The sequence below is a fragment of the Eleutherodactylus coqui genome, chromosome 3 (genome assembly GCF_035609145.1).
Source record: "Eleutherodactylus coqui strain aEleCoq1 chromosome 3, aEleCoq1.hap1, whole genome shotgun sequence".
Taxonomy (NCBI): Eukaryota; Metazoa; Chordata; class Amphibia; order Anura; family Eleutherodactylidae; genus Eleutherodactylus; species Eleutherodactylus coqui.
Window position 1 is genome coordinate 287,797,562 of NC_089839.1, and position 72,089 is coordinate 287,869,650.

The window sequence follows — 72,089 nt, forward strand, 5'->3', positions numbered from 1 at the left end:
CCTCCAGAGTCTAGAAGATGAAATGATAAGGCCCGTAGCATGTACAGACTGCAAACCCAAGAATAAATCCAATCCACCAGCTATCAATTGCTCGGAGTTGGATCTTTTTGAGAAACTAGTTACTAGGGATCTCAGGAAGATCAAATCTGAACACAAAAAACCTCCAAATATGACACGATCTGAGAAATCGGCTTTAAAGACCTTGGAAAACAACGAGAATATTGTTATCAAGCCGTCTGATAAAGGCGGAAATGTGGTTCTACTTGACAAGGACAAATACATACAAATGTGTATGGATCTCCTTGACGATCGAACCACATACGCAATACTTAGGGAAGACCCTACACTCATCTTCCAGACAGCACTTAATAAAATCTTATGTGCCGCCAAAGAATCGAAGTGTATCAGCGAATCTGAACTCAAGTTTATGACACCAACAAGTCCCAGAATAGCGACTTTCTATACCCTACCCAAAATTCACAAAGGGACTAGTCCCTTAAAAGGACGTCCAATCGTGTCCGGTATTAACAATCTTACCCAAAATGCTAGCATTTTTGTGGATCGTGTATTGAGACCATTTGTCTCTGCACTACCCTCTTTTGCACAGGACACGATGGACGTCCTACGTCAACTGGAAGGGATTTCGGTAAGTCCCGATACGTGGTTGGCGAGCTTAGATGTCGAGGCTCTTTATAGCTCGATCCCTCACGAAGTGGGTTTACGAGCTATAGCGCATTTCCTATCCCAACGAGGTATTCACTATCAGGCACAGAATGAATTCATATTACAGCTTTTGAATTTCATTCTTTCACACAATTATTTTCTGTTTGACAGAAAGTTTTTCCACCAGCTCAGGGGCACCGCGATGGGGACGTCATGTGCCCCAACTTACGCAAATTTGCTCCTGGGCTGGTGGGAAGAGAAATGCGTGTTCTCCACTGAAAATCTGGAATGGTCAAAAAACATCTTGACCTGGATCAGATACATAGACGATATACTGATTCTGTGGACTGGGACAAAACCCGGATTCCATGAATTTGTGAATTGGTTGAATAATAATGACATAAATCTACGATTCACAGCAGAAATCAGTAGATCGTCTATGACCTTTTTGGACATATCTGTCGAGGTTCAACCGGATGGTAAACTTTCCTCTAGTTTGTATCGGAAAATAACGGCAACAAATAGCTTGCTGTCCTGGAATAGCTTCCATCCTGAGCCCCTCAGAAAAGGCATCCCCAAAGGGCAGTATCTCAGAATAAGGCGGAACTGCTCGGAAGATGAAACATTCAATATGGAATGTCAGAAATTAAGAGATAGGTTCCAAAAAAGAGGATATCCAACGCAAGTCCTCAAGCAAGCAGAAGAACACGCGCGTGCCTGTAAAAGGAATGAACTATTAGTTCCGAAAAAACGTGAAAACACAAAAGAGATGCGCATTGTCGGTACATTCGATACAGGGCAGAAAAGGGTTCTCAATATTTTAAGATCATATTGGGACATTCTTCGGAATGACCAAGATATACAAACCTTTATTCCACCCTACCCAAAAATAACCTACCGACGCGGCAGAAACATCAGAGACCATCTAGTGAAAAGTTTTCTAAAACCTTCAAAACCACAGGGTGATTGATTATCCCGTTCAATTCCAAGGGGCACCTTCACCTGCTCTAAATGCTTAGCATGTAAGTTTATTCAAAAAGGAGATGCTTTCAAATCAACAAAAACAGGAAGAGAGTACTCAATACGAGACTTTATCAACTGTACCAGCATGAATGTGGTTTACCTCATCACCTGCAAATGCCAAATGCAATACATAGGGAAAACTCGTCAACAATTTCGCCGCAGAATCCTCGCACATATCGGCAACGTAGAAAGGAATGAAGTTACATCGGTAGCCACCCATGTTTGGCAACAACATGGGGGCGACCCAAACTGCTTAAAATTCCAGGGTATGGAATTGGTAAGACCGGACGGAAGAAGAGGAGACATGGATTCCCTGCTTCTTCAAAAAGAGGCAGGATGGATATATCGCTGCGAGACCCTCCAACCGTCAGGACTAAATGAACAACTTTTGTTCAACTGCTTCTTATAGGGAAACATCAAGTATCTGTCAACTTCCTCCACCCTCTGATAGCCTGGGTCACCTTGCTTTGAAAGATTTACTTATCTTCCCTTGGCCATTATCCCCTAGGACGAACGGTCCTGACAATGAAATAATTTACAAAACGCATTTATATTATCAGGTCTACTTTCATGATCTAATCTAATAACTTGGCCAAGTTCCCCTTTAAATCTATGTGATATTAAGGTGACTAATAAAGTAGATTCCGTATGAGAGTCTCTATCATCTACAACAAATGACCCAAAACATAATTGAGATTCTCTTAGAATTGTTAATACAACATCAATAGGCTGTCCCATATCAATGTCAACTTGAACAGCGGCTTTGATGTTCTCAGACATGACTATATCCCACTATCAATAGGGGATCGATATATGCCCTCGGATTGGCCTAAACCACCTTCTTCATCTGCTCCAAGGCGGAGGGTCATAGACCCGGGTCATATCCCGGCATGGCATATCACCGCCCCCTTATACGTCATCGCGGTGAGCGATGCTAGGAAGTAAGCTGTTTACTCAGTTGTCCTGGTGATAGGTAACGCGCTGACGTTGGACGCTTCACGTCGTGACGCCGGCGCATCTTAATACTAGTCTTTCCGGAGTTTCCGAGACTAGGAGCGCCGTGACGCCAGACGTACATACGTCATCACGTCGGCGCACCTACAACGATATGACGTCAGCGGAATAACAACGCCTCTCTGGCGCGCTTCTACGATCACATAGCGCACCTAACATCTTATTCACAATCATATACACTGATCGACAAGTAGGTTAGTGTAACATATGTCCGTTTAGATGGAGGGCTGCTATCATTCGGCCTTCCACTCTTGCATAAAATCAAATCAAATCAAATCATGGCATTTGTGTAGCGCCAGCTTGTTCCGCAGCGCTTTCGGGAAATTATTATTTATTGCCCCCCACCAGGCTGGGTTCTCGTTTTGCCGACCTCGGAGGGATGGAGGGCTGAGTCGACCTTGAGCCGGCTGCCGGATTCATGCGGGGATCGAACTTGCAAACCCTCAGGTCGTAGGCGAGAGCTTACACTCTGCACCACATGAGGCTCGACAACTGAGATCAGCGTGAGACCATCTCACATGGTCTCTATTTACTTCCTGGTCAAATATGACTGGCTACCGTGAAGGGGCCAACCCATTAGGAGGTGTGGCTATGAGCTATTTAAGCACCACTTTTCCTGACGGCCCCCACTCCCTAGCCTACCATCAAGGCGATGGGAACTAACCTATGTCATGCTCTGACCTCTTGAGCACTCTATCTTTCTGTAGGGATTGCTGTCCATGCATTAACCTTGAGCTTACTGGGAGAGAGGAAAAGGGGGAAAAAAGATAGAAAAAAGAAAGGAGGGTGTAGGGAAAAATACTCCTCTGTACCTAGGGAGGATTGACTCCTTGTCCTGCTATGCTAACGGCCTCATTGCTTGTATTTGCATGAGTAGTTAAGGACTTTAGGACTTGAAACCTCCTTCACTCATTTATAGGGGATTTGGATCTGTTAGAGTTATTACCTCCAGACCAAAATTCCAAACCCAGTAATCTCATGCATGTAGTACTCTTTATCCCTACTCTCATTGTAAGGAGATCCTATTGACCATTACACCTGGCATGGGACTATTGAAAGTAGGATTGATAGAGAAGAAGGGTTTAACATTTGAAAGAAATGAACCTCGTACTTACAATCTTTATCTATTCCCTCACCGAGGTTAAACCCTACTAGCTCAAATGGAACGCTAAGAGCTCATTTCCTGATTGAGGATTAAATATTTTAGTGATACTCTATCTATGGAGTGATACCCTAATTGTTTACCATCATAACTCTGTAAACATTATTGTTGTTATTACTACTCTCTAAGTACTAAGTCTCCTGAGGATCCACGTACACTCAGTGGTGAAACGCGTAGAGTGGGAGTACTGTTTATAATGAGTAAAAAACATTGACAAAATTAAAATCTCTGACACACTGTCCTTTTGAGCCGTTCACAAGTCTTAGCTCACTAGGCAACAAGCTCTGACAGAGATAACTATCTTCTTAGGTTGAATATCACTTTTTTGCAATCTGAAAGTTTCTGCTCAAACATTGTCGCCATGAGTAGGAGTACTGGCCATAAGGAATAAAAATTGACTAAAATCAATTTCCTTGACATACTGTCCTTTTGAGCTGTTAAAAACTTTTCAGCCCACTAGGCAGTATTTTTGACAGAGATATTCACTTCCTCAGGTTGAACATCACGTTTCCGCAACCTGAGTATCTCTGGTCGAATTCTGTCATTATATTAATAAAACTACAGATATCTAATTGGGGTTCCGGTTTTTGGGAAATCCATGAACAGCCCCCATGCAGACTGTATTCCTAAGTGACGTGCGACATTAAGAAATACGGAGTATCAGAAGTAATACCAAGTTGTAATTTTGAAACCCACCAATCATTTTTCTATCCACTATTTGGTGGGTTAACGCCTTTCCATTACAACTTAGATTTTGTGTTGTGTCCTTTGTTGTGCCCAATCGTGTTTTTTTAGATAAAACTTAATAAAATTTATTACTTTTAACCAAGTCACGTCTGTGAATAGGGCTTTTTCAAATTTTCAGTCGACTTGTGCTGCCCTCTCTGTGAATACAATTTAATTAATATTAATGGCAGGCTTTCTCTCGCGGAATATTTGTACTACAGAGTGGTTGACTGAGGCAAATTCAGTTTTCTCCGAGGAGGGTTATACTTCGAACTCGACAAACATCTCAATTCGGACGGTCTTTAAAGAGTTAACTAAGGTATATAGGGAATACATCCGCTGCTGGTGGGAAATACAAGGATTATCTAAATATGAGGAGCATAGGATAGTACCAAGGGGCTTGAGGAACCCTGTACTACCCCCGGTTCGCTGTCGAAACCCTGAGTTCCTTAAAAAATGGGAGGTAGAAGCGACAGAATCATCGCTCAGGCTGATAAAGCTTTTGATTGAGGAAGAAAAAAATACCCTCATCAAAGATCAAAAACGACTGGATGAGCTGATAGAAAAATCCAAAACACTATTAGCAGATCCAGAATACCCTACCTTGGAAAAAAACTTACAGGAAAATATCACCAAATATACCCAGCATATAAAAGATAGGAAACATTCCCTCTTCTTGCGCGATCTTGCCGATTATCGGGAAAACAGAGCCTATTTTGGGGGAAACAGATGTTCTGAAACTGAACCCAGTTCATCGGAAGCAGAGCAATCTGATAGCGAAGGATCTAGACTAGTATATACAGGTAATCACCCCCGACCTAACCACGGACGCGGTAGAACCCGTGGACGCGGTAGAGGGCGAGCGCGTTCTAATCAACAACACCCTCAGGATTTTCCCATCACGCAGTATTTTTTGAGGGGACGCCGAGAACAACAAACGAATTACTGACAATTCCAAACATGCTCGAGCCACCTCAGCAAGCAAGGAGTGATATGTCATCAGATGACAAAATGAAAATTGTCCACCTATCAACACATACACTCACTAAGCATGAGATTGCCGTTCTGGAGAGGGGGCTGTCCTTTGTCCCGACGACCCGTTATGAGCCGTTCGTCTGGACAAAGGACATCTCCCTCTTCGTGAGGAAGTTACGCTGGAAGAAGTATTTCTCCCTCCAGGATCGTAAGCTGGCAAACGATCTTGGAGTACCTATTGCTGATATTCCGGCAATCAGAGACCTCCAGAGTCTAGAAGATGAAATGATAAGGCCCGTAGCATGTACAGACTGCAAACCCAAGAATAAATCCAATCCACCAGCTATCAATTGCTCGGAGTTGGATCTTTTTGAGAAACTAGTTACTAGGGATCTCAGGAAGATCAAATCTGAACACAAAAAACCTCCAAATATGACACGATCTGAGAAATCGGCTTTAAAGACCTTGGAAAACAACGAGAATATTGTTATCAAGCCGTCTGATAAAGGCGGAAATGTGGTTCTACTTGACAAGGACAAATACATACAAATGTGTATGGATCTCCTTGACGATCGAACCACATACGCAATACTTAGGGAAGACCCTACACTCATCTTCCAGACAGCACTTAATAAAATCTTATGTGCCGCCAAAGAATCGAAGTGTATCAGCGAATCTGAACTCAAGTTTATGACACCAACAAGTCCCAGAATAGCGACTTTCTATACCCTACCCAAAATTCACAAAGGGACTAGTCCCTTAAAAGGACGTCCAATCGTGTCCGGTATTAACAATCTTACCCAAAATGCTAGCATTTTTGTGGATCGTGTATTGAGACCATTTGTCTCTGCACTACCCTCTTTTGCACAGGACACGATGGACGTCCTACGTCAACTGGAAGGGATTTCGGTAAGTCCCGATACGTGGTTGGCGAGCTTAGATGTCGAGGCTCTTTATAGCTCGATCCCTCACGAAGTGGGTTTACGAGCTATAGCGCATTTCCTATCCCAACGAGGTATTCACTATCAGGCACAGAATGAATTCATATTACAGCTTTTGAATTTCATTCTTTCACACAATTATTTTCTGTTTGACAGAAAGTTTTTCCACCAGCTCAGGGGCACCGCGATGGGGACGTCATGTGCCCCAACTTACGCAAATTTGCTCCTGGGCTGGTGGGAAGAGAAATGCGTGTTCTCCACTGAAAATCTGGAATGGTCAAAAAACATCTTGACCTGGATCAGATACATAGACGATATACTGATTCTGTGGACTGGGACAAAACCCGGATTCCATGAATTTGTGAATTGGTTGAATAATAATGACATAAATCTACGATTCACAGCAGAAATCAGTAGATCGTCTATGACCTTTTTGGACATATCTGTCGAGGTTCAACCGGATGGTAAACTTTCCTCTAGTTTGTATCGGAAAATAACGGCAACAAATAGCTTGCTGTCCTGGAATAGCTTCCATCCTGAGCCCCTCAGAAAAGGCATCCCCAAAGGGCAGTATCTCAGAATAAGGCGGAACTGCTCGGAAGATGAAACATTCAATATGGAATGTCAGAAATTAAGAGATAGGTTCCAAAAAAGAGGATATCCAACGCAAGTCCTCAAGCAAGCAGAAGAACACGCGCGTGCCTGTAAAAGGAATGAACTATTAGTTCCGAAAAAACGTGAAAACACAAAAGAGATGCGCATTGTCGGTACATTCGATACAGGGCAGAAAAGGGTTCTCAATATTTTAAGATCATATTGGGACATTCTTCGGAATGACCAAGATATACAAACCTTTATTCCACCCTACCCAAAAATAACCTACCGACGCGGCAGAAACATCAGAGACCATCTAGTGAAAAGTTTTCTAAAACCTTCAAAACCACAGGGTGATTGATTATCCCGTTCAATTCCAAGGGGCACCTTCACCTGCTCTAAATGCTTAGCATGTAAGTTTATTCAAAAAGGAGATGCTTTCAAATCAACAAAAACAGGAAGAGAGTACTCAATACGAGACTTTATCAACTGTACCAGCATGAATGTGGTTTACCTCATCACCTGCAAATGCCAAATGCAATACATAGGGAAAACTCGTCAACAATTTCGCCGCAGAATCCTCGCACATATCGGCAACGTAGAAAGGAATGAAGTTACATCGGTAGCCACCCATGTTTGGCAACAACATGGGGGCGACCCAAACTGCTTAAAATTCCAGGGTATGGAATTGGTAAGACCGGACGGAAGAAGAGGAGACATGGATTCCCTGCTTCTTCAAAAAGAGGCAGGATGGATATATCGCTGCGAGACCCTCCAACCGTCAGGACTAAATGAACAACTTTTGTTCAACTGCTTCTTATAGGGAAACATCAAGTATCTGTCAACTTCCTCCACCCTCTGATAGCCTGGGTCACCTTGCTTTGAAAGATTTACTTATCTTCCCTTGGCCATTATCCCCTAGGACGAACGGTCCTGACAATGAAATAATTTACAAAACGCATTTATATTATCAGGTCTACTTTCATGATCTAATCTAATAACTTGGCCAAGTTCCCCTTTAAATCTATGTGATATTAAGGTGACTAATAAAGTAGATTCCGTATGAGAGTCTCTATCATCTACAACAAATGACCCAAAACATAATTGAGATTCTCTTAGAATTGTTAATACAACATCAATAGGCTGTCCCATATCAATGTCAACTTGAACAGCGGCTTTGATGTTCTCAGACATGACTATATCCCACTATCAATAGGGGATCGATATATGCCCTCGGATTGGCCTAAACCACCTTCTTCATCTGCTCCAAGGCGGAGGGTCATAGACCCGGGTCATATCCCGGCATGGCATATCACCGCCCCCTTATACGTCATCGCGGTGAGCGATGCTAGGAAGTAAGCTGTTTACTCAGTTGTCCTGGTGATAGGTAACGCGCTGACGTTGGACGCTTCACGTCGTGACGCCGGCGCATCTTAATACTAGTCTTTCCGGAGTTTCCGAGACTAGGAGCGCCGTGACGCCAGACGTACATACGTCATCACGTCGGCGCACCTACAACGATATGACGTCAGCGGAATAACAACGCCTCTCTGGCGCGCTTCTACGATCACATAGCGCACCTAACATCTTATTCACAATCATATACACTGATCGACAAGTAGGTTAGTGTAACATATGTCCGTTTAGATGGAGGGCTGCTATCATTCGGCCTTCCACTCTTGCATAAAATCAAATCAAATCAAATCATGGCATTTGTGTAGCGCCAGCTTGTTCGGCAGCGCTTTCGGGAAATTATTATTTATTGCCCCCCACCAGGCTGGGTTCTCGTTTTGCCGACCTCGGAGGGATGGAGGGCTGAGTCGACCTTGAGCCGGCTGCCGGATTCATGCGGGGATCGAACTTGCAAACCCTCAGGTCGTAGGCGAGAGCTTACACTCTGCACCACATGAGGCTCGACAACTGAGATCAGCGTGAGACCATCTCACATGGTCTCTATTTACTTCCTGGTCAAATATGACTGGCTACCGTGAAGGGGCCAACCCATTAGGAGGTGTGGCTATGAGCTATTTAAGCACCACTTTTCCTGACGGCCCCCACTCCCTAGCCTACCATCAAGGCGATGGGAACTAACCTATGTCATGCTCTGACCTCTTGAGCACTCTATCTTTCTGTAGGGATTGCTGTCCATGCATTAACCTTGAGCTTACTGGGAGAGAGGAAAAGGGGGAAAAAAGATAGAAAAAAGAAAGGAGGGTGTAGGGAAAAATACTCCTCTGTACCTAGGGAGGATTGACTCCTTGTCCTGCTATGCTAACGGCCTCATTGCTTGTATTTGCATGAGTAGTTAAGGACTTTAGGACTTGAAACCTCCTTCACTCATTTATAGGGGATTTGGATCTGTTAGAGTTATTACCTCCAGACCAAAATTCCAAACCCAGTAATCTCATGCATGTAGTACTCTTTATCCCTACTCTCATTGTAAGGAGATCCTATTGACCATTACACCTGGCATGGGACTATTGAAAGTAGGATTGATAGAGAAGAAGGGTTTAACATTTGAAAGAAATGAACCTCGTACTTACAATCTTTATCTATTCCCTCACCGAGGTTAAACCCTACTAGCTCAAATGGAACGCTAAGAGCTCATTTCCTGATTGAGGATTAAATATTTTAGTGATACTCTATCTATGGAGTGATACCCTAATTGTTTACCATCATAACTCTGTAAACATTATTGTTGTTATTACTACTCTCTAAGTACTAAGTCTCCTGAGGATCCACGTACACTCAGTGGTGAAACGCGTAGAGTGGGAGTACTGTTTATAATGAGTAAAAAACATTGACAAAATTAAAATCTCTGACACACTGTCCTTTTGAGCCGTTCACAAGTCTTAGCTCACTAGGCAACAAGCTCTGACAGAGATAACTATCTTCTTAGGTTGAATATCACTTTTTTGCAATCTGAAAGTTTCTGCTCAAACATTGTCGCCATGAGTAGGAGTACTGGCCATAAGGAATAAAAATTGACTAAAATCAATTTCCTTGACATACTGTCCTTTTGAGCTGTTAAAAACTTTTCAGCCCACTAGGCAGTATTTTTGACAGAGATATTCACTTCCTCAGGTTGAACATCACGTTTCCGCAACCTGAGTATCTCTGGTCGAATTCTGTCATTATATTAATAAAACTACAGATATCTAATTGGGGTTCCGGTTTTTGGGAAATCCATGAACAGCCCCCATGCAGACTGTATTCCTAAGTGACGTGCGACATTAAGAAATACGGAGTATCAGAAGTAATACCAAGTTGTAATTTTGAAACCCACCAATCATTTTTCTATCCACTATTTGGTGGGTTAACGCCTTTCCATTACAACTTAGATTTTGTGTTGTGTCCTTTGTTGTGCCCAATCGTGTTTTTTTAGATAAAACTTAATAAAATTTATTACTTTTAACCAAGTCACGTCTGTGAATATGGATAAAATATAGAGTACAAATACGCCCATCTCAAAGCGGCCTGGTGGTCAAATGTGCATCCAGAACTGTTGGTGTATAGCAAAGGTTACAGCTAGTGTTTAGCAAACTTCTGCAAAGTTTGGTTGGTTCGCCAAAATTTGATTTGGTCCAAAACTAATTGGAACTTCACCAAACTGGTGTAGAAGACATGCCATAATCTTGCCCAGTGTCAAGGTTAATAGCAGTGATGTACATTTTGCAAACTTCTTACATAAGACACATGTAGGAAGAAAATTGTTACAACATATGTCAATAGTTTAGCTGAACTTTGAATTAGACATTGGTTAAAATGACACCACTTTTGATACAGGAGGGCCTATCATTAGAGTGGATGTGCACATACTCTTGGCAATGTATCACATGTGTATACATTCTTCACGAAGTTATCAGTCAGTGTGGTTACTGTAAGGACTGGCGGCTCGGGGGTCCCTCGTGCCCGCACCGCTGGTCCTGTCACACGTGCGGCTGCTGTGCGGCGCAGGGGGCCCCGGTCCTCGTCACCTCCCCTGGCCGCCGAGCTCCTCCTCGCTGCCGGGTTGCTAGGGACGCGGTGGGTGTTGCCCCGCGTCGCGTCCTCGGTATCATAGCAACCAGGCATGTGTCTCCTGTCCTGTCTCCTGCAGGGCTTGGGGCGGGTTCCCCAGTGCTGCTGGGTGCACTCAGCTGCTGTCAGGCTCCCCACCCCAATCAGCTGCTGGGGCGGGAGCTCAGACAGCATTTAAACCTGCTTATGTCTGCATCCCAGTGCCAGTGTTAGTTTGGTCTTCCTGCTACACCAGCGTACTCCGTGTTTTGACTCCTGATACTGACTCTCTGCTTTTTGACCCGACATTGCCTTTGCCTGACCCTCTTGTACCGCGTACTCTCTCGTTGCCGACCCGGATTGTCTGACTCTCCTTGCTGTTGTTTGTTCCAGTGTCTGTCTGTTTGTTAGTCCCAGTGTTCCCCTTCCTTAGTGAGTGTAGGGACCGTCGCCCTGGGGCTTAGCCCAGGGGGGCAAGTGGGTAGGGACGGGGGTTGCGGGTATTTTCAGGGACTTCCAGTTTCCCGGACCCCGAGTCCTGACAGTTACAATACTGTTATATACCTTCTTAGGGCTTCTTCACACGGCCGTGATTTAGTGCCATTATGCGGCCATGATAATCACGACCCTATAAGGGGACGAAACGAAACCATTGATTTCAATAGTTTTGTTATCATCAGCAGTATTCTCGCCCATTAACAGTATGTGCAGGAAAGATAGGGCAGAACCTCTCTTCCCGCTGTTTTTATTTTAAATTTTGCACTATAGCTCAGCGTTTCAGCAGCGGCGAGCGCAGTTGTGCATACGGCCATGTTTTTTTGTTCTCATGTTGTGGAGAATTACTGCTATCAAACGGTGTGCTCTCAGAAAGGTAAAACAGTCTAAAGTGCATAAAAGAGTTTGTGTAATGGATTCTTCTGTCTACTGCAGACAGAAGTGTACAAGAAGAAATGGGACCCCATAGCAAAAATGCCCCCCCCCCCCCATTATGGTGTCCAATTTTTCCACGCCACTCAGAACAGGACAGAAGAGCCTGGTGTTGGTTTCCTATTCTGTGCTCTTTAAAATAACCGTTGGGTGTTTGCTAACACTGCAGTTCTTCTTTGCAGGAAGCTTCTGGTCCTTGATATGTTCCCATTACCCAGTAGCAAAAATGATGATGCAATCAGTACTCTCTCCATGGACCAAGCATTCTCATGGTGTGCCTCTATGATACATATGTCTGTGGCTGCAGGTTTCTGTACAGTTGTTTCCAAGCTATTTCCCTCTACGACACAGTTATACATGGGAACAAGCATCTGTTGGACTAGATGGACTTTCCATCACTAATAAATAAGAAATGTTACTTAGAATCGTAGTATGGTAGAGTTGGAGGGGACCTCCAGGGTCATTGGGTCCAACATCGCTTGTTCAATGCAGAATTCATGAAATAATCCCCAACAGATGTCTGTCCAGCCTTTGGTGGAAGACTTCCATTAAAGGAGAACTCACCACCTCCCATGGTAAACTGTTCCACTCATTGATCACCCTCACTGTCTAATATCTCCTCCCTTTCAGTTTCATCCCATAGCTTCTAGTCTTTCCTTGTACAAATGAGAATAGGGCTGATCCCTCTGCAGTGTGACAGCCCTTCAGATATTTGTAGACAGCTATTAAGTCTCCTCTCAGCCATCTTTTTTGTAAGCTAAACTTTCCAAGATCCTTTAACCGTTCCTCATAGGACATGATATGCAGACCACTCACCATCTTGGTAACTCTTCTCTGAACTTGCTCCAGTTTATCTATGTCTTTTTTAAAGTGGGATGCCCAGAACTGGACACAGTATTCCAGATGAGGTCTGACTAAGGAAGAGTAGAGGGGGACAATTACCTCACGTGATCTGACTCTATGATTCTTAACCCCTTAAAGGGGTGGGTTTTGTCATTTAAAAAAAAAATCTATACTTACCTATTCCTTCTCTGTCAGTTTCCTTAGCACATCTTCTCCTAGCTGAGCTTTTGCAGTGTTCCGGGTCACCTTACCGTACACTAGGCCCAGCTTGTTATGAAGGCTGCATTCCTCAAATTACTTCCGTCCAGGTCAGTGAAGGTCATATCCCTGTGCTATAGCTTCACTGCCTAGGAAGAAATTCTAATCTATTTCAAAGACAGCTCACATGAGCAATCTCTGAAGAAGATAGGCAGTCCCCCTGCTGGCCTGTGAGCTGTGACGTAACGTACATTGGTTGGCAGTCTTCTGCCTGCCAACCAAATGTACGTAACCTCACAAAAAGGAGAAGTATCAGGTAGCTGAAGTGGTCTGTAATGATGGTGGCACCTGTCTCTGGATGGCAGAAAATGAAAAACTTGGAGCTTCTCGTACTTGTTAGGCAATCAGATGATCTTCTCTACTCGTGGTCTGTCGAGGGCATCCTGAGCCTTGTCTCCCTGTGTGCACACCCTCATACATGCAATGATCCCAACACCTAATAACAGTCTGGTGAGAATGGCCCAGGTGATGGGCAACTCATCAATACAACCACCTAGCTTCTCACATTCTAATAATGCGCCCCTTCTCAAATTCTGTTAACTAAGCAAAATCTCTTTGATTGCGTCGTAGATGCATCTAGTGTTCAACAAGCTCTATGCAAGCTGAAAAAGAAGTCCACTGCACCCACGTAGCCTCTGAAAGCATTTTATAGGGCAAGGATGGAACCACTCTTAGGGCCTCAGGTGGCAAGACTAATATCTTACAATCAGGGTAACATTTCACAGCAGTGATGAAGGTTTGGAAGGGTTTAGGGCATAATTTAGGAGATTCGGGTGAAGTTACAAACTATGTTGGGGGTCTGATATTTATATGTTTAGGCTTAAACTTTTCTATAAATTCTTGTTCACAAACTTTCACATATTGATAAATATTTTTCTTTGTCTTCAAAGTTCCCAGGAAGTTTCCAGGAAAATACTGAGAGGAAAAATCATGAGGAAGAGAGAGCTGATTGCCTCTATGAAAAGAAGTGGTAAGTAGAGGGTTGGATACACTAACTCATCTTACATGGTTGTCAGGTCTGAAATAACGGGTCTGACTCTTTTTTCCAAAACAAAGCTGTGCATATGTCCACATGCTTCTGACTGGTATTACAGCTCAACTTCACTCACTGAAATCCCTGACTCATCCAATGGAAAAGAGTGACTCTATTAATGGGGAAAGTTTCAGAGCCGTTTTCCAGTCCCATACAGCCCCTTACAATATTTATGAGGAAATTCACACAGAACATTACAAGCCATGGCTGCACAATATTTTGTATTTATAGCATAAAACCAATATTAATTCACCCATGAGAAAAAGCTAATGTGTTAGACAGCTATGTTGCCTTTTGTTAATATGTACTGGCACCTTCCTCCAAATCCTGTAAAAATCAAAGCAAGTGTGAACCTGCCCTGAGGCCTCCTACACACAGCGGGGACTTGTGTACAGAAACTTTATGGTGGTACATGGGGGTCCCCATGTTCTGAACTACAGAGCTATATGCCCTCCTTATACCGACACATGGGGCCTCCCCACAGCACTAGATGGGGCCTCACTACAGCGACAATGGTGTAGTGGATGACGTTTGTATGTATTTGGAGTCCCTGGATGCACTTCCAGAAATCTCCGGAATGTAGGAGACTGATTGTAAACCTGCAGACAACAGTGTAAGATTGATCTTCATTGTTCTTTTTATATGTCAAACTCGAAATAATAACTTTGCATTGGTATGGACTAGAGACAAGCGAGCGTACCTGCTAAGGCAAATTACTCTAGTATTGCCATTTTCGAGTACATGCCCACTTGTCTCAAAAGATTTGAGGGGCGGCGGGGGAGAGCGGGGAGGAATGGGGGGTGGGGGGGTGAGAGAGTGAATTGCGGGAGTGAGCATGGGGGGAGCGGGGGGAGAGAGATCCCCCCCCCCCATTCCTCCCCGCTCTCCCTCGCCGCCCCCGAATCTTTTGAGACGAGCGGGCATGTACTTGAAAATGGCAATACTCGCTCGAGTAATTTGCCTTAGTGAGTACACTCGCTCATCTCTAGTGTGGACACATTTTCTCTTCCATATATCATTATACTCTATATTCTTTCTTTCCCACTGACGTCTGTATGGTGCTCCCCCCCTTCCTCTTTTTTTTTCTTTTTTTCTTCCTTCCGCTCTTAGAATAATCTAATCCTGGTAGCTGTACTAAGAGCTGTGATTCCCGGGAAAGCTTAAAAATAGGGCTTAGATAAACATAACTTTTAGTTCATTTGATAGACAGTGATACTAATTAAGGGCTATTAGCATCATAAGTAACTTATCACTGTTGTTGTTTAACTACCTGATACTGTTCTGAAGTATTAGTTGGTTTAATGAAAGATGCATGCAATGATGATGAGTGAAAATGTTTATTTTCGGTTATGTAAAACTAAAATGTTTTAATAAAAACTGATTCAGCATAAACCAGGAAAACTCTCAATTGTGGCATCTGTGGTGACTATAATGATTTCTATGATGTGTAATTCTAGATCACAGCACAAGACCCCAACCATTGGGCATGGGAGAGAGCGGAAATTCCATCTCTGCTGGGTGCTACGTCTGAGGCCCAAAGACCAGCACTTCTTCCTGCCCGGTCTGTACCAGCAGTCCTCAACCAACCAAGGGGAAAGGGGCCCCTGTGATGTAATCAGCCCTCTGCAATCCAATCAAGAAGGGCCGATGGGTTGCCATGGCAACCGAACTACAGACAATGGTCTCTGGGTTTCGCATGACTTGACATAGGAAAGTATGTCAGTGTATTATCTGAGTGATCAAAGGTTTAGGTCCTCCACAGGAAAAAATAAAAATAGTAAAAAAAAGTCCAGGTATAAAATAAACTAAAAAATCCTTTTTTGTGCACTTTTCCCTTTTTTTAAATAAATTAAACACACTTTTATCTGGCATGGCAAATGTTCTAATTTAAAAAAAAGCAAGAAAATTGAGCCAATTGAGCTTTTTTTGTTCATTTTGTCTCTCAAAAACACAATAAAAGGGATCAAAAAGTTACATGTACCCCTAAATGGGACCTATAAACACTACAGCTCTTCATGCAAAAAAAAAAAAAAAAGCCCTCGCAAGGCTCCGTCCATGGAAAAGTAAAAATGTCTGGGTCTTTGAATGCAACGATGCCAAAAATAAATTATTTCCCAAAAAAAGGTTTTTAATTGTGGAAAATTGGAAAAACCTGAAGAGATATAAAACTCTGGTATTGTTGTAATTGCACTGTACCACAAAAAAAGCAATCATTGCATTTACACCAGATAGTAAACGCCGTTAATAAAAAAAAAAAAAAAAATGCCACAACTAATGTGTTCTTTGGCCATGCCACTCCCACAAGAAAAATTACTAAAACTCATACAATACATGTTATGTATGTACTACCATAATGGTACCCTTAAAAACTTCAGCTCGCCACGCAATAAACAATCCTTCATATGGCTATGTTGATGGAAAAATCAAAAACTTACAGTTTCTGAAATGGGGCAATGAAAATCCCAAGAACTCGTTGTCTCCTAAAGTACCAAACTAGGCCATGTGCTTAAAGGGTTAAAGGAAAGAGGGAGATTCGGAGCGCAATTTTGACCTACAATTGTAATAATAGACATAAAATGTATAAAAGCAAGATTGAATTAGACGTAAATTAGACGTAAATTGTAAGAGTTTTCGTTCTCTGCTCACTTTTGGCCCACAAAGGCTTCACCTCCACTTCAAAATCCTTCCTGTTGCAATTCTCCAACTCCCCAACGCTGAATGAGAACAAAGTAATGATGTGACACTTGTCAGCTACGGGAAAATGATTTCATTCTTCTCCTCCACAGTGTCAACATCTAGGTTCCCCTAGGACCATCCTTGGGAAGAGGGAAGTTTCATGAAAAGACGAAACGACAAAGACTTCCTTCATGTCACCGTGTTGTAGAATCCCGTGTGCCCTTCCTAAAGAGAAGAGATTGGTTGTGTCAATATACTTATTAATCAAGCCTCTGGTGTGTGCTGCTGATTAGGGCATAAAGGACGGAACTTCATTTGATACATCTCATTATAATAAGCGTCACACACCCTCCGCTTCGCCAAGGCTAACACTGACCAGATCACCCCGAGCCGCAGGAGAACAAAGTATTGCAATACATTGATAGATTGTTAGTCAGACACACAGGAAGAAAACCTCCTTCACAAGGGGAACATTGTCTCCGTGGTTGGCAGACAGAATGCAGTTTGCCCTAAGACATAAGTTGGATGTTTGTTTTAGGTGGAGTGTGTCTTGTATCTCCTGGCATGGCGATCTTACAAGTACTTGGAACTCAACACAATGTCGCACTTTTAAAGGGGTTGGTTCTCCATAGAATCTGAAGTTCAGCTTCGGCTCAGTTCACATCAACGTTATGTTTTCCGTTCTTCTATTCTGTTCTCAGACCGGAAAAACAGGAATAAACCGTTCCATTAAAAGTCCTATTGATTTCCATGGAAAAAAAATCTCATTCGCTTCAGCTTGCATCTTTTCCATTTTTTGGACTTAGAAAATAGTGTAATCTGCAGCAATATTTCTTCTGTCCCAAATAATGGAAACGTCACAGGATGGTTGACTCCTTTTTTTTTAAATTGAAGTCAATGGGAAATGGATGCAAACAGCATGGCTTTCATTTCTTTTCTCAACTGCACATGTGCAGACAGAGTATAATCGATGGATTGATCGCAAACTAATGAGAAACGGAAGCATAGAGGAAGCAAGTAGAGATCAAAATGTCTGATTTTTGATGGATCTGTCCAATTTCCCATTAAATTTGGGGGAGATTTATCATCATTTTGGAGTAAAATAGTTGTCACATTTTGTGGCAAGGCCAGCATGAGCAAAAATTATGTGACTTTTTGATCCAAACGCCACTCTGTGCCACTTTCCCGAAAGGGATTGTGGGTTGTCAGGAAGGGACATCACCCTTCCGGATGGACACATTTATGTATAATTTAACCCAGAAATCTACACCAACTCCTAGTTGGCATAGATTTCTGTGGAGGCACATGGAGGAGTCAAGATGCATCTAATATATGAGGAGACGTGTAGCTCTTCATGTATTAGGCACATCATGCCCTGGCAGAAATAATATTAAGAATTGCCATTCTTAAGAAATGTACCCCTTAGATCCCCCAAAAAGATACCACTGAACAGGACCTGGATGGAACCACTCTTGGTCATTATGGACAACTGCTGAAATGGAGACCTATAAGTCTCCGTTTCTATAAGTCTCCATTTCAGCAGTTCTCAAAAATGGTCCAGTTACAGTAGGTTCCGTCAAGGTCCCATCCATCAGTGCTGTTTTGGGGATTTTGAATTGACACCCCAAAGGGACCCCTGCATGGAACGAATAATTAGATCTGAACATAGCCTTAGATTATGCATCAGTTTCTCATCAGTCTGTCTTAAATTCTATACAGTTTCTGTTAAAAACTAAGACATAGTTCAAATATGCATGGAGCCTTGAAAGTGTTTTCCATGACCCTCCCTTCCAAAAAAAACAAACAAACATAAAAAACTTTTTTCCCGCCACACACCAAACATGTGCAGAGCATTTGTTTTTAAAAAATTCAATAATAACCAGTATCAGGGTTTGTTGTGAGCACTGGCATGCCAGTGCAGTTTGTGTCTGTAGCCCCAGATTAGTATTGAAACTACATTTCCCACCATGCCATGCATGTAGTATACCTCTGCCTCTATTTTCTGGCCAACACTTTGTCCCCATGAGTAGTGCAGTCCTTTACATTTTAATTGGATTGAGCTACTACACCAAGCACAACTGCCATGAAATGCACGGCATGTCGCGGCTGATGGGTGGGTGTAATAAGCGGCAGACCCCCACCTATCAGTTATTGATGACCTATCCTAAGAATAGGTCATCTATATTTTAGCACCAGAAAACCCTTTTAACATCTTGACAGACGTTGACAAGTCAAGGATGCCCATACAAGGGAGTTTTTGACTGTAGGGGGAAATACCCTCTTAAGAACAGGGCTCTCCTTGTCTTTATTTTCTTCCTGAAATAACAATTCTGCATCATCTTTACTTAGAACTCTTAATTGTGCTGTCTCTCCCCTATTCCTCCTAGAAATGTATTAACAGTTGGTTGTTACCAGTTGGAGATGTGTTCCTAGTCTTGTCTACAGGAGGCCTGGATTAGGCAATGGTGTTTCGCCTGGCCCTGGAGGGGTGATAGCTGCAGGGACCCTTGAGGAGGACTCAAGTAGTGTTGGGCCCAGGTCCCAGAGAGTCACCAATTTCCCCCAGTCCCCATAAATGGGTGGTTTTGCCAAGAGACCTTTTGTGGTTCAGGTCCGACCATTGGATTGGTCATTGATCTAGTGGCATAGTGGGCCTGAGGAATCGCTGGTACACAGGTAACCATAACCAGTATACTGTTGGGAAACCATGATCAATGCTTCCAAACTTTTTAATAACTAGTTAACGAACACAATAATAATAACAGTGTGTATCTCAGCACTTCCTGATAACCCGGGATATGATTAGGCCTGTTGGGCAAAGGCAAGAGTCTATCAGTTATCCACTTGTCAAGACTCAGGTTTTTTTTAAAGTCCTTTTCTTACCCACTTTTCAGGCCAGTAGAGATGTGGTTTCAGCAGCTTGAAGAAAAATGCCTATGACAGCCGATGAAGGAAGGTACTCCGATCAATAATGAGTTCATTGTACCTTCCTGGCTTTAGTCAACTATTGCTTTCCCTTTCTCCCAAAGAGCTTGTGCCCGTAGGGCTGCAGCGCTGCACACACAACTGCTCTGGGGAGTATCCCCTGCTCCAGGTCCAACAGCATTGCTGCTTCTGCTTCTTTCAGCTCATATGACACACTAACTTACAGACTCCTCCTAACTTGGTGTTAAAGTGACAGTCACCATAACATATTACACTTTGGCTTCTTTCACACAAGCGTTTATTACAGCCATTTTGTCACGATAACACACTGACCGAAAATAGCAACTATCTGAAGCATTGGATTTCAATGCATTTGTTCAGATGGGCGATTTTTTGGTGCGTAAGATCGGCCATAAAAGATAGGATGCGCATACAGCCGGCCGCTTTTACGCGCAACCAGAAAAAAACTTGATCCTATGGGAGCCTATGAGAGCCATCAGAAAAGGGAAGGAGGAGGGAGTTTAACAGCAGCTCGTACTACTAAAGTTCTTCCCCCTCCCGTTGCTGGCAGCTCTCACAGGCTGGGGCAGAGAGGGGGAGGGAGTTCAGTGCACTAGCTCTGCTAAGCTCCCACCCCCTCACTTTGCTGGCAGTTGGCAAGGGGCGGAGAGTGGGAGGGAGTTTAGCAGAGTATATATGCCGCAGCATAGTCGCCTGAATGGGCAAAGAAACGGCAGATGCAGCAGCAACTTGGTTGCAGCTCCCCCTTGTTCATGCAATTTTCGGACGCGATGCGGGCGGTTGAAAATTAAGCACCCGTGTGAAAGAGCCCTACGATACAGTAAAATACACAACAACAGTATCTCTTTTTCACACTATCCAAGCAATACTAATTGTATAGGGACACACCCCTTTGACAAGCGAAATAGCAACACAACTGTCAATTTATTCATACATTTTAGGGCTTATTCAGATGTGCGTATATCAGCTGGGTTTTCACGCCCGGCCGATATAAACTGTCCCCCTCTGCAGTTGATGGAGGTGGGACAGGCGGGGAGCAGTGCACTGAGCTCCCGCCCACTCTTCGCCCATCGCCACTACTAGCAATGGGAGGTGGCGGGGTGGGGGTGGGGGAAGAAATTAGCTCTGTCCCCACCCTGCCCTCTCATTGCAAACAGTGGTGAGGGGCGGAGAGGGGGCAGGAGCTCAGTGAACTGCTCCCCGCCCATCCCGCTTACTCCCCCTGCAGAAAGAGACACCGTATATTGGCCGGGGAGTGAAAACCAGACTGATATACGCACGTCTGAATAAGCCCTTATGGAGGCATCGTGGAGGGACAGCACAACACAGAGTTAAAACATGGTCCAAACTTGGTATTTCATGGGGAATAAATGTATTTACCAAAACAGACATGTCAGGAGAGAAAACAAGTCCTCTTTGATACAAGTGACATTTCCGCAGCATTGTTTAAGGCTTTGCTATTGGGTAAATGACTTTTGTAGTCCGTCCAGTTATTTTCACTCACTTTTTCGCATGTGGTGGTTGACTTGTTTTTCTTCAGCCCATCTGGGTGCCTGGGATTAGCAAGGAATACCTGGAGGGCTTTGACAGAATATCCACACCAAAAATAAACACTGTGCGGTTTTCCTATTGCTGCCGATTAGTAAAAGTCTTTTTGACACCACGTCTATAAGCACTTAATTGCCTCATTAATAGATAATTACGGGGCAGCAGACGACACATTGACTTTGAAGTTCCATCCCACTCAGGCCTCTTGGAGCATTGAGCCACTAATTAGACTTGAAGGTCACTTCCTGCGGATTGTGTGCTTTGGTAATGACTTTTAAGAGAAATGAATTCTAGAACAGGAATAGCCTTTTTTTTTACAATAACCATTTGTATTCTGGAGACAGCCGGGTTCCTCTGGGGCTTTGGGGAAACACTATTTACTTTGCACTGCGTAGAGTTAAACATAATTCAGTCACTTAACAGGCCGGGGTGAATGGAACTCATTGCCTTTCTGCTGCCGAGGCAAATCATATGCAGACTAGCAAATAAACAACATAGTAGAATAGTAGAAAAGGAGAACGTGCAATAACTCTATAGCACATAGGTATATATAGACCGAAAAAAAGCTGGATTATCACATACAGTTTTCTGATGTATTGGGAAGTCGTACAAAAAATATATATTTAATTTCCCTGCAAGTGTGCAAAAACTTCTAATTCTACAGCAAGTGAGCATGGGCATGCAAGATGAGAAGCAGAACACTAATGAGAGTGATCGGAGAAGAGTTAAAGGGCCACTCCGGTGAAAACACATTTTTCCATCCCTGCCCCTCTCACCTTATTGCCTGTCACACTCTGGGGGTCTCCTAAGTGTATTGCAGCCACTTCCATGAAGTGCAGCCCCCTTTCGGATGCTTATAAGGCATCATGTTGAGAGCGATTTTTTAACTTATTGTTTCACATCTATCGCATGATGCATTAGCAAAGCATTAGCTAGAGGCTATCCCATTTTTGCCTGCAGGAGGGACAGTTTAATTATCATTCCCTTCTATATTCAACTAAATAAACGACCGACTATAAGTATACAGTCAGGAGGATGAGCTGTGATCTCCTCTATTTTAACTGTGTGACAAGAGCTGTGTGATCACTATCAGTAATGACCCTTTTAGAGATCCAGCAAGGATCGGAAGGATTGTTCAGTCTAAAAGCGTGCACCAACTGAACAACGAACGGATGACGAATGTCTTACCTTTCGTTGTTCAGCTTATGCATGCATAAAAACTGAACGCAATCGGACTGTGTAAACAGGCAGTCGTTCATCTATGAATGGATAAACCCTTTAAAGGAGTGCTCCCACCTCAGCCAAAAAGGATGGGAAAATCGGTGATTACAAGGAGGCTTGAGGTGACAGAAATCGATGAAACAAAATAGTCCTGCTGAGCTCAGTTATCTCCATCTTCCTGATTACCTCTGTGACCCTGCATTCGGGGTGGCTGGGGCATATGGGGTCTATGCTTTTGCTACCGGAAGCAGACAGCTTCACACATTGTACAGTGGACCAGGTTGGTACTGCAAGAGGAGTGAATCGGACGCAGCCTGCAGTACCAACCTCGGCCACTGTGCAATCTACAGAGCTGTCTGTAGCAAAACAGCTAGAAATAGGACAACCCCTTTAAAATTATTCCCATCTCAGACTTCCACAAGATATGCCATTAGGATCTACTAGGTGTAGGCCCCATCTATGGCACTTGCACCTATCTTGGGACAACGCCATTAATAAAAGCTACTTTTATTTACAGTTGTCATCTTCGGGATTTCTATTCTTGCAAAACTTGTAAACTTTCTAAAATCATCCGATAACCAAGAATCTGTGTTATTATGGCACCCCCAGAGCCTGTAAATACTAGATTAATGCACTTTTACTGTAATACTAAAATAATACTAGAAATAATATATATTTTTTGTAGTAGAAAATACACAATAAAGAAATTTAGGACTATTTTAGACATGGCCAATACTTGCATTTCATATACATATATATATATATATACACACACACATATATATATATGTCCTGTAAAGTTACAAAATTATACATTGAACCTCAAAAAAGTTGGCTGCCTCTCACTCCTTCCCTGCGTATATTCCCTCTTCATCTTATCCAAATGTTCATTTCCCTTCCAGTCCCTCATTATACTCCCCAGTGTCCTTCCCTCCCCGACTTCCATCATCACCTCCTCAACACGCCTTCAAAACCTCTATACCGCTATTCAACCCTATCTCACCCTTCACACCCTTGTCACCTCCTCTACACTCCTCCTCTTCACTTATGGCCATGTCAAGTATTCGCTTTCTATTTTTCCTAAACTACGACCCTTGTGTTTGCTGAGCTTTTTCTCTTCCAACTTCTAGAAACTCAGATAAAGTCACAATATTAAGTTTCCTTTAATACATTTTTTGAGAAATGTATATGAAATATTCCTATAGGAGAAGATTTAGTTCTAGAATAGTTCCAGTTTGGCTGATTCTTCACTTCTAGTTTTATTATGAGTATTTCCTATCTCATCCCAGTATGGGTCCACCAGTTTAATAGTCATGGGTCAGGAAAGGTAATTGCCCCTCATCAGTATGCAGTAGGTTTCTGGCTTGGCATACTGTTGTGGGGCACATTGCACACTGATGAAGAGCAATTCCTGTGAAACAGACTGTCTGTGCTTGGTTATCTTTTCCTTGTGGCTCATACTTCCCAGTCATTGTTACAAGGCTTCTCAAAAGGTCTGACGTTGACTTGTTGGAATGCTGCCTTCCAATAGGTGGTGCTGTAGAGGCATTGTTCCATCGTCGCATTTACATATTTCCCAGAGGAGCATGCCATGTCCTTATAAGTCTCCTCACACGTTCTAGGTGCTCTCCCTAAGGAGAAAGTATACCCTTCCTGAATTGCAATTATCTTCTCCCATTGCTGCTGCTGCCTACCCAATTGAAAACAATGGGGTGAAGGGGAACCCTCGCAGTGATGCAAGGCTGTTTTCACATGAATGCATAGAGCCATAGTCATACATGTGCACTACCGCCTCATTCATTTCTACAGGGTTATACTCGAGTACTTGTTTATCTCTGGCAGCTTCAAAGAAATGAACAGAGTAGAAGTGCGCACATTGACTACTGCTCAGTTCATTCAGGGGCACCCAGAACCCCGATTCTCATGATCACCGGATGTCCCAGTAGTCGGACCTCTAGAAAAAAACTGATACAATTGGAATTGATTCAAAATATTTTATAGTTTTCATCCAACACTTGTAGGGTACAGCTGAATACTGCAAGCGGGAGGACTGAATTACTTGCAAATGGGTCCTGCATCTGGGGCAGGGGGGGGGGGGGTTCTTCATGGTCCACTTACAGCAAGGAATGACCCCAGTCTTGTCAGAACCAATTACACAGGTCTGCAAAAAAACTTTAAAAATTGTTTTGATTTTGTTAAATCATCTTTATGTAGTTTTTTGCACAGATTTCAAAAATGACATGGGTTTTTTTCTATCACGCAAGGCTTGCCTACAAAATAAAGTTGAAGTATTTGGAAAAAATACAAAAAACAAAACATTTTTATTTGTTTTTATTATTTTAACATGAAGTAAAAGCAAAAAAAACAACAATACCTAGCTAAAATAAGCATAATAGTGATACACATGTGTTGCAAAGTTATTATAAGTCTTTGTAAAAACGTTTTCTTTTTCCATCAAAGCTTCTTTTGGTACTTTTTCGGCTGTGTTCTTGTGAATTTTCCCTTTTTAACATCCAACTGTAGTCTGCCATCATGTTGACATTCCATCGACCTTGGTATCTGCGCTCCATTTCTTTTAGATCTTGATGGAAACGTTCTCCTTGTTCCTCACTTACAGCCCCCAAGATTTTCTGGAAAGTAGTCCAGATGTGAGTGAAGGAAATGGACTTTGACATTCATGTTGCAGCCCAAGATTTAGTAGTTTTGTAACAATTCAGCAACCAAAGTTTTGTAGTTTGGGTCTTTTTTATTTCCAAGAAAGCCTGTTACAACAAGTTTAAATGAATTCCAGGCATTTTTTTCTTCCATTTTAGTGACAAAGATTTCATCTTTTAAAAGTTTTCTTATGTCAGGCCCAACAAAGACTCCCTCTTTCAGCTTAGCATCTGATAGACCAGGAAACTGTTCACAAAGATACTTGAAACACTCTCCTTCTTTGTGTAATGCTTTCACAAACTGTTTCATTAGTCCCAGTTTGATATGAAGTGGTGGAAGTAAGATCTTTTTAGGATCCACTAAACTTTGTCTTTCAACTCCAGGAATAAGAGCCTTTCTGATTGGCCAGGTCTGCTTGACATAGTGTTGTTTCCTGTCACGGCTATCCCATTCACAGAGGAAACATGGAAACTTTGTGTAACCACTTTGTTGACCTAGTAACACGGAAATAACTTTCAAATCCCCACAAATGGTCCATTTATGGTCAGAGTAGCTGAGCTTATTAAGAACAAACCCAAGATTTTCGTAGCATTCTTTCAAATGGACAGAGTGTCCAACAGGCACAGAAGCATATTGGTTACCATTGTGAAGAAGTACGGCTTTCAAACTCCTTTTTGACGAATCTATGAGAAGTCTCCATTCCTCTGGGTCATACGTTATGTTGAACATTTCCATGATTCCAGGTACATTGTTGCAGAAATCTAGTTCACCCTCTTGTGTAAAAAAAAGGGACAAATTCCTTTTCTCTAAGTCGGTACCATGAAAATGAAACACCGGAGGCTAACCTATGTCTTTCTTTAAGTCTAGACCCTAACACTTCCGCTGAATCCTTTGGTAGGCCCAGATCTCGTACTAAATCGTTCAAGTCTGATTGAGAGAAAAGTTCAGGGTCATTGGTACCTGGATCAGAGCTGTCATCATTATCGCTGCTACTATGTGACATTTGGTCTAAATCGTCTAAAATATTGTCCAGGGTATCTGGAGGTGAACGAATAGGCAAGTCAGGTCCATGAGGAACAGGGCGAATAGCCGAACGTATGTTGGTTGGGTATGAAATGTCCTTCCTGTTTTTTAAATTGAAACCTTGCACTGAACAAGAACAAAAATAACAGTCATCACTGTGATTTTTAGGCTCTCTCCAAACCATGGGTACTCCAAAACGAAATGATTTCTCCTTACCTTGAAACCATTGTCTCAGTTCTTCAACACACACAGAACACACTATATGGGGAGCCCAAGATTTATCTTGGTCCCCTAATTTTATACCAAAGTATGCAAAATACACCTTCTGAACAAAATTAGAAATGTTCCTTTGCTGCTTCTTGACGGTATAAGACCCACAAATATAACAGAAACAGTTAGGAGAGTTGACACATCTTCTAGTAGCCATTTCTTCTAATTACCGTATCACCAAACTGTTTGATGCGTACAGCACAGTGGCTGGCTCCACACTGAGTCACTGACTGCAGTCAAGGTCACGCCTAGCAGACAGTTTAGATTCGTTGTCGTACGCGTACCGAACCTGAAAAACCCTGAAAATAAGAAAATCTCAGGTGAAATTTGTGACTTATCTAGGGGTGATGGAATTTTTTCACTATTTTTACCGTAATCAGCACAAAAAATACTGTTAAACCCACTAATTAAATATGCTACAATTTTTTCATCGCAGACCTGTGTTATTGATTTTTTTATTACAGCTCTCTCTGCTGCTGCCACTGCCGGTTGTCCCACTCCTTTCCCCTTAGCCACCCACCCAATCCCCGGCAGCAGAGACAGCAGGCAAAGGAGAGGGCTGTCCAAAAAGATACTGTGCTCTGATGGAGAGGGAACCAGCCCACCTTGTTAAAAGAAATAAAATAAGGACAGCGCTCCAAGGTGAATTTATATAAGTAAATGCAAAATTATTGGAAAAGGAGGAGACTCACCTGGAATGACCGGTCTATCTGTAAAGGCAAGCAGTCACACTTAAAGTCATATAAGCTCCAAACTATAAAGCCTACAAACAGCCAAAATAGACCCATCATCATTCAGGAGATCCAAAAGTAGACCCTTAGCGGAACATCCGAAGGAGAATACTCCAGGGGTCAAAAAACAAAAGCGGAAGTTAACAGCCGCCGGAAGTGCAGGGACTTCACAGGCAGATTAAGCAATTTAAATAATGGTCTGTAGTATAATAAAAGCCTCCTTATCACCTCCAGTCTCTGCCCTTTCTGGCTGTGTACTTTTATATGTACAATCTGCTGTAAGTGAACCATGCAGAAAACCCCCCACACCACCCGATATTGAACCCAGCAGTCAGTCTGATGGTTTTTGAAATAATTTCAGTTCTCCAACCTGTAGTGTGGAGCTCTACACTGAAACCAGAAATAACTCGTCGAGGAAAGGGGTCAGAGGAGGATGTCAAGAACCGTTATGATAAATAGACAACACACAGTCAAGCAAATTGCAGCCGACAGTGATGTAATGAAGGATACACATCAGCAGCGGGGCAGATAGTATGAAACTAAAACTGCATGCTTTAATGAATTGTACACAAGAATAAAAGCTTCCTGATGTATACAGACATAATATAGGTTATATTATAAGATTATGACATAAGAAACACCCGTCTTGCCTCTATTTACCTAATTTTACACTGCACAATTGTTGGCTTATTTTGTTGGGCTTGGCTTGCTTTGGCAATATTTGGCACCAAATTTTGGTGCAATGTTAAGGTAAGGTGTTGCACATTAAGTCACACCTTCGTCTTCTTAATCCCTTAGTGACCAAGCCTGTTTGCGCCTTAATGACCAGGCCAAATTTTGGAAATCTGACATGTGTCACTTTAACATAGAATAACTCCGTAAAGGTTTTGCATATCCAAGTGATTCTGACATTGTTTTTTTTTGCCACATGATGTACTTCATTTAGGCAGTAAAAGTAGACCGATAGAATTTGTGTATATTTATTAAAAGCGTCAAAATTAGAAAAATTTTGAAAAAATTGTTGTTTTTTCACATTTTCAACGTCAATATCTCAAATATGTGCAAACATAATATAGAAATTTTTGATAAGATATATTTTTCCATCTGTTAACTTTTTTCTGGAAGCACATTGGTAAATCGTTCGCTTTTTTAAACCATTTAGGAGACGTACAAATTGAACATTAATTATTAACCCTTTGAGGAACACTTTGTTTTCCTACATCAAGCCAAGATTGCAAAGGCTCATAGGTGTCAGAATGATAGATACCCCCACAAATGACCCCAATTAAAAATACACATCTTAATATATTCCCTGAGGGGGGGTCAGGAGTATTTTGGCCCCTACGCTTTCTTGTCAGGAATTATTGCAATTTAGAGAAGAAAAAATTAAATTTCATATTTTTGCAAATATGTCATTTTGAAGACAGGATTTTTTTCTATAATGCACATGAAAATGAGGATTTGCACCCCAAAATGGATCCCCCTGTTTGTCCTGTGTTCAGAGACATTCCTATTGTGGCCCTAATCTTATGTCCATATGCACAACGGGGCCCAAACTGAAAGGAGCAGCTGGTGGCTTTCAGAACAGACATTTTGCTTGAAGACGTTTTAGGCCCCATTGCCCACTTGTAGAGCCCTTGAGCTGCCGAAACGATGGAAAACCCCCACAAATGACCCCATTTTGAAAACGAGACCCCTTATCAACTTCATCTAGGGGTGTACTGCGTATTTTAACCCAACAGTTTTTGAATGAATCGAAGCAAAGCAGAAGGAAAAAAATTACGATTTTTATTTTTTGGGTAAATGTGTCATTTTAAAAATATTTTTTTTTGTACGGCATACACATGAATGAAGACTTGCAACCCAAAATGGATCCCCCTGTTTTTCCCGTGTTCAGGAACATACCCATTGTGGCCCTCATCTTCTGTCTGGATGCACAACAGGGCCAAAACCAAATGGAGCATCAAACTTTAACTGTCTTTTAACTTTCACGTGATCCCCATTATCCACTGAAACCGCTCACCGCGGCCCTCGGTCACTGCTCCAAGCTCTCGGCTACCTTTAGTACCCAGGAACAAGGAGATTTTAAATTTTCTAGGCTCTCCCCAGCTTTTGCGCTAGAGTGCGCCAATTTGGCAATGGGGCACATGCGCCAAAGCTGGAGAGAGGTCCGCGGATAAGGATCCCATCAGGGGCTATTGCTGCAGGCTTTAGGTAAGTAATTTCACCTATCCTAATGGTTTGGATACGTGACAGGAGGTGAAACTTTAGCTTTTTCTTACTTCTACGTGATCGCCGTTATCCATTGGGTAATGGCACTCACGTGACCAATAACTGTGTACCTCGGTCCCCTGTGAGACCTCCAGGCTCTCGGCTACATTTAGTAGACAGGTGTAGGGAGATTTGAAATTACCCCGACAATCTGCGGCTTTTGTGCATGTCTCCACCATCTTGGCAATGGGCGCATGCACAGAAGCTGGGGTAAGGTCCACGGATAAATCCAGGCGCCTAAGGTACCTAATTTCATCTCTGCCCCCTGTTATGATCCATGACAAGAGGTGAAACAATTTTTTTTTCTTTTTTTAACACTTTTTAAAACTTTTTTTAAACTTTTATATGATTGCTGTTATCTATTGGATAACAGCGATCATGTGATCGGGAACCTAATACAGCAGCTCCCGGTGACAACTCCCTGCTCTCGGCTACTCATTCTAGCCGTAAGCAGAGATTTTAAAAATTTTCTCAGGCCTCCCGGCCCTCTACGTGTTTATTTGTGGCACGCATACGCAGACACCGGCATCAGGTCTTGCAGGACCAGAATGCTGCGGTACATCGCGGAGGATTGGGTGAGTATCCTCAGCTCCCCTTACAGATCCGATCCATAAGGGGAGCTAAAACTAACTTTTTTACTTTCAATTGATTTTAATGCGATCGCTGGTACCTGGTGGATACCGGCGATCATGTTATCGGGGAGGAAGAGGGTTTCGCAGCCCGTGATGACAGCTCCAGGATGTCGGCTACCTCTGGTAACTGACAGCATGGAATTGTCTGGTTCAGAGCCTGCAGGGTTTAAATCCCCAGAGGAAGCATGTTTTTACATCCTCAGTGATTAAAGCCCAGCAGGCCAGGACGTAAAAAAGCAATGGGGTGGTCACTGAGGGGTTAAGCAGGTCTCCTTTCTTAGCATGCCATAATCTTTGGGTCATGCAAGATGCAAAAAGTGTCCTAACCACTTAATATACATTCCTGAACACAGAGCTGGGAGGATTCAACTATCACTCTGCTGTAATTAAAACCAGGCTTTAAAAAAAGGGTAATAAGTACAAAAGGGAGGCGGCTGCACCCGCAAATGTACAATTCCGAAACAACCTCAAAGAAGTGTATTGTACTGCAGCTGTAATGCCAAAGCAAGTAGACACAAAAGGGTGCAACAAAATTCTGCAAGTCCTAGTACAGTGATCCAAATAAAGAAGATGGAACAATACCTCTACAGTGCCACCTATTGGAAGGCAGCATTCCTGTAATTCAGTGTTAGACCCTTTATACAAGCTTTATAACAATGACTGAGAATCGAAAACCAAACCAGAATCCATACATAGACAGCTGTTTCGGGGTTTTTGCTATTAGGTGGCGCTTCAGAGATATTGTTTAATTTTCCTTATTTGCATATTTTCCAGAAGAGTCCCCTCACACACCTTCTAGGTGCTCTCCCTGAGGAGAAATGATACCCAGCACAGAAATCCAGAGACATAGGCTAGAAGAGAAGGAAGAGCTACATTTTTAATAAAGAAAAGATATTTAAAGGACTGTCACTCGATTAAATCAGCGCGGCTGGCTATATGGCTCTACTTTATTTTCCATAACAACCTCCCTCTGCCCACATGGGCTCTTCTTAGGTCTGGTTGTGAGCTCTTTCAATCTGTCAAGTGGGCAGTTCTAACTGCTCTCTGTCATTGGGCGATATTGACGGTTAATCAAGTCCAACATCATGTATTAAGAATGAGTGTTCAGGTCTGCCCACTTGACAGATTCATCACACCAAGAGCCAGACCTAAGAAGAGCCCAGTAGAGTGAAGAGATGTGATTATGGAAAAAATACATGGATAGAGTCAGAGGGGAGGCAGTTACAGAGCTATGCAGCTAGCACAGCTGATTTTCCTCCCATGACATATTCCCTTTAATTGGCACTCTGCTGTGATGCTTAGGTTTTTTCAATTTGGTACTTAGAGGACTTATCGCAAGTTAGACTTTTATCCCATAGCCAAATGATAGGTGATAGAAGTCAAATTGGTGGGCGTATTAGTGCTAAGACCTCCACCGATCCTGAGAATGGGGGTCTTGTGTCCCTCTCTCCTCCTCACTGTGGGCTTACTGCACCACCTGCAGTGCCACTCCATTCATTTGAATGGAGCTGATGGAAATAGTTGAGTACAAGTGCTTAGGTATCTCCATCAGCCCCATTTAAGCTGAATGGAGTGGCGCTGCACATACAAGACCACCGTGCATTTAATCTCTTCCTCTCTGTGGAGAGTGCAATGAGGAGGAAGGGTGAAACGAAACACCTTTCTCAGGATCAGTTGGGGTTTCAGCAGTGAAACTCCCACCAATCAGATCAGAGGAGTAACATGAAACTTCTCAGCGCCAATGCAAAATCTGTAACAGGGCAACCAACTATAATGCTTTATCCATAGTACTGGGCTCCCTATATAGAGAAGAAAGGCCTTATGGGATCCTAAGGCTTCTGGGTTTTTCACTGGGGCAGAATTGCAGTCTATATATAAACAAACTAGCTGATATACCCTGCCCAAGTTAATTTGATACAGGTGGTTACGTGTTATTTGCACGGAAAATTTTATGAAGTCAAGGTTACTTTAGAGTAACCGAGAAATAAAATATGTATACACATAGAAAAGTGTTAGATTCTCCTCAGGCTGCATGTACTGATGTCCCTCTGCAGAATGTGCCACCCCTCCCACTCTCCTCAAAGCCCTTCACAGAATAGACAGCTTAAGAAATATCAATTTTTATTTCTAAAGTATTAAAAAGGAAGGCTAACAGGACAAACCAACATAAATCTTTATGATGGGGACTATCCCTAAAAGGTGTAATGGCTGTAATTCCAAAGTGTTGAATCACAGTCTAAATAGTGTGTCAACCACAACAAAAGTCTTTACAAATGGTCTTATTAGGCTATTCTCACACGTTTCAATGGGATCAAACAGTGGCCCTTTAGTGAGATGTTATACATCAACTCTCAGGGAAGCTCCACCAGGGCCAGTGGGGAAATACCTATACCGCTATAGAAAGTTCTCCCCTATTGATAAAGGAGAGCCCGTTCTCCCTAGAGGCCTCAGGGTATTGGTTACAAGAGGCTGGCAGCTGCCTCAAGAATATAGAATGAAGCAGGTGGTTATGGGCAAAAGAAAATGATTGCTTATGCCAGTATCTCCTCTTATTCTGACCAACACACTACTGCGTAAATTTTAAAGTGCAGAGTTGTCAGAAGATTTATAGAATTCAAATCATGGTGAATTGATGGATCCTTCAAATTAAGGATGGTGAAGGTGGAGTAAGGGTGTTGGGAAGGCTTTCTTGGTACCCCTGGATCTGGAGATACTTCTGGATGAATGCCATGATGAATTGTTGCAGTTCTAAAGGCAAAAACAGGACCACTGTGCTACTATATGGGGGTCTCTAACAGAGTGTTAATTCAGTATGATGATGGTCTGTGGTAGATAATAGGGTAGTTTATAGGATTCTGTATGGGGGGTGTCTAACAGTTTATCTATGGGGCCCCTGAAGTAGATGCACTTCCGGGACTTCAGTGATTGACAGATACTCTTAAGGTAGAACTGGGAAAGAAATACAATGTGAACAATGATGCACTGATGCAATGATATATGGGATCAGCGGATGGGTCACCCCATTACTAAGCAGGTTTGCCTTTCAGGACAATATAATAGCCATTACAGATCCAACAGAGGTTGTCGTCCAGTTTTGCAAAAGTCTTAAATGGCAAATTAGTGATAAAGGAATAGATAGAATAGAATATGTATTATTTTAAGTCCTCACAACCGTTCCTTCCCTAAAAGTGATTTGGATGGATGAATAGAGCAAGGAAACCCATCGGCTGCTCACAGATGTCCAGTAGAGTCTGAATGGCTTAATTATCAATACCGCAGTCTGTGTGGCTTCTCCATAGGAAGAACATAGAGGATGTAAGACATGGCAGCCCATATTCCTGTGTTAGATGTACAGGGTAGCAACATAGAATTTGCCTGACTTTAACCCCAACAACTTATCATTGTGCCCCCTACTTATAAAGAAGCAATGCGAATACATTTCAATGCAAGTACTGTAATTGTTTATATTAGATTAGATGCAGAAAAACTAATTACTTTACATTATACTGTACAAGGAAAGTCTGCATTAAAACTTAATTAATATACAAAATAGTTCAGACTATAAAAAGATTCCATATTGAAATCTATCAGCTGTGAAGGTTGTGTCACTATTGTGATGTCACTAACCAACCTGTAATTATTGTGATGTCACTAACCAACCTGTAACTATTGTGATGTCACTAACCAACCTGTAACTATTGTGATGTCACTGCGGAAGGTATTGACTATTGTGATGTCACCAAGGCCTGCACTGTCTATTGTGATGTCACCAAGGCCTGCATTGTCTATTGTGATGTCACCAAGGCCTGCATTGATTATTGTGATGTCACCAAGGCCTGCATCGTCTATTGTGATGTCACTAAGGCCTGCATCGTCTATTGTGAGGTCATCGGTCTTGGTGTATATAATGTGCTGTTGGACTCAGACCTGTCACTCATCAGTTCGATGTGACCGGTAAGTACTTCATCATTATTGATCCCCTACCTGTGAGTATATTTAACCCATTAAGTTAGAAACCTTGAATTATTCCCTAGCCTGATTGGGTGTTACAATTACTATTAGTAGGGTATTTAAATGTTATAAGTATTAATATATCAGGGAATTTCTTAAAGAGTAACTATACTTTTTAAAAATTTTTGACATGTCAGAGTGATCTTCGAGGTCTCGCCCCTTTGCTGCCACCATTTTTTGTTGGCAACACTCAAGAGCTAAAGATGAGTGCATAGATGTCTATAGAAGTCTGTGTGCCCGTCTTCAACTCCAGAGAAGAGCCAATAGGCAGTATAGACACCTGGATGGGCACAGTGCTGGGGTGTGCACAGCAGCCCTTTCATTTCAGCTTTTAATGGGGGTCTCAGCAGTGGGACCCCCTCTGGTCAAAACTTTTCACTTGCCACTCTAAGATGTTAAATGTTTTTAAAAAGTGCAGTCACTCCATAATTATCAATATAGCAGCCTGTGCGACTTCTCCATAGGAAGAACACAGGATGTAAAGCACGGCAGTCTGCATTCTGTGATAGATTTGTAGGGTAGCAGCACTAAATCTGCATTACCTGTAACCCCGAGAACTAAGCGTTATGCTCCACACTTGTAAAAGGGCATTCCAATAACTTTAATATCAATTTAATTAAGGCCTGTAATTCCTTATATTAGTGCAGGCTCATCAAAACTAATTACTTATATTATATAATGATATTCTGAATTTAGATGTTTAATTGGTATACAAAATATTTCAGGCCATTAACCACTTAGTGACAGCCCTATCGTAAAACTACATCCTGCTGTTGCAGGACGTGTATGGAGGGAGGTAGCGGCGCTATCTCCCTCCATACAGCGGGGGCATCAGCTGTTTATTACAGCTGACACCTGCGGGCAATAGCTGCGCTTGGCCGTTCGGCCGATCGCGGCTATTAACCCTTTAAATGCCGCTGTCAATTCTGACAGCGGCATTTAAATCCCCCGAACGCTGTTCGGGGGTCCCGCACGGCCCCCCGCGGTGAGATCGGGGGAGCCGTGCAGGTGTCATGGCAGCCGGGGGCCTAATGAAAGGCCCCAGGGCTGCCTTAGCAGACTGCCTACCAAGCCATCCACACAGGGTGGCTTGAAAGACTGCCTGTAAAAAAGCAGTATGACGTAATGCTATAGCATTACGTCATACTGCAGGAGCGATCAAAGCATCGCATGTTAAAGTCCCCCAGGGGGACTTCAAAGTAATGTAAAAAAATGATCAATAAAGTTTTTTTAATTGTTAAAAAAAAAAAGTTATAAAAGTTTAAATCACCCCCCTTTTGCCATATCTATTATTAAAAAATCAAAATCATAAAATAAAAATATGTATTTGATATCGCCGCGTCCGTAAAAGTCCGATCTATCAAAGTAGTGCATTATTTTTCCCGCACAGTCTGAAAAAAAATAAATAAAGAACGCCACAAATACACTTTTTTAGTTACCCTGTCTCCCAGAAAAAACGCAATAAAAAACGATCAAAAAGTCGGATGCATTCCAAATTGATACTATCGGAAACTTCAGGACATCCTGCTAAAAATGAGCCCTTGCTCAACTACGTCGAGTGAAAAATAAAAAAGTTATTGCGCGCACAAAATGACCGCAGAAAATAATTGAAAAAAATTAAATATCTTAAAAAAAAAAAAATAAAAGTACTACAGCAAAAAAAAAAATACTATACAAGTTTGGTATCGTAGCAATCGTACTGACCCATAGAAAAAAAATATCAGGTCGTTTTTGTTGCAATTTGTGTGCCGTAGAAACAGGACGCACCGAAAGATGGTGGAATGTCGTTTTTTTCCATTTCTCTCCGCTAAGAATTTTTAAAAAGTTTTTCAGTAAATTATATGGTACAATAAATAGTGCCATTGAAAAATAAAACTCATCCCGCAAAAAACAAGCCCTCATACAGCGACGTCGATGGATAAATTAAGGAGCTACGATTTTTTAAAAGGGAGTAGGAAAAAACAAAAATGGGAAAAAGCAAAAAAGCTCTGTCACTAAGGGGTTAAAAATGTCATATTAAAATCTATAAATTGTGAAGGTTCTGGTTCTACGACCAACCTGTAGCTATTGTGATGTTACTGCGGAATGTATTCACTATTGTGATGTCACTACGGCCTGTATTGTCTATTGTGATGTCACTAAGGCCTGCATTGTCTATTGTGACATCACTATGACCTGTATTGTGATGTCACAAGGCCTGCATTGTCTATTGTGAGGTCACTATGATCTGCATTGTCTATTGTGATGTCATCGGTCTTAGTATATAATGTTGTGTTGGGTTCAGACCTGTCACTCATCAGTTGGATGTGACCGGTAAGTCGGACTCTCACCAACAGTTATAGCTAGAAGCATTGTAATGTCCCAGTAGTCTCATCACATGTAAAGTTTTCCTTTAGGTTTTCTTCATCTGTTGTTTTGATCTTCATTCTAGGTCTTTCTGTTGTGCTCAACACTGTATTTATTATTACTTTGTTGCTTTAACGGTTAGCGATTTGTCTTGCGTAGGAACTAGAGGTGATCAGTCCCATTTTACCGTGACTATCCCCTAGTCTTCTATAAAGGACACTAGTGCAGTACAGCACCCGGCAATCAGTCATCATGCCGTTTTGGAAGAAATCGAAAAAATATCAACTCCCTCAGATTTATAACAACAAAAATCTGAGCGGAGAAATCTACTCTCTGGATGACCCAAACATCGCTCTCCAGAAGTATACAGTCATCGATTGCGAGAAACATCTCCCGACTCGCAAACTGAAGGTGTACATTGCCACCTGGAATATGGAAGGCAGGGTAAGAAGAACTACACAATACTTATTACTGATCCCCATAACCGTAGCGAGCTGTAGTTTGGTAAATTGGACCAGTAACCAAGTCTCTATGGATTGCAGGTCTTATCCCACCCCAAGCCAAAATCCTAGGCTCAAAACAGTTCCTACACCCACTGCAAACTACCAACCTACATCACCGCCCCTGCATCACCGTTGTAGCCATTATTAATTAAAATTTGTTTATTTTGAGCAGAAGTTCCCAGAAAACTTAGAAGATCTGCTGCTGCCTTCCGATGACGATTATGGAAATGACATTTATGTTCTAGGAATACAAGAGGGATATCCCAACAGGTAAGTCTTCACATAAGTTATCCCCTATCCACAGGTTAGCACTCCATTCACTTTCAATCAAACTGTGAAGATGGCCAAGCAGCACCCGGTCGGCTATTTCATCAGCCTTATTGAAATGAATGTGTTTGACCGATAAGTTTAGGCTCTTAATCTGATGTCATCTTTATTAATTTCTGTATTTAATTTTGTGTTTTCTTGCAGACATGAATGGGAGCAAAAAATCCAGCAGACCCTCGGACCCAATTACATCATGCACCATTCATCTGGGCATGGGGTCCTGTATATTACCATGTTTATACGAAGGGAATTGATCGGGTTTTGTTCAGGTATTTTCCTCTTTCTTTCATTTACATGATTATGTGTCAAAGTGTCCGGTTAACTTTAGCTGAGTTAGTTGGAACATCTCATATACCCCTTGTAGAGTCTTGTACCCCCCACTGACCCATCTTCTTATGTTTAATTGCTTTATACAGAAGTCGAACATGCCCATGTAACAACTAGAAAATTCCACTACATAAAGACCAAAGGAGCCTTGGGTGTAGCATTTAACATCTTTGGCACATCATTCCTTTTCATCACAACACATCTTAGATGTAAGTATTTGGTACTAATGCATTACTATGTAAAGCACTACTGTTTGATGATGAACTTATAGGAGTATTCCCATCTTCAACACCAACTGCCAGAGATAGCTGCGTTCAAGCGCTCGGCAATCTGTGGTGGTCCTATTCACTTCATTAGGACTACCGGAGATCACCAAGTGCTTGAACTCAGCTATCTCAGGTGGTCCCATTGAAGTAACTGTTGTGGTGGTGTGACTATATGGTCTCCTCCTGCCAACATTTCGAGACCTGCTGGTGACAAATTTTTTAGATGGGAGAGGTTTCAGCAGTCAGACCCCCACTGATCGGCAAGTTATCCCCTATTCTGTGGATAGGGGTTTACTTGCCAAAATGAGAATACTGCTTTAACTACATTGGATGATGCAAACAGATCTGTGCTATGAGTGTTTTTGGTGCAGAGAATTCCAAGAAGCCACATTTACTAATATGCATATTTTTGCTTGCAGTTGGAGCAGTCCACAGAAGACTTCAGGATTATAAGATCATAACTGAACGCCTTCAACTGCCCCGGAAAATACAGACCAGAACCAACTTTAATGCCTGTGAGTGACTTTTATCTGCCTACCTGACTTATCGCTTTCAGTTTGATGCTTTCATGTAGACTAATTATGTGTCTTGTTTATATATTTTAACAGTTGATGTCACCACCCGTTTCGACCGTGTCTTTTGGTTTGGGGATTTAAATTTCCAACTCAAAGAAGAAAGAACAACAGTTGAGTCTCTTCTGAACAACATCAATGGAAGAGATATGTCCAGTCTAATACAGCATGACTCCCTAAATGAGGCCAAAAACAACGGCTCCATATTTAGAGGGTTTAGAGAACATGCAATTGAATTCCTCCCAACCTATAAATTTGATATTGGAACGGACAATTATGACACGTCGGAAAAGCAGAGAATTCCATCATATACGGATAGGGTGCTCTATAAAACCCCAAATGATGTAGGTGTGCAAGTTCTTAAATATGATTCTTGCCCCATTATTAAAACATCGGACCATCGACCCGTATATGGCATTTTTGAAGTTGGGCTCAGGCCTGGCACAGATGAGTAAGTATGGTTTTGTTGCATGATATTGGTGGGATCCTTTCATAACCCACCATTATTACTGAGGTGTTATAACCAAAGCTCAGACTTTAAGGCAGCTGGTTATACCCCTGGATGGTTACCTCTAATATTATCATATGTCTTACATCAATATCTTTCTCACTACAGAATCCCCTTGGCTGGTGGAGACTCTGCCCGCAACATCTCTTTAGCGGGCAATAGGAGGAACTAAATATAGAGATTAAATATAGAGCTATTCAGGAGAAGACAGCAAGGTAGTGTATTCCTATATAATCCATGTTATATCGTTTAGTCGCAGATGACCCGTTGGGTGTTTGTATGTCTTTAGAATATCTCCATCACTAATTTTGATTCTCTATTAGGTCTTGTGACCAGGAAACAGGAATGTCCCATCAAACACAGTTTCCTCAATGATCTGTCTTCTCCCACAACCAAATATCAAACCACCTTTCATCAGAGCTTGAAAGATGACTAAAAGCTCTGATTCCAACCATCTGTAGATAGATGATATCTACATCTAATGGTCATCCGTCCCGCAGCACACCCTGCGAAGACAGCACTCCCTGTTATTGGAGTGTCCATTGTTGCTGATAGAAAGGTAATGTCCACTGGATGTATCTTCTCCTTATCTTGTAATACAACCCAGATGACCGATATCTAATGGGATTATGCGTTTCTCTCCTCAGAACAAGTCAGCGAATATTCATTCAAATATCAATGCCAAAAACATCCATTGGCAGAAGATACCATCATAATAGTCTTAGAGCAAGACTACAACATCAGTCATAGAAGACCTCAAAGTGGTTCCCAGGGCATCACTAGCAGCCAGAAGACCAGGCCCAGAAGAGGAGGAAACATCATCTCTTCTTGTGCCTCTGGGAAACCATATATTATACCTCTTCCCGAGGATCATGGATTATTATTAATCATCAACATTATGGGCAGCACGGTGGTCTTGGATCCAAACCAGACTAAAGTGGTTCCCAGGGCATCACTAGCAGCCAGAAGATCAGGCCCAAAAGAGGAGAAAACTGTTACGATATACAAGTAGTGTGCACAGGAACAACTTACTGGTACTGACAGGCTAGGCTGAAAGGATGGACCAATATGACAGTAAACTGGTAAACCTATAGTAGCTACAATCAGCAGTAGCAGAACACCCTGCACAAACTGGAAACAGGTCAAAGTACCAGAGCCAGAACTCAGCAGGTCTGAACAGCAGGACTCCTCCGGGATCACTGGAGAATAATCAGTAACTCCCAGGCAGCAAGAGCTGGATCTTATAGGGAGGCGGGAGAAGCTAGTTGGCTGTCAGACAAGTCCATCACCAGCCACACCTCTCAGACACTAGCAGGATAATTAACTCAGACTAGAAGGCACAGGAGCTCTTAACCCTGGCAAGTCTGGATTAAACCTACAGACACTAGGTGTGCTGGCAAATATTTATCCAAGTGCAGACAAACGTAACAGTAACATCATCTCTTCTTGCATCTCTGGGAACCCAGATAATTATACCTCTTCCCGAGGATCATGCATTATTTACCATCAACATTATGGGCAGCATGGTGGTTCTGGATCCAAACTGGACGAAAAACTACATCTACATGGAGTTTGTACATTCTCCCCGTGCTTGCGTGGGTTTCCTCCGGGTACTCCGGTTTCCTCCCACACTCCAAAAAACATTCTAATGTTTGCAGATCATGCATTACCATCAGATTTTATTTATCATCAGATTTTATTTACCATCATATTTTGTAATCTGCAAACATTTTAAATAAAGCTTGAAAAAAATCTTAGAGAGTCACTGGTGTTCATTAAAGGGTTCATTGTGCTTCTGCAGTTTTACAGCTACTGTGATATCGCCTCCTATGAACAAGAAACGGGAGGATTCAGAGTCAGAGTCTCAGATGATCCAACTCAGATGATCCACAACTTGAGACTGCGCCTCTTTCCAATTGATCTTCGCCTGATTAGTGGCAGAATAGGCATACGCTTGCCTTGCATCTAAAGCTCATCGCTAAAGGACCAATGACATCCCAAGATTTAGACTTATGTAGGCTAATCTTCTGTATATAATGGCCAAGTAGAACTGCCTTCATAGCATCGCACCCTATAGCCACTGAAGAAGAACCAATATGAATCTGAAAAAATTCCAATAGCTCCTCCTCCATTCTGGCACAACCAATCAACCAACCAGAAAGTGGTAACATATTTTGAATGAACTTCAATTGCAATTTTGTTTTTGCATAAAAGATGTTAATATAAAAAAAAAAGTTAACAGCGGCATAAGTCATCTCTAAAGTAGAGGGAACGGACTAGAAACGGTCTGCAATGTCAGGGATGCAGTATCAGCCCCACTGTGGGCGATGGTAAACATCCTTTGTTGGGTTATAGTGTTATTGTCTTGGGGTTTTTGTCAGCAAGATATTTTTAGCCCTTGGTAGGCCGTTGAGTTATTTTTGTACACGAGTCATTGTGACCTCTAATTATGTTTTTATGATATAAATAAGAGTGGTATTTTTTGTAACATTTAATTTTCATATTTTTTCTTTGGATGACTATATTGTTACAAAGGAAATGAGAAATTTAGCCTCCTCTTTGTTCGGCCCTTAATGTGGCAGTTGTACCAAGTCAACATAAGAAACTGCTGACATCCCCTTTTGGTCCTGGTGGGCTAGAGCTATGTCACCAGGAAGCTTCTTTTATCTAACAGAACCACATTCGCCTTCATTTGGATGCGATGGACCATAGTGCGATGTGTGTTGTGGCCAAAGTCACTGGGCAGCCTAAGGGCGGCACAAGACACAGAAAATAAAACCCACTGATTTCAATGGGTTCGCCTTCATTTCCTTTTTTGTATGCACGAAAAAAAAATTGAACCTGCTCTATTTTTTGGCGCGTCAAGGGTTATCGTAGAAGTCTATGAGAGGTGGTCAAAGGCGCTAGTAATAAGCGCACAGATGCACAATATGTTGCGCAATTCTGGGGGGAAGAAGTACACATCTGGACCTCATTAGGCTAAATAACCATTTAATTTAGAGCATGGGTGTGGCCCCGAAGCGTGCGCATTTTTGCATACGTCCTTTTGGACAAGCGGATTCTGATTTGAACGATCGAACGAGTGGGTAACATCATCACTAGCTCGTTCGCTCTCGTTTAGAGACGGGCAGACACATCGGTGGCTCGTTCACAGAACATCATTCAGTCTTTCATATTTGCTATGTAAATGGAAGAGAATAACTGAATGAGTGCAGCTTTAACTGAACTATAAGCGAATGAGCCAAGAATGATTTTTATGCCTGCATTGAATGCATTGGAAGCGAAAAGCAAACAATTTTCATTCGTCGTTTAGTCGTTTTCTCGATTATCGTTCACTTTCGCTCATATGAACGATTTTTTGAACGATAATGGTTCCAACTAAAGACTCCTTAAATTTGTCCTTAAATTTAGCTTACGAGTGGTTGGGGACTGAAATATTGGTTGGGGACCGAAATATTGGTTCGGACTGAAATATTCAGCTGGGTTATAAACATAATGTCCCAGCAAGCATCATACACGGTTAGAAGATAGTTAGTTAACTATAAAGTGAAGTAAGTCTGCTTTCACATCTGTGCTGTATTCTCTGTTCGGAGATTCTGTCGCAAATCCGACACGAAATCCTGGAAGAATTAGCGCTGCATGCAGGATCTACTCATCCAGTGAAATGTTGGGCAGTTGAGTGGAAACCAAAAAACGGACCCATTATAGTCAATGGGGTCTGTTCAGTGCTGTTCGGTTCCGTCATAAGACGGATACCGTTTGGCCAGAGGATTCCCCTTTCCTGTCCCCGAAAGGAGCAGAAAAACGGAACCGCCACCGCAGATGTGAAAGCAGCCTATAGTGAAGAAATTCCTGCATGAATTGAGCCTTTGGATAGAGCAACTATCAATAAACACATGGATGTCCTACAAGGGCTGCTGCACGCACAGCCGGGGATTTATCTAACGCACATGCAGAACCTCAAGTCAGAAGCCAACCTTGTGTTATGTAGCATCTGAGATCCGTCTCCGCCAACACAATTTCATCAGGAATCAAGTCATTTGTGTAAACTGTTTGAGCCACAAGATGTTTTGGTGCCGGAGAACGAAGGAGGATAATCTAGAGTTTGTAAACATTCAGTCTGGCGGAGAATCATTACCCCGAGCTGTACAAACGTGTGATTGCACAGTCAATTTAAGGAAAATGTTCTCCATTTCATCACGTTACCTTCTAATTAATTCCCTCGAAGAGTCTAATGAGGTAATGAGCTACAGAGCAAGCGGCCAGCAACCGCTGCCAAGGAGCCATAACATCATGTTAGTGGATAAGGCAACCAGTCGGTGGGGTTTAATCTATTGTGTTCCATCACCTACATGGCCAAATTCCTAAGACATTATATATGGGACATTAGTGTTTAGTTGTCTGAACCCTCTGATTTCAGTAGAGCTGATGACTCTCTATTGAGTGGTGAGTTCATTCAACTTTCCTCCAAAGATGATGTCAAGGGGAAGAAGAGTCAGAGACATTGAATTCAATGCCCAATGCTTTTGTTCTCAAGACGATGAGCCACTGCAAGAGCTGTCTGGTTTTGACTTACCTCCCTGAACACATAAATGCTTGAGCGAGTGCTCAAGGTATGGGGGAGGCACAGGAAACTGCTTGGCTGACAGCTATTGAAGGTGCATGAGCAGCCTTAGCCAAATCATTGCACTGGGCCATAGAATAAGATCCTATGTACAGATGGGGCAGGCACCACATCTGTTGGTTTAATGTTATTTGAGTAGCCCATTGTCTTCTATTGACTGCAAGGCAAGGCAAATAACATAGGCGCTCTATGATAACTACACATATAAGCTTAGATGGAACAATACCTCCACAGCGCCACCTATTGGAAGGCAGCATTCCTGCAAGCCAATGTCAGACTCTTTATACAAGTCTTAATAACAATGAGTGGGAATTGAGAAGCAGTCATTGCTATAAGGCTTGTAGAAAGAGTGTGACATTGATTTGAAGGAATGCTGCCCTCCAATTGGTGGCGCTGTACAGGTATTGTTCCATCTTTCCTATTTGCATATTGCGCAGAGAAGCATGGATAGCCTAAGGCCTCAAGCCCATGGCCGGGTCGGATTCCGACTGCGAGATTCACGCAGCAGGGTGTAAACTGTGCCCCTGTAGTGACCTCTCACTTACCTGTCCGGTGTCTTCTTCCTCCGCTCCGTGATGTGCCGGCTGGCGCACAGCCGCGCATGCGCAGAGCAGAGCCAGTGCATCAGCAGTGATGTTTCTGTGCGAGTCTCTGCAAGGCCTGCACAGAAATAGGACATGCCGTGATTTTAATATTGCGTGAGTTTTCACGCAGTCAAATCGCGATTGTCAGCATAGGATTGCATTAGTTTATGCAAGCGTGCAACGGCGGAAATTCTGTCTGTGGGCATTGGGCCTTATGTCTCCTCACTCAACTTCTAGGTGATCTCCTTGAGGAGAGATGATACCCATCCCAACCCATGATAACTACACAGCATGCTATGCCAGTCAAGATAAAGAGCAATACATCTGTACGTAGAGACTGTATCCTCTCCATAGTTTGGATAAATAGGTCTATTGAATTACTAGGAATTGCCTCAAGCCTCATTTATCTGGATTGATAGCCCCAAATTTAAATAATGCCCAAAGGGGTACAACCAAAGTGAAAGGAGCAATTTCATTTAAGATGTTTCATTCAGCTAACGTGCTTAGATAAATGCCATATGGATTATTCCATTGCAAAGTTTATTTCCGCATGTAAACCAGGTTCCAAATCTGCTATTGTTACGTTTCATACATTTGTATAGAAAATAGCCTAAACTATACACTCAGCTGTAGGTCCCGCCAGGAAAATCAAAGTGCAGCATAATATAATTGTTCCTGTATATGTACAACTTTGTTGATGTGTTCTTTTTTTGTTTAGCTTCTGTGGGTTCTCAATGGGAAATCCACATAAACCATTGTGGTACGGAAGAGCAAACTGGGATTCTGGACAAGCATCTTGGTTCTGAATCATCACTATTCAATTTCAGCCTTTGGGGAGGGAAAATCATATTACTTATGTGTACAGAACGACAACTGCACACAAGTAAAGTTTCTTATTAGTTGCCATTCTGCTGGTAGCCTACTGGTCAATCGTGAGCTCAGCACTTCAAGTATACCATCCAATGTGCCGGCACCTCCATTTTCACCCGGCTCCACATGCAGCCCTATCAAAACCTAATGTTATGTTCATGCAGGGCTTATTCACCTTGCCTGCACAAACGAACCAAGAAAGGGGTTCACACCAAGACATAACGGTCCAAACATGAAAGGGAAAGTTATCCCTACCAACTTATAGGGGAGAAGAACCTGCCTATAAGCAGGGTGATTGTCCTGAGAAGAACGGTCCTGTATTTCATACCTAAGGGCCTAGTTTGTTTCTAGATGGAAAGTAGGAAAGAGGACACAATTAGACAGATGTAAATTAATTCCCATAGGTGCTCAACACACAGATGTAGCATGCTCTCCCCATACACTAAACAAGACATGGCTTCAGACATCCGAACACCTATGGATGGAGATGATCCAGCCCTCTGCACACCTATGGAGGGAGGGGATCCAGCCCTCTACACATCTATGGGCAGAGGGGATTTACAGCCCTCCGCCCTTCTATGGACTGAGGGGATCCGACCCTCTGCCCTCCTATGGACAGAGTGAATCCAGCCCTCCATCCTCCTATGGACAGAGGGGATCTGGCCCTCCGCACATCTATGGAAAGAGGAGATACAGCCCTCTGCACATCTATGGATGGAGGGGATCTGGTCCTCTGCCCTCCTATGGACAGAGGGGATCCAGCCCTCCGCCCTCCTATGGATGGAGGGGATCTGGCCCTCTGCCCTTCTATGGATGAGGGGATCCAGCCCTCTGCACATCTATGGATAAAGGGGATCCTGCCCTCCGCACATCTATGGATAAAGGGGATCCTGCCCTCCGCACATCTATGGATGGAGGGGATCCTGCCCTCCGCACATCTATGGATGGAGGGGATCCTGCCCTCCGCACAGCTATGGATGGAGGGGATTCAGGCATCCTACACCTTTAGACAGAGGGGCAGAAACATGAATTCTACTCTGGATCCAGGCAAACATCAACAGAACATAGAGTCTAAACTCAAACACCAACAAGCAGACAGCACCCTTCTGACACAACGTGGAGCTAAATTCACACACCAAACTGGATCCAGACAGAGAGCTGCACAGTACACAAACAGGTAGAATACAGAATGACCCACCCCCAGGAATAGGTATGACAGCATTAATGTACTCACACCATGGCTGATTGGCCAGACAAGGGACAGACCTCCCTGTTCACCAATCAGTCCATACACCATAAGAGATGTTACAGCAAAGTGCAGCGGAAGGCGACAAAGTGGTATTTCCAACAGATAATGTAACAGAAAACTTGAGCAAAGATAGGTAAAAGCCAAACTGCAGAGCTGAAGTCATAGTCACGTGGACCTGTTTGACGTAATGGTTCCCTGGTTCACTACCTGTTCCGGATTGCACAGTGTAACACCAGGAACCCTGACAGCTAATTTAGGTCAAGAACCACAGGATATCACTGTAGTAAAACAGAATAGGACAAACATGGGAGCTATACAACTAGTTCTATTCTTGTTTCCTTCTCTTTTTATGACAATTGTTGTGCAACAGTATACATAGCAACATAGTATGTAAGGCTGAAAAAAAGACAAATGTCCATCTAACTCAGCCTGTTTCCACCTCCTTTCCCCTGGCTGATCTAGAGAACGGCAAAAAACCCCAATGAGACAGAAGCCAATTTACCCCATTTGGTTTGAAAAATTCCTTCCCGACTCCATATTGGCAGTCAGAATAATCCCTGGATCAACATTTGAGAGTTCCTATCGGACCCCAAGACCCGGATCAATAACCCCGCTAGTTATTTAATGTCTAAATCCTGCAGTGTTGTAGCACTCCAAAAAGAGGCCTAGTCCCTTGTTAAACTCCTCCATTGATTTTGTCATCACCACATCCTCAGGCAGAGAGTTCCACAGTCTCACTGCTCTTACAGTAAAGAATGATGGAAATTCCTTTTAAAGGGGGTTACTGATTACTGGACAACATTCCCTGTATAGGTCGAACGGTGCTAAAATAACATATATCTGTCCTCAGACCTTTGTTGTGGAGGATGACATCACTGGATGTCACCTGACTGCTACAGCTAATGAGGGGCTCCAGCGTCATCGTTCTGAACTACTGGCATCTTGGCACAGGCTAGATCGATGATGCTGCAGCCTCTGATTGGCTGCAGCAGTCAGGTGACAAAGGGTGATGTCATCTTCTGCAACAAACGCCAGGAGATCAGCTGGATTGCGGGGCTGAGGATCAATAAGTACAGCTCCTTTTGCTATTTTAGCACCATTGGACTTGTACAGGGAATGTTGTATGTTGTTCTTATTCATCATATGTGCAGGAGAGTTTTCTTTTTCACCTGGAGCAGAAGATTGGGAATGACATTATGAGGAAGAGCTACGTTTTTGAGGCTTGAAACACATAAAAGCGTTCCGTGTTTTTTATCTATCTGCTTCTATTTAGATGCTTTTAAGGATGTTACAATAGAAGTTTTCTTTTAACTGTATACAAGTTCTGGAAGAACTCTTGTGTTCTGGAACAAAGAATGGTATCTGGACAATCCCTTTAATTGTATGTTAAAGATACAATTGCATCTGTCACCTTTTATTTTGGTTTTTGTTATAACAGCTTGCAAAAATACTCATACTGCAACATTCTGTCTAATCAACTGCTCAGGGAAGGAAGGAAGGCAAGCTAGCGTGTTGAAATTGTGTGACAGTAAACCCAGCTTGAACAAACAACAATGTGGTCTAATCAAGGTTCTGTTCCAACCTGCCACATGGTGCCAAATCAGGCGTCTAACTATGTATTCTTTTAACCCCTAATGGTGTGCATACCTAAAGTCTTTTTAATGGCCGGCCACACTTACAGTTCGCTGTGTGGGTGTCATAGCTACTACCAAACTTATCTCGTCCACAGTGTTGTCTGGGGTTGGGAGCGCTACTCACCACCCCACTCTGTGTCCTTGCCATCACTAATAGGTCTTCTCAAACTCAGGGCTGTTGCAATCCTTCTCCTTCTGGGCAGTTCCCATAGTAGCCCTTTCAACCTTCTTTCCAGTCACTGTGCAGCTCAACACTCACTATGCAGCAAAAATGATCTCTTTTTACGACATCAACCCATCAACAACTGTCGCCAGTGAGCATGCTCAGTTCAGACTATCAACTGATGGACACGGATCCTGAGTGATGGATCCCAGTCCATCAACTACTGATGACCTATCCAGAGGATACGTTATCAGCTTAAAAAAAGGGCAGAAAACCCCTTTAGCCCTCTTGGGATGAGTCCCTTACACTGTGATCTACCTCTCAGTGAGTCTAGTGAACCACCTGCCAGAGGCCTTCTCTGCCGCAGAGGCCCTACATAGGCATGTATGAATGTACACTGCTGTGCAAAGGTTTTGAGAAGGTGATGAAAAAATGATGCAAAGTAAAACTGCTTTCAAAAACAGAAGGCATCTGATTGGCTCCAAATTTATTCTGCAGCAGGACAACAACCCCCAAACATCCAGCCAATGTCATTAAGAACCATCTTCAGCATAAGGAAGAACGAGGAGTCCTGGAAGTGATGATATGGCCTCACAGAGCTCTGATCTCATCATCATCCAGTCTGTCTGGGATTACATGAAGAGACAGAAGGATTTGAGCAAGCCGACATCCACAGAAGATCTGTGGTCAATTCTCCAAGATGTTTGGAACAACCTCTCTGCCAGTCCCTTCAAAAACTGTGTGCAAGTGTACTAAAAAATTTGATGCTGTTCTAGAGGTAAAGGCTGGTCACTCCAAATATTGCATTTGGTCATTTAAAAAGCTAAACTATTAACCCTTTATGAAAGCATTCTTACTTGGCACCATTTTTTCCACACCTGCCTAAAACTTTTGCACAGTACAATATGTGATTGCTGGAGGGTTAGTAGCACCCAAGGAAGTCAGTATAGTAGACAGTATATTTAGATACTACAGGGACATATGGGCATGAAGAACCATAGAGATTTAAGTCCTAAGATTAACGAATGACTGACATTTTACAGCAGGGTATTTTGGGGTACTTTGGGGCAGTTTTTCATAAATAACTTGTTAGTTGGGGTAAATAAGAAATTCTAATTTTAAATTCACCGATAAGTTTTTTTTTTAAATTTTGCTAAAACTTTTTCAAGCATTCTTTCATGTTGCAGGAAAAACCAAATATAACCCAATACATCGAAAACGTACTGAAGCTGTTGATTCTCCCGGCGTACGCGGCCCCTTCCTCACATATGATGATCCTAAATCACTGCAGTTTTAATTTATGTAAATTTTACATTTATTTCCTAACAACGAATACGATCCAAAACTCTGATTCCTCAGCAATTCCCCAGATAATGCTCATTTAGTCAGTGTCCAATCTGATATCATTTTTCCGCTCTTCTCCAGAACTGACGAGATCTCATTGGAGTTTTGTGTGAAGAGTGTGATCATTGTATAATGGAATCTCGGGCCGGGTGGGGACACATCGAATAAACAGTTATCTTCTGCTGAGGAGTTTCAGGCACGGACCTCAAAGCCAAAGTGAGCAGAGTCTCGGCCAATAATGTTTTTATAGAGAAAAATGTCCCGGAAATATAGCAATAAAAACTGAATTTATGTGTAAAATATAATATATTGGACAGCTTTAGTATTGGACACGTCGGGAGAAAAGTCAGAGAGCTCCGATTTCCCAATAAATGGTCCAGTTTCATTCTTCTTCCTCCTATTAACACACGATAGGGACCAGTGATGGCCTCAGTCTAGAAAAATCAGGCCAGAAACACAACAATTTGACCCCTATCTGACCAGGATTTTGGCATATCTCACTCATCTTGGATGATCACCGTGAAGACAGATGCTGTTCATATGCCCTATTAGGTGTTTGGATATCAGAATCTGCCAAATCACCTTCTCGGACCCTTATGGAAGAATGCTTTGGGCCGCTGCCTCCCTATTATATCCATTGCGTTCCCTCCTACATATTTGGTTGGCATCTAAGGAAGACTATTCTTCCCAAGCATAGTAACCCATAGACGTGAACAGGGGGAATAATATGATTTTGTGTAGCCTCTACAGCCCATACTATATATATAGTATATACATAGCCATACTAATATTATAAATGCGGAAGTAACTCTGTCTTGTTACCTTTTAACGGCTAAACTGCTGAAGCGATTTTGATGACATTTGGCAGGGAGATAGCTGGATCCTGAGGAAGTACTTAGGCTATGTTTTATCCAGAAAATTTATAGAGTTTTCTAGGGAGCGCGACAAGACAGATCTTTTTGGTGATACGCAGGCGCACCTCCACTCTGCCGCCAGCGCCAAGCCGTGTGGCGAGTTGGAGGGGAACAGGGTACACATCATGAGCTATGCCTACACAAATATGCAGACACATGAGGGCAGATGTCCTTGCCGTACGTATATGTGATTATTAAGCGCTGCAGAGGGGAAGGGGGTGCACATCGTAAGCTAGGCCTCCCCAAACAGGCAGACATGTGAGGGCAGATGTTGTTGCCACACATAAGCTATTATTAAGCTGGCAAGGATGCCCGGCGTTGCCTGGGGATAAAACTTGAACCAAAGACACATGAACATGGATTGAGATTTTAAAGAAAATCTGTGTTATCCACAGCAACCAATCACAGTGCTGCTTTAATTTTACCTCAGTGGTATAATATATAGCAACCAATCACAGAACAGTTTTTATTTTACTTCAGCTGTATAAGAAATGGATTCCTTTTGATTATCGTATTTCCTATCCATTTTTTGGTCTTCATTTAATATGCCGTGTACAGAACTGTGCTGACAGCGTATTGAAGTTACATTCCTTTCACTATTCCAACTTTTTATGTTTCAAAATACAGCAAAACACAGTATAGATTAAAAAAAAATACAAATTCCACGCCAACGAAGTCGGGGGAAACAAGCTAGTATATATATATATATATATATATATATATATATATATATATATATATATATATATATATATATATAGTAGTTGCATGGGTATATAAGTCTTTACCTTTACTTTTTGGTAAAATGAAGGACACCATATTGGGAACCAGTTTTGACCATTGGAATCATAGAATGGTAGAGTTGGAAGGGACCCCCAGGGTCATCGGGTCCAACCCCCGGCTCAGTGCAGGATCACTAAATCATCCCAGACAGATGTCTGTCCAGCCTTTGTTTGAACACTTCCATTGAAGGAGAACTTACCACCTCCTGTGGTAACCTGTTCCACCCATTGATCACCCTCACTGTCTTATATCTAATCTGTGTCTCTCCCCTTTCAGTTTCATCCCATTGCTTCTAGGCTATCCTTGTACAAATGAGAATAGGGCTGATCCCGCTGCACTGTGACAGCCCTTCAGATATTTGTAGACAGCATTGCTTTCTGGACGCAGTGGTTGAAATCCCCGCCTCCAGAAACACACGTGCCTTCAGCCAATCACAGCCATTCAATGACATCATTGTCATTGGCTGTGATTGGCTGAAGGCACGTGTGTTTCTGTAGGCGGGGATTTAAAGCCCTTCGTAGAGAAAGCAATGCTCTGCCAGGGACCAGGAGGGAGCGACAGCCTGCAGGAGCACCGCAGAACGCCCGGTGAAGTGAGTAATGATTTTTATTCTTTGCTCCGCTGTATTCCCGGCGTATAAGGTGACAGTTGGGGGGTCGTCTTATACGCCCCGTCGCCTTATACGCCGGTATATATTTTTATTGTAACACATTTCTGGATGAATTGCAGGGAAGGGCTTATATATTTAAGCCCTTCCCGACAATTCATCCCGCGCACGCCGGCAGCCCATTGCTTTCAGTGGAACCTGCTGTATTGCCGGCTCCATTGAATTCAATGGGCAAACATCGTTCTTCTCTGCCACAGCTGTTACAGCTGTGGCAGAGAAGAATGATTTGTCTTCTATATGTTCTCAATGGGGTCGGCGCTGCTGCCGCCGGCCCCATTGAGCGCATATAGAGAAGAGAACAGGAATCGCAGATCGCACATAGGTGCGATCTGCGATTTCTATGGCCTAAGAAGGACCGTTGGGGTTCTTGAAGCCTAAAATAACTCCTAACGGTCTCCCTATAGCAGCAGCACTTTCCCTGATTTATGTCAGAAGGCATCTGTGGCGAGCCGCGGGAGGGCAGATTTTAATACTCGGGTGACACCTAATCTCGCCAGCCACTCACTGCAGGGGGGTGGTATAGGGCTTGAACATTGCAGGGGGAAGTTGTAATGCCTTCCCTGTCTTTCTATTGGCCAGAAAAGCGCGCAAATTTCTCAGGGAAGAAAATGAAAGTAACCCAAACATCGCGTGGTACTCGTTACGAGTAATGAGCATCTCGAACACCCTAATACTCGAACGAGTATCAAGCTCGGACGAGTATGCTCGCTCATCTCTAAAAACAACACCTCCTCCCCTTTTTTTTAGGTCTGTTTCTTATTAATAAATGGTATCCTTCAAACCTTGTATTCCAATCATGTGTATCATCTCACCAAGTTTCCGTGATGCCTATGACATCATATTTCTCTTCCTGTGTTAGGAGCTCCAATTCTCCTTGTTTGTTTCCCATGCTCTGGGCATTTGTGTAGAAACATTTTAGTTTGTGATCAGTGTCTCTTGCTCCTCTACTTTTCTTCAGAATTTTTTGTTTTTTTGTTCTTTCTTTCCACTTCTAATAGCGAGGTTCTCAAATGTATTAATTAGCTGTATATTTTTACCTGGCCTATCACTTCCCTTCCCTTATTGCTCTATTTTTTTTGTTCTTTAATGGAGTTGTCTAAGAATAAAACTCCTGTTCCCGTGGCGTGCCACCAATGTAGGCTATGGGGCCAATGGAATAGGGAGGCTTAGGGTCGATTGGCCCTAACCTCTTTCTGACTGCTGACCCTCCTTACTCTTCCCCTGAACATAGAACAGCACAAGTTTCACTTATATTCCAGCTGCTTGAAATGCTTCTCTTTCAGTCATTGCATGCTACTCCTTCCCTCCCTCTTAGCAACACTAAACTGACAGCAGATAGGAGAGGAGGGTGAGGAGCAGCCTGTACTGACCATGACAGCACCATCTAGACCTGCTAACTGAAACTTGTGCTGCTGGACATTCAGAGGAAAAGGAGACTCATAGGGGACACCAGTGCTTTGGGAAGGGGGGATCACAAAGAGGGGATACCAGTGCTTTGGGTGAGCCACAGAGAAGGGACACTGGTGGTTTGGGGGGAAAAGAGCACAGAGAGAGGAACCAGTGCTTTGACATGGCCACAGAGAGAGGACACCAGTGTTTTTGGGGCTCACAAAGAAGAGACACCAGTGCATTGTGGGGCCACAGAGAGGAGGCACAAGTGATTTGTGGGGTCACTGAAAGGGGCCAGTGCTTTGTTTTGGCCACAGAAATGGGAGACCAGTTCTTGGTGGAGTCACAGAGAGGGGACAATAGTCCTATAGGACACCACAGAGCAGATACTAGTATTATGGGTGACTTAGCGAGAGGTTCATTAGGGTAGTGACAGGATCATCTAGGCCCAAATAAAAAGCAAAAGTTGACTATTGCAATTAAAAAAGGCGTCACCTGTGATCACTGGGGGGTAACTGCACTGTAATCATCATCACTGTATAGAACTGGTATCTAGCTATTACATAGCGACTGCATTATTTAAAGGCATATGAGAACTGAGCCACTGTATTTAAGCCTGTTGTGGTATTGATATGCTGCCTCATATATATGTGTGTGTGTGTGTCTACAAGTTTTGCCATGAGGCCCCATGATTTCTATGTATGCCCCACCTGCTCTGCTCATATGCCCTATAAGGGTATATGAATGTCATAGAGCATGATCCCCTACTTGGGACTACTTGGGACCTCTGTTTATGACATGGAATGGAGTAACTCCTGTTCTAAAGGTCTCTGTAGCATTCTTGTATTACAGGAAGGCCATTCATCTGAATCGCTATACAGTAATATCACACTTCCTGTGCAACAGCCACTTCTAGGCAGATTTCTATCTGGCTGAGGCTTTCCCTTTTTGGGGATGTCAGAAGCACCCCGTTCTGAAAGGTGTTGAGTCTGATGACACAATACCATTAAAGGGATTATCCTAAAATCGACAGATGATGAAAGTTTGATCAGTGGAGGTCCTACGGCTAATCCTGAGAACGGGAGTCCCGTGCCAGGAGCACCCCATTCAGAAAGGGGTTTTGTCTGACTACACAACACCATTAAAGGGGTTATCTCTACAGATAGATGATAAAAATCTGATCAGCAGAGGTCTCATTGCTGAGACTCCCATTGATCACAAGAATAGGGTTCCCATGTCCCCCTCTTCTCATCACTGTGAACTTGTTGACCAACCTGCAATGACATAGAGATTGAATGAAGTGCTGTTGCATTCATTTCAATGGAGCTGACGGAAATAGCTAAGTCCAAGCGACCGGCTATCTCCAATTGAAGATGAATGGAGAAGCACTGCGTATGCTTGACTGCAGCTCCATTCAGTCTTTCCTTCATTGCGGAGGTGCGGTGAGCCTGCAATGAGGAGGAGAGAGGTATATAGGGCTCCCGGTCTAAAAATCAGAGGGGGTCTCAGTAGTAGGACCCCCGCTGACTAAACTATCCTATCATAGAACCGTTTTAAATATTGAAACTTCACAGCTTGCATATTTTAACTAGTGGGCAGTGGATTGGTGGTAGCCCAAAAGTGAGTTTGGACCCCTGACAGTAGTCAAAATACTAACGACTACCTGTCTGTGAGTGACTGCATGAGTTACATGTGATGATGTCACCGTCATGCGATAAGTCACCGGGGCTCTGAGCCTTATCACACGATGGTGACATCATCACAGGTCCTAAAACATGCAGAACTCAACAGCAGCCATGTGCCTACTGGACCTGTGATGATGCCATTACCATGTGATCAGGGACGGAGCTCAGAGCCCCAGTGACTGATCATATGATGTGACATCACCTCAGGTCCTGTAAGCATACGGCTGCTGTCCGGCTCTGCTGGTTTAGGACCTGTGACCAACTCCAATCCCTTTCGCGCCACCAGAAATACTGGTACTAGTACTACCTATATTGCCCATATGGCGGCCCTGAGCATCGCCGTTGCAGTATCCCATGACAGCTAAGACCCGTGGCATCTCCCCACACATGGCAATGTCTGCTTCTTAATGGAAGAAATCACAAGCTAAACTTACCTTCCTACAAGTTCCTATTATAAGTGATTATCAAATTACATCTCCCGGCTTGTGTTTATCTGAATGGTTTCTAACATCATTCCGAGATTCTCTGCGGCTTTCCAACATGGGATTTTTAGGAAAGCTGCTCTGAACAGTTTGTGGCTTAAAAACGATTTTAATTACCGTGAAGAATGTTATTTAATGTGATCCATACAGAAATATGGGAGGAAACGTCAACAACAAAGGAGAGTAAAACACTTAAAAACAGAGAAACAATAAACATCAGACGATTGAAACAAAAACAAAGGAAATTAGACAATTCTTAAGGTTTTGCAAGCGGTTAAAGAGAGACGCTAATTACGCCGAGGCAGAGTCTTTGTGAGTATCTTCGTACGGGCGGATGTGGCCTTGTCGTTGGAAGTCTGTTACTGCGGACTTCATTCTGAGACGATGCAGGCAGCAGCTCTCTGTGTGATCCTCGTTAGGGGGATTTATTTTCGATCAATCAAATTTTCCATTTTATTAAATCCCACGGACAGATGTAATTCTGGCCATGAAGAAAAAGAGATTTTTTTTTTCTCACGACGTTGTTCTATGTGGTGGCATCTTAAAGGGGTTTGTCGACATATAATTACATTGGTGGCAGTGGGGCATGTCATAGTGATTTAGGAAATAACAAAATGCTCACTGCTGCAGCCAATAGGAGACCTGATATCGGATGCTCCGTAAACCTGCTGGGGCTTCTAGATAAGAGGTTCACGTGAAAATATTTCGGGACCTCACCAGGCCAGAATACTTGATGACGTCACAGTAAGTACATTAACCCTTTCCAATCCGCTGTCTGACGTCAAAAGACATTCTGATTGAAGGCTGTACAGCTCCGATGTCGGAAGACGTCCGGCAGGGTATTCTTACTATAGATTACTGGCTGCTTGTTTGTCGGGGGCCTCTCCAGCATGTCACATACCGCAGTACTGGCTCTAGCCAGCAGATGGCGCCATTGTATAATAGCAGAAAGAGAAAGACCCCTAGGAAACCCTGAATCCAAAAATGGATTGCAAAGGGTCAATAGAGCATAGTGTTTTTTTTAGTGGGAAGGGGGGGGGGTTGGGAGTGGGGGAGGCAATATTGCAAAGTAAAAATAACATGGACAATCCCTTTGAAGGGGACCTGTCAGATTCTTTATGTTGCCTTTAATGATGGCAGGTGAAGAGTTCCCCAGGCCTTTCAGTAGACTTGCTGAGGAGTAGACCGCAGGGCTGGTCTCTTCGCTCCTAAGCTCCACCAGCCAGTAATTAAATCCAAAGGGATTTTTTTACTGGCCATATTAATGGTCAATAAAAAATAATTGTTACGCATTGAGCGCAGACAGCAACCACACCATGAAGTAGTTTATCTCACTCTCCGGTCCAGCCTGATGTAATCAGAGACTCCGATCCCCGACCTCTTTCTCTGGGATCTTCTGTCCTGTACATACAGTAAGCAATGCAGATGCCAAGGTGGGTGGGTCAAGAGTCTCTGAATACTGCAGCTTGAGAGGGAGTTAGAATACTTTATGGTGTGTTTACTGCCCAGCTGGTGGTACAAGGGTGAGGAGGGCACAAAAATGGGGCACTATTATTATTGGGGCCACTAAGGTGGTCATTAGTACTACTGGGACCACTAAGGGAGACATTTACTATTGGAGACACTAAGGGGGTCACTATTGCTACTGAGAGCACTATTATTATAGGGGCCAGTAAATTGTGGCCACTTAAGCGTGGCACTATTACTATAGGGTATAGAGGCCAAGGAGAGGGGGTACTATTACTACTAGGGATACTGGAATAACGCTGGTAAGATCATACATTGTGATAAGCAGCACCCCTAACCATGCCTCCTTTTACCTTGGCCACTCTCATCTTTGCTGTCTCCCTCACTTGACTTCCGTTCTCTGTGGAGCTTTATTGGCTTTTGTGACCTGTCTATTTTCACAATAACATCGCTATACTTTCTTTGTAAGTCCACGTCCCTCTGCTGAATAAACTGGAGGCATGAGAATTTGAAGAAACAGGTACAGTACGCACAAAAATGAGGTGAATATATTTGCATACATTGCAAAGCAGTATAGGGCCTATCAAAACCCCCTACACAGTATAAAGTAGTGAAAGACACGCTTAGGCCTCCTCCACATGGGCAATAGCGATTTGGATACAAGAAAATCGCATCGTTGTTACGGCTATGCGCTTGCGACTTTCTTGCGTCAGAGATGCGATTTTCTCGCAAAAATTCTAACATCGCATCACTGGGGTCCTGATTTTCTTGTGCAATTTTATAGCATGAGATAATTAATTATCAGGCAGGTGTGAAGTGAACCGTCTCTGACCCTTTTTTTTTTTACATAGCTCTCTATAGCAGGCAGAGTTTCCTCTGATAGCATAGCATTAGAGATGAGCGAGCACCAAAATGCTCGGGTGCTCGTTACTCGGGACGAACTTTCCGCGATGCTCGAGGGTTTGTTTCGAGTAACGAACCCCATTGAAGTCAATGGGCGACCCGAGCATTTTTGTATATCGCCGATGCTCGCTAAGGTTTTCATGTGTGAAAATCTGGGCAATTCAAGAAAGTGATGGGAACGACACAGAAACGGATAGGGCAGGCGAGGGGCTACATGTTGGGCTGCATCTCAAGTTCCCAGGTCCCACTATTAAGCCACAATAGCGGCAAGAGTGCCCCCCCCCCCCCCCGCACTGTCAGCATAAAGATCGTTCTCCTCTGCCACAGCTGTAACAGCTGTGGCAGAGAAGAACGATGTTTGCCCATTGAATTCAATGGAGCCGGCAATACAGCAGGTTCCACTGCCGGGGACCAGGAGGGAGCGACAGCCTGCAGGAGCACCGCAGAACGCCAGGGGAAGTGAGTAATGATTTTTATTCTTTGCTCCGCTGTATTCCCGGCATATAAGGTGACAGTTGGGGGGTCGTCTTATACGCCCCGTTGCCTTATACGCCGGTATATATTTTTATTGTAACACTTTTCTGGATGAATTGCAGGGAAGGGCTTATATATTTAAGCCCTTCCCGACAATTCATCCCACGCACGCCGGCAGCCCATTGCTTTCAGTGGAACCTGCTGTATTGCTGGCTCCATTGAATTCAATGGGCAAACATCGTTCTTCTCTGCCACAGCTGTTACAGCTGTGGCAGAGAAGAATGATTTGTCTTCTATATGTTCTCAATGGGGTCGGCGCTGCTGCCGCCGGCCCCATTGAGCGCATATAGAGAAGAGAACAGAAATCGCACATAGGTGCGATCTGCGATTTCTATGGCCTAAGAAGGACCGTTGGGGTTCTTGAAACCTAAAATCACTCCTAACACTCTCCCTATAGCAGCTCCAACACGATAGCACTTTCCCTGAACTAATGTCAGAATGCATCTGTGGCGAGCCGTGGGAGGGGCCGATTTATATACTCGGGTGACACCTGATCTCGCCAGCCACTCACTGCAGGGGGGTGGTATAGGGCTTGAACGTCGCAGGGGGAAGTTGTAATGCCTTCCCTGTCTTTCTATTGGCCAGAAAAGCGCGCAAATTTCTCAGGGAAGAAAATGTAAGTAACCCGAACATCGCGTGGTACTCGTCACGAGTAACGAGCATCTCGAACACCCTAATACTCGAACGAGTATCAAGCTCGGACGAGTATGCTCACTCATCTCTACATAGCATGTGTGCCACTAGTGGCTGCTATGCAATGTTAGAAAATCATAGACTTCATAGGGAAACATGGACACTTTATATTTCTTGTTAAAAACCTTCAGAGAGGTCACATAATGTGTTTTTATACTCTTGTATCTTTGCTGCTATAGATTAACAGAGAGTGGGCTACCCACTGATTGATTGATGGGCTGGGTATAAAAGCCAAGTCCTGCTCTTGCATTCTGTTGTGACTCACCAGTATTTTCAGAGAGCAGAGAGCCTTGTGAGGAGTGAGCTGCCCCAGTGCTACTGGAGAGCCAGGTTTTCCTTTACCAGAGAGAGAGAGCACAACCCAAATTCCTGGAGTGGTGCTACCCAGCCGTTGTAAATGCCAAGCAATGTGCCCCACTTCTGTGTGTAACCACCAAGCTCTTTGATGCTATATTGTGTGTAACTAACAAGTTTGTGCTCTCCATGAACTTTAACTGTATTCTTGTTGCCTAAGGCCTTAGTCAGATGGGCGTTTTTTCGCGCGATTTGCGGATCGCATGACGGATGCGCATCCGCAAATCGCGTGACCGGTGCGCGCAAGTCGCCCGCAAATCGCCCGAAAATCTGCTCCTAGCCGCGTTTCATTAGAAACGGGCCGGAGCTGTCCAGCGCATTGCATTCAATGGAGACGGCAATAGAGCCGCCTCCATTTAAAGCACTGCGCTGCGGGCGAGCCCGGGATGAATTGTCGGGAAGGGCTTAAATATATAAGCCCTTCCCTGCAATTCATCCTAAAATGTGTTAAAATAAAAAAAAATTGTATACTCACCTTCTCCCGGCAGCCGGAGCTCCGCGCGGCCGTCCTGCAGTGGGTGTGAAGGGGGTGTGAGTCAGACCTGCCCCCTGATTGGCTCAGCGCTGAGCCAATCAGAGGCATGCCTCACTCACACCCATTCATGAATTCATAAAATGGATGTGAGTCAGACCTGCCCCTGATTGGCTCAGCGCTGAGAGGCAGCAGTCACTCACCCATTCATGAGTGAAACTGGCCTCTGATTGGTCAGGGCTGTGACCAATCAGAGGCAGATCATTCAGCAGGCGGGGATTTTAAAGCCCCGCCGGCTGAATAGTGCCGAGAAGCAGTTCAGGAGAACTGACAGTGGCCACGGCTGGACTCCGGCTGCAGTGGAAAGGTGAGTATACAATTTTTTTTTATTTTAACACATTTTAGGATGAATTGCAGGGAAGGGCTTATATATTTAACCCCTTCCCGACAATTCACCCCGCGCACGCCGGCAGCCCATTGCTTTCAATGGAGCGGCTGTATTGCGGCTCCATTGAATTCAATGGGAAAACATCGTTCTTCTCTGCCACAGCTGTTACAGTTGTGGCAGAGAAGAATGATTTGTCTTCTATATGTTCTCAATGGGGTCGGCGCTGCTGCCGCCGGCCCCATTGAGCGCATATACAGAAGAGAACAGGAATCGCAGATCGCAGATAGGTGCGATCTGCGATTTTTTGTTCTATAATTTATCGGACGAGCGCATAAAAAGCGCTCATGTGTCCGATACCATTGCAAAGCAATGGTTTTATAAAATCGCTGGACGCATGCGCATGCGCAAATCACGGCTAAAAACGCCCGTCTGACTAAGGCCTAAACCTGAATAAACTGCTGTACAAATGAATCCCTGTTGAGTCCATGAGTAGGGTACCGTGTAACAGTCATGAGCCACAACTATAAGTCTCTGATCCTCCTACATCTTTATATTAAAGTAGGACATGTAGATTCCAAAAACAAAAGGTAACATTTTTCTAGCCCCGGCATTCAGTTTGGAGCTACAATAAGAACAGTAATGTATACAGACTCGGCATATTTTGATTTTTCATCCTGGCAGAAACTGACCTCATTTGTCAACGCCAAAAATAAAAAAAAGAGGAAGAAGCCCTGTGGGTAATATGCAGAATACAAGATCAGATGTATGATTAAGTTGTTACATTCTTCTTTTTCTTGTCATGAATAGATGTGCCCAGTCTTCATCTGGGAAATCCCCCCCCCCCCCCCAATAGTAGAAAATAATGAAGGTTATTTATCAAAAGCCTCGGAGCTAACGCAGCAGTTGTGAGTAACATAACAATATAGACATTTTTTGTTTTATTAAACGTCAAAGAGCCAAAAGTAGAAAAATAACAGCAGTTCAATTTCTGGATATAAATAATAATTGTAACATAATCTACTGATACATATATAACAGAAAGTTTGTATCTAAAGTCAAATTCTATCAATCCACTTTCAATGGGACCTATCAAACAGGCATCGAAAAAAATGCTGCTATATGTATTCGCCATCCATAGTGCGCCAGACAGTAACATTACCCCCTTTTATGTCCCAAAAAGTAACAGCATGCCTCAAATAGTAATAGCTTCTCCTTTAAGTGCCACACAGTGCTCCTCCAAGTGCTCCGCCCATATAGTAATAGGACGTGTGTCCATGTAGTGCTCGATGTGAGTTGCATCTGGCCTTATACATAGAACTATTTGTCAATACTGAAGTATTGCAGTATATGGTATAAGTGGCCAAATGGTCCATGGTTAAAGTCCCCTTAGGGGACTAAAAAAAAAAGGAAAAAACACATGAATTTTTTAAAATTATTATTGTAAAAATAAAAGATATTAAGAGTTAAAAGCAACCCTTTTCCCACATAATCCACCCAAAATTTGATATTGCTGCATCCATAAACGTCTGATCTATTTAAAAAGCATATTAATTTGATTGCTCCGCCTTCCCTCCACTGAATCTGCTGTGATACCTTTAAATTTGTCATAATCTGTGCGCAATGGTATGTTTCACTCATCCATTGCTCCACTCCATCTGAATTTGATTGCTCCGCCTTCCCTCCACTGAATCTGCTGTGATACCTTTAAATTTGTCATAATCTGTGCGCAATGGTATGTCCCATTGCTTCATATAAATTGAATTGACTCTATTTGTACTATATGTATTTTCCTCATCACCTCCCCCAAATAGTTTTCTCCCTGTCTCATCTTAGTGTTGCTGGACACAGTTTGTTTTTGTAAGAGGGCAATAAAGCACCCCCCCCCCCATCTTGTTCCTTAGCCATCTAAAGGTGGGGTCAGCTGGTTGACTAGTGAAATGTAACAAGCCACTCCCAGCTGAAGTCCTGGAGCCAGAACTTTAAAGTCCGTTCTACCCTCCATGCCTCACCCGAGGCAGCCTCACCTGATGTGTCCAGCAACAAGTGTTTGATGCTGTAGAATGATGCAGTTATACAGCGCAGTTCGACAGTGCAGGAGACAGGTAACATGCACAACTGACCAAAGCCTGGAGCGAAATGCTCTCCTCTTTGCATTGCTCTCCATCACTATCCTCTTTTCAAGCCTTCACACTTTCTTCCAACGCCCAGCACCAACACACTCGATCCACATCAGCCCTTCCCTCCTCTCCTCACCTATGTATGGCTCCCATGCACTGTTCAACTTCCTAAGACGCCTTCAACCCCCTAATACTGCAAAGAAACATCTCAGACACCCACACAAATCGCCTAGCCATGTGCTCACCCTTGCTACTCTGCTACTCCTAGCTGCAGGGGACATCTCTCCCAACCCAGGCCCACCCCGTACTGTTCTCTACCAAAATGCCCCCCCTTGCCCCATTCAAATGCGCCCTATGGAACTCCCAATCTGCGTGTAACAAACTCCCAACTATCCATGACCTTTTCACCACTAAACACTTGAACTTGCTCGCCCTCACGGAAACCTGGATACAGCAGTCCGATTCTACCTCCCCCGCTGCATTGTCCTATGATGGCTTGCAGTTCTCCCACACCCCAAGATCGTATGACAGACGCGGTGGAGGAGTAGGCATCATCCTCTCCCCAAACTGTACCTTCCAGGTCATTCCCGCAGCTCCCTCGCTTACCTTTCACTCCTTCGAAGTCCACACCCTGCGACTCTTCCGCCCACTGCCTCTGCGTGTCGCAGTTATTTACTGCCCCCCAGGTCCTACCCGCCTGTTCCTAGACCACTTTGCTGCCTGGCTCCCCCACTTCCTATCCTGTGAAATCCCAACCCTCATCCTTGGTGATTTCAACATTCCTACTAACGACTCTCTCCTCATCTGCCTCCCGGCTCTTAACACTTACCTCCTCCCTTGGCCTATCGCTAATCTCTGACTCCCCCACTCATAGAGATGGTAACACTCTCGACTTAGTTTTCCTCCGTCTCTGCTCTGCTTCTCACTTTACTAACTCCCCCCATCCACTCTCAGATCACAACCTTCTCTCTTTCTCCATCAGGCACCCTAGCATCTCTCCTGACCCTCCTATCTATCGCACCTCTAGGAACCTCCAGTCTGTCCGCACTAAACAGTTTGCTGAAACTATTCAGTCCTCCCTATCGCCCATCTCTCGCCTCCCCTGCCCTAACCTGGCAGCCGAATACTACCACACCACCCTCAGCCGTGCCCTGGATGAAGTGGCACCGCCCGTGACGCGAGCTGTCAAACGCAGACCACGGCAACCCTGGCTCACGTCCCAAACGCGCTTCATCCGGCGGTGCTCTAGGTGCGCCGAGCGGCTGTGGAGAAAGTCAAAGCTGCCAGCAGACTTCCTCCACTTCAAATTCATGCTTAAAATGTATAACCTAGCCCTTCACCATGCCAAACAAGTTTATTTCACCTCCCTTGTCTCCTCACTATCCCACAACCCCAAACAACTCTTTGAGACCTTTCACTCCCTCCTCAGCCCCAAGGAACAGGCCCCTGCGACAGACCTGACTGCTGGAGAACTAGCTGCCTATTTCAAAGAAAAAATCGACCACATTCGAAAAGAAATCTCTGAAAGCTGCATGGTTAGCCCTGATCCCAGCTCCATCAACACTGCACCCAGCACCTACTCACTATCTACGCTAGAACCAACGACAGAGGAAGAAGTCTCCAGGCTCCTTTCCACTGCCCGCCCTACCACCTGCGCCAGCGACCCTCTCCCCTCTCACCTCCTCCGCTCCCTTTCCCCAGCTCTCATTACTCACCTTACCACAATCTGCAACCTCTCCCTAACCTCTGGCACTTTTCCCTCCTCATTCAAACACTCCATTATATCCCCTCTGCTTAAAAAACCAACCCTGGGCCCGACTAATGCTGCTAACTACCGACCCGTCTCAAACCTCCCCTTTATCTCCAAATTACTGGAACACCTGGTCTACTCCCGGCTTACTCGCTTTCTCTCTGACAACTCACTCCTCGACCCCCTCCAGTCTGGTTTCTGCTCTCTACACTCGACCGAAACTGCCCTTACAAAAGTAACAAATGACCTGATGACTGCAAAGTCGAGAGGTGATTACTCTCTACTAATCCTCCTTGACCTGTCTGCTGCATTTGACACTGTCGACCATAATCTCCTTCTCACTATGCTCCACTCTATTGGTCTAAAGGATACTGCTCTCTCCTGGTTCTCCTCCTACCTCTCTGACCGCTCTTTCAGTGTTTCCTTTGCTGGTTCTATCTCTGCTCCACTTCCTCTCGCTGTCGGGGTACCCCAGGGCTCGGTCCTTGGTCCCCTTCTTTTCTCTATCTATACTGCCCCAATTGGACAAACAATCCACAGATTCGGCCTCCAATACCATCTCTATGCTGACGACACCCAACTATACACCTCCTCTCGTGAGATCTCTGGACCATTCCTCCAAAATATCACCGACTGTCTGTCCGCTGTCTCTAACACTATGTCCTCCCTTTTTCTCAAACTAAACCTCTCTAAAACTGACCTCCTTGTCTTTCCACCTTCTAACCGACCTCCCCTCAACATCTCCATTCCAGTGTCTGGCACCATCATAACCCCCCGACGGCATGCCCGATGCCTTGGGGTCACACTGGACTCTGACCTCTCCTTTACCCCCCATATCCAATCTCTGGCCCAAACATGCCATATGCACCTCAGAAATATTGCTAAAATACGTCCGTTCCTAACCACGGACACGCTAAAGACGCTCGTGGTTGCCCTCATCCACTCCCGGCTTGACTACTGCAACTCGCTACTCATTGGCCTCCCCCGCACTAGACTCGCTCCGCTCCAATCCATACTAAATGCAGCAGCTAGACTCATTTTTCTATCCAGTCGTTATTCAGACGCCTCTGCATTATGCCAGTCACTGCATTGGCTGCCCATCCACTGCAGAACTAAATTTAAACTCCTCTACCTCACTCACAAAGCTTTGCATGGCGCTGCGCCACCATACATCGCCTCCCTCCTGTCAGTACACCACCCAGCCCGCTCACTCCGATCGGCTAACACACTCAGACTAAACACCCCTGTAATACGAACCTCACATGCTCGCCTACAGGACTTCACCAGAGCAGCATCCATCCTCTGGAACGCTCTACCCCAAGGCATCCGGACAATTCCCGATGCACGAAATTTCAGACGTGCCTTAAAAACGCACCTCTTCAGGGAAGCATACCAAATCTCCTGACCTAGTCCCTCGCCCCTCCCTATGGTGCTCCACCCTGTTTGCCTTCTGATAAATGATCTGTACATAAAATTTCCTATTGCCTGTGTTCCCCAACCCCTGCACCTCCTGTACCACCCCCAACCCATTTGTGTCTAACCCAATGTACCGTATATTGTAATTGTTGTATTGTTTTGCATTTATCCATGCCTGAAAGCGCTGCGGAATAAGTTGGCGCTATACAAATAAAGATTATTATAATTACCCCACATGGTAAATGTTGTCAAAACAGCAAAATACACAACAGCAAAATTGCGCTGTTTTGGTCACCTTGTTTCAAAGAATAAAACATTAATAAAAAGTGATCTAAAGTTGTATGTACTCAAAAATGGTAGCAATAAAAACCACAGGTTGTCCTGCAAAAAACAAGGACTCACATAACCCCATAGATCGAAAGATAAAAAAGTTATGGAGGTCAGAAAATGGAGACAGAAAATTTTTCTTTTGTTCAACCCCTTCCCAGTTTAGGACATACATTTATGTCCTACAGGGTTGGGGTAGGTATGAAGAGAGATCGCGAGGCAGTCTCTCTGCGTACAGTGCGGGCGCCGGCTGTTTATTACAGCTGACACTCACCTGCAATAGCTGCAATCAGCTGCGAGGCTATAGCATTATATCATACTGCAGGAGTGATCAAAGCATTGCAAGTTGTTGTGCCCTGTAGGGACTAAAAAAAAAGAGTAAAAATCAGAACAATAAAGTTTTGCTAAACGTAAAAAAAAAATGTTTTATAAAAAGTTCAAAAAACACCCCTTTTGCCAAATTTATAATAAAAGAATCTAAATAATAAAAAATAAAATACATATCTGTTATCGCTGCGTCCGTAAAAGTCTCATCTATCAAAGAAATTCATTATTTACCCCGCACGGTGAACATCATCCGAAAAAAAAAAAAAGAATGTCAGAAATAAAATTTTTTAGTCACCATTCCTTCCAGAAAAAAAGTCAGGTGTATTCAAACATGGTAAAAACACAAACTACAGGACGTCCCGCAAAAAGTGAGCCTTAGGCTGGATTCAAACGAACGTATATAGGCTGGGTTTTCACGCCGGCCGATATATGTCATCTCTCTCTGCAGGGGGGGAGGCTGGAAGAGCCAGGAACAGTGCTCTGAGCTCCCGCCCCCTCTCTGCCTCCTCTCCGCCCCTCTGCACTATTTGCAAGGAGGAAAGGCGGGATGGGGGCGGGCTAATTGTCAGAACTTAGCCCCGCCCCGCCTCCTTTCATTGCAAATAGTGCAGAGGGGCAGAGAGGAGGCAGAGAGGGGGCGGGGACTCAGTTCCTGCTCTTGGCTCTTCCATATCCCCCGCTGCAGATGAGGACACAGTATATTGGCTCAGCGTGAAAACCGAGCCGATATATGTTCGTCTGAATCCACCCTTAGCACAACTATTTTGTTGGAAAAATAAAAAAGTTATTGCGCACAGCAGAGGGCGGCAGAAAATATTTTAAAAAAATAAATGTCTTTGAAAAAAAATAAAAGTAGTACAGCAAAAAAAAAACTATACAAGAGCTTTTACACACTAGCTTTTTTTTTATGCTGCGATATCGCTGCGTTTTGTAATTTTCAAATTGCATCGCACTAAAATTGCAAAAGCACAAACTTGCGATTCTTGTGCGATGACAATTTAACATTAGAAAGTCCCATTGAAAAATACGCAGCGATATCACAGCATTAAAAAATACGCTAGTGGGTAGAAGCCCTTAGTTTGGTATCATAGTAATCGTACTGATTAGAGATGAGCGAGCACCAAAATGCTCGGGTGCTCGTTACTCGGGACGAAATTATCGCGATGCTCGAGGGTTCGTTTCGAATAACGAACCCCATTGAAGTCAATGGGCGACCAGAACATTTTTGTATTTCGCCGATGCTCGCTAAGGTTTCCATGTGTGAAAATCTGGGCAATTCAAGAAAGTGATGGGAACGACACAGCAACGGATAGGGCAGGCAAGGGGCTACATGTTGGGCTGCATCTCAAGTTCCCAGGTCCCACTATTAAGCCACAATAGCGGCAAGAGTTCCCCCCCCCCTCCCAACAATTTTTACTTCTGAAAAGCCCTCATTAGCAATGCATACCTTAGCTAAGCACCACACTACCTCCAACAAAGCACAATCACTGCCTGCATGACACTCCGCTGCCACTTCTCCTGGGTTACATGCTGCCCAACCCCCCCCCCCAACCCACCCACCCCGCACGACCCAGTGTCCACAGCGCACACCAAAGTGTCCCTGCGCAGCCTTCAGCTGCCTTCATGCCACACCACCCTCATGTCTATTTATAAGTGCGTCTGCCATGAGGAGGAACCGCAGGCACACACTGCAGAGGGTTGGCACGGCTAGGCAGCGACCCTCTTTAAAAGGGGCGGGGCGATAGCCCACAATGCTGTTCAGAAGCAATGAGAAATCCAATCCTGTGCCACCTCCATCTGGAGCTGCACACGTGGGCATAGCAATGGGGAACCTATGTGCCACACACTATTCATTCTGTCAAGGTGTCTGCATGCCCCAGTCAGACCGGGTTTTTTATAAATAGTCACAGTCAGGTACAACTCCGCAATGGGAATTCCGTGTGCACTGACAGCATGGGTGGGTGCCAGGAAGCCACCGGCGGTACATAAATATATCCCATTTCATTGCCCATCACAGCTGAGGTAATGTCATGTTTAATGAGGTGGGCTTCGGCCCACACTGCATGCTCCAGTCAGACTGGGGTTCTTTAGAAGTGGACACATGCAGTTACAACTCCGTGTGGACCGACAGCATGGGTGGCTCCCTGGAACACACCGGCTGTACATAAATGTATCCCATTGAAGTGCCCTGGACAGCAGAGCTTACGTCAGATTAAATGCAGGTGGGCTTCGGCCCACATTGCATGCCCCAGTCAGACTGGGGTTCTTTATAAGTAGACACAGGCAGGTACAACTCCCTATTGTGAAGTCCGTGTGGACCGACAGCATGGGAGGGTCCCAGGAAGCCACCGGCGGTACATAAATAAATCCCATTGCATTGCCCATCACAGCTGAGGTAATGTCATGTTTAATGCAGGTGGGCTTCGGCCCACACTGCATGCCGCAGTCAGACTGGGGTTCTTTAGAAGTGGACACATGCAGTTACAACTCCGTGTGGACTGACAGCATGGGTAGCTCCCTGGAACCCACCGACGGTACATAAATATATCCCATTTCAGTGCCCAGCACAGCTGAGGTAATGTCATGTTTAATGCAGGTGGGCTTCGGCCCACACTGCATGCCCCAGTCAGACTGGGGTTCTTTAGAAGTGGACACATGCATTTACAACTCCGTGTGGACCGACAGCATGGGTGGGTGCCAGGAAGCCACCGGCGGTACATAAATATATCCCATTGCAGTGCCCATCACAGCTGATGTAACGTCAGCTTTAATGCAGGTGGGCAAAAAATTAATTGGATTACACTGTAGGCGAGGGCCCCAAAAAATTGGTGTACCAACAGTACTAATGTACCTCAGAAAAATTGCCCATGCCCAACCAAGAGGGCAGGTGAAACCCATTAATCGCTTTGGTTAATGTGGCTTAATTTGTAACTAGGCCTGGAGGCAGCCCAGTTAAAATAAAAATTGGTTCAGGTGAAAGTTTCAACGCTTTAATGAGCATTGAAACGTATAAAAATTGTTTACAAAAATTATATGACTGAGCCTTGTGGGCCTAAGAAAAATTGCCCGTTCGGCGTGATTACGTGAGGTTTCAGGAGGAGGAGCAGGAGGAGGAGGATGAATATTATACACAGATTGATGAAGCTAAAAGGTCCACGGTTTTGATGGTGATAGAGAACAATGCTTCCATCCGCGAGTGCAGCCTACGTATTGTTTAGGTATCGCTGCTGTCCGCTGGTGGAGAAGAGAAGTCTGGGGAAATCCAGGCTTTGTTCATCTTGATGAGTGTAAGCCTGTCGGCACTGTCGGTTGACAGGCGGGTACGCTTATCTGTGATGATTCCCCCAGCCGCACTAAACACCCTCTCTGACAAGACGCTAGCCGCAGGACAAGCAAGCACCTCCAGGGCATACAGCGCAAGTTCAGGCCACGTGTCCAGCTTCGACACCCAGTAGTTGTAGGAGGCAGAGGCGTCATGGAGGACGGTCGTGCGATCGGCTACGTACTCCCTCACCATCCTTTTACAGTGCTCCCGCCGACTCAGCCTTGACTGGGGAGCGGTGACACAGTCTTGCTGGGGAGTCAGAAAGCTGTCAAAGGCCATAGAGAGTGTTGGCCTGCCTGTGCTGTACATGCTGCCTGATCTCCGCACCTCCCCTGCTACCTGTCCCTCGGAACTGCGCCTTCTGCCACTAGCGCTGTCGGATGGGAATTTTACCATCAGCTTGTCCGCCAGGGTCCTGTGGTATAACATCACTCTCGAACCCCTTTCCTCTTCGGGTATGAGAGTGGAAAGTTTCTCCTTATACTGTGGGTCGAGCAGTGTGTACACCCAGTAATCCGTAGTGGCCAGAATGCGTGTAACGCGAGGGTCACGAGAAAGGCATCCTAACATGAAGTCAGCCATGTGTGCCAGGGTACCTGTACGCAACACATGGCTGTCCTCACTAGGAAGATCACTTTCAGGATCCTCCTCCTCCTCCTCAGGCCATACACGCTGAAAGGATGACAGGCAAGCAGCATGGGTACCCTCAGCAGTGGGCCAAGCTGTCTCTTCCCCCTCCTCCTCAAGCTCCTCCTCCTCCTCCTCAACGCGCTGAGATATAGACAGGAGGGTGCTCTGACTGTCCAGCGACATACTGTCTTCCCCTGCCTCTGTTTCCAAGTGCAAAGCGTCTGCCTTTATGCTTTGTAGGGAACTTCTCAAGAGGCATAGCAGAGGAATGGTGACGCTAATGATTGCAGCATCGCCGCTCACCATCTGGGTAGACTCCTCAAAGTTTCCAAGGACCTGGCAGATGTCTGCCAACCAGGCCCACTCTTCTGTAAAGAATTGAGGAGGCTGACTCCCACTGCGCCGCCCATGTTGGAGTTGGTATTCCACTATAGCTCTACGCTGCTCATAAAGCCTAGACAACATGTGGAGCGTAGAGTTCCACCGTGTGGGCACGTCGCACAGCAGTCGGTGCACTGGCAGATGAAACCGATTGTGCAGGGTGCGCAGGGTGGCAGCGTCCGTGTGGGACTTGCGGAAATGTGCGCAGAGCCGGCGCACCTTTCCGAGCAGGTCTGTCAAGCGTGGGTAGCTTTTCAGAAAGCGCTGAACCACCAAATTAAAGACATGGGCCAGGCATGGCACGTGCGTGAGGCTGCCAAGCTGCAGAGCCGCCACCAGGTTACGGCCGTTGTCACACACGACCATGCCCGGTTGGAGGCTCAGCGGCGCAAGCCAGCGGTCGGTCTGCTCTGTCAGACACTGCAACAGTTCGTGGGCCGTGTGCCTCTTCTCTCCTAAGCTGAGTAGTTTCAGCACGGCCTGCTGACGCTTGCCCACCGCTGTGCTGCCGTGCCGCGCGACACCGACTGCTGGCGACGTGCTGCTGCTGACACATCTTGATTGCGAGACAGAGGTTGCGTAGGAGGAGGAGGAGGAGGAGGGTGGTTTAGTGGTGGAAGCATACACCGCCGCAGATACCACCACCGAGTTGGGGCCCGCAATTCTGGGGGTGGGTAGGACGTGAGCGGTCCCAGGCTCTGACTCTGTCCCAGCCTCCACTAAATTCCCCCAATGTGCCGTCAGGGAGATATAGTGGCCCTGCCTGCCTGTGCTTGTCCACGTGTCCGTTGTTAAGTGGACCTTGGCAGTAACCGCGTTGGTGAGAGCGCATACAATGTTGCGGGAGACGTGGTCGTGCAGGGCTGGGACGGCACATCGGGAAAAGTAGTGGCGACTGGGAACTGAGTAGCGCGGGGCCGCCGCCGCCATCATACCTTTGAAAGCCTCCGTTTCCACAACCCTATACGGTAGCATCTCCAGGCTGATAAATTTGGCTATGTGCACGTTTAACGCTTGAGCGTGCGGGTGCATGGCGGCGTACTTGCGCTTGCGCTCCAACACTTGCGCTAGCGACGGTTGGACGGTGCGCTGAGAGACATTGGTGGATGGGGCCGAGGACAGCGGAGGTGAGGGTGTGGGTGCAGGCCAGGAGACGGTAGTGCCTGTGTCCTGAGAGGGGGGTTGGATCTCAGTGGCAGGTTGGGGCACAGGGGGAGAGGCAGCGGTGCAAACCGGACGCGGTGAACGGCCTTTGTCCCACCTTGTGAGGTGCTTGGCCATCATATGTCTGCGCATGCTGGTGGGGGTGAGGCTGGTGGTGGTGGCTCCCCGGCTGATCTTGGCGCGACAAAGGTTGCACACCACTGTTCGTCGGTCGTCTGCACTCTCAGTGAAAAACTGCCAGACCTTTGAGCACCTCGGCCTCTGCAGAGTGGCATGGCGCGAGGGGGCGCTTGGGAAACAGTTGGTGGATTATTCGGTCTGGCCCTGCCTCTACCCCTGGCCACCGCATTGCCTCTTCCAACCTGCCCTGCTGCTGCACTTGCCTCCCCCTCTGAAAACCTGTCCTCAGTAGGCGTAGCAAACCAGGTGGGGTCAGTCACCTCATCGTTCTGCTGCTCTTCC